Here is a 51,450-nt window from a genome sequence, read left to right as displayed (position 1 = left end):
AACAGCTGGACCCAGTGGCAAATTTCTCAGACACCTCAGGGGTCTGGATGATTTTTTGATGCTGGGAATGAGTGACACACAGTTCCTTATATCTGTATCATGAGTTCAAGGAGTTGCATTTTTTCCATAGTTTAAAACCACTGATTGACAGGAATGGGAGTAATTGAAGGACTTCTTATAGAATCTCAATACTCTGGGACATTAATGAAGTCGTTTTCTAGAATTAAAGACTGTTGTAAGCACTTGGGAAAAGGAACTTTTGTCTTGCAGAAGAAGTTATGGAAGAAGGGAAGTTTCTGTAAGGTACTATGAACTTACTCCTCAGCAAGCGACTTGGATTCAGAGACAAGTCTTGTGTTTTATCTCTCATCTGAATAGAAGCAGAGTGGAAAATAAACAATGTCAAAAATTGTTAACTAAGGATCTGAATATATACAATTCCAGTTTGTTATTTCATTTATTTATTCTTTCATCATAAAGCTTTTAATCTATAAAATTAATATGTAATATACAAGAGTAAAATGTACAGAAGTACCTTTAGATCTAATCATTTAAACCATCTGTATTCAGAGAGCAGAGATAACAAGTTTAAAGATATACAAACAATTGCAATTCAATTTTCTCAATATCTAGAAAAAAGTGGCTTTGATTAATTAAACTTTATTTTAATTATTGTGAAAATATCTTTTTTAGAGTTTGTTTTTGTTACTTTTTTAATTAAAATTATTTTGTAAATATTGTTTTCTATGTTTTATAACTTAGGCCATTAATTTGCATTGAGAGCAGCAGGGTCTCAACATGTTGATTATAAAGATACTTTAGGAGACTGGGGTGGATGTGAGGCAGTTGCCAGATTTATCATTTCAGATTACAGATCCTGTTATTTCTTCAGTCTCACTGACATGACAGGAAGAGTTTTCTGGGGCACTTTAACATTCTAATTTAAACAGAATTGACTATCAAGTGTCATTCTAAAGTGCTTCCCATTTTCATAACATAAAAAGAATATGTATCTTAAAGTTAGTGCTGGTTCTTCTTCCATTGTTAGGATAAGAAACAACACAGAACTCAGAAATAAAAGGGAATTTAATAGATTATACACATAGATAGTGGAAAGACAAGGAAAGCTGTGGGATCTCTATGCTTGTAGGGAGCAGTGGAAGTGATAAAACCTCACATTGGATCAGATCACAGAGCCTTTTTTAGCCAAAATCACTGAGGCCAGTGGTACTTTCACCTCCAAAGTACCATTAAAAAAGTTCATTATGATCATATCCAGCACCAGTTTAAGTAGGAATTTCTGGCAGGCTGGATTTCAGGGGGAAGCACACAGGATGTAATACTGGCTTCTACATCAATTTGCTTCACGTAAACCACTGCACACGAGTGAGATTTTAAACTGAACTGTTGTAGATGCTGCTGGGACTTCTAAGCTTTATTACCAATGTAAATTGTGTAAAAACAGCTATTTCCATATGAAATGTACAATAATAGTTTAGAGCAAGGGTAGTGAATAACTGCACAAAATTTGATACTTAGAAAATAAAATACAGTGCTAAGCTTTACCAATATTTTAACAATTCTGTCCAATTTATAGTAGAAAAAGTTGTTGTAAATGTACCTTATAAGAAAATACATTTCCTTTTGCCTCTGTATATGAATAGCTTTGATTTCTATGTCAAAGTTAAAAATTAAGCATGTAATAAATTTTTTCTTAAAATCACTTTCATAATAAACATAAAATGGAATGGATACCCCTGCCTGCCATTTATTTGTGTATAGGACAAGGCTTCTTGCACAAGTGTTGACAAGAATCAGAAAAGAACTTCTCTTTTTTGATAGCACTTACATATTTTGGTCTAATTTTCATCCTTAAGCAACAGAGCTTTTTCATCAAACTGCTGGAGTTTGTGATACAAGTTTCTTCCAAACAGGCTTCAAGGAAACTTTTTCAAAGAAGAAATCCTGGCTACAGTGAAGGACTACATGACCAATATCCCTCCAGGACTTTTAACTACTTGTTAAACTAACTCTGGTGTTACCATGTATAGCTCATGCAGCTACCCTTTGTCATAGCCCTCTATTGAGAAGCAGCCTCAAAGAAAGAGGCAGGAAGCTCTCATGTTCCAGCCTGGCATGTGCCATTCTGCTGCTATCTTCAAGTAAGCAGTTCAGCTTTTTAGAGAAGGCATTTATGATGTGACAATATCAGCTTTGCTGATTTTATATATATTTTTCATTATGTAAATACTGTCAGTATGACTGATGACTCTCGGTGTCTGGCAGGTTTGAAAGGCATCAGGAAACTGGCTGCAAAATATCAATTACTGCCTTTTTCAGCTGATAGGAATTCACTCAGGTAACATGGCAGCTATCCTCACTGCATTCCAAGACACAACATCACTTTTATGGGACTACAGATGTGCCGTATGAAAGGGCACTCAGCTGTCCCTGTGGCTTCAGAGCTTTAAATGAGCAACAAGAAGAGCCAGCTCCTATCAAAGTCAGAAAAGCTGAACCTCAAAGTTCCTAAAAGTCATTGGAAATCAAGTTGATTACTGGTAATGAAGTATCTGTGCACAAGGACAAAATCCAGAATGGGAATCTGGGGAGGTCCCAACCGACTGGAAGCTGGCAAACATTGTCTCTATTTTCAAGAAGGGCAAGGAAGGACTCCAGAGACTCCAGGCCCATCAGTGTCATTTCAAGTGCCTGGGAAAATCATGGAAAAGGTTATTCTAGCAGTTATTGAAAAACACCTGAGGGACAACCCAGGCATCGGTCACAGCCAGCATGGCTTCATGAGAGGAAAGTCCTTCTTGTCAAACTGATTGCTTTCTAAACAAGAGTAGAACAGGTAATTTTATAACAGCCACGTAGTTTCAGCAGTCATGACAGTCTTCATTTGAATAAAAGATTCTCATTTGCTGGAACAGGCATTGCCTGGTGTAAATTGCAGAGGGGTCCATTCTCAGTTCCAATCTTGCTATGACTTCCCAACAAGTATACAAAACATAACGGCCTGAGGAACAGCACTCTGGCACAACACAGCAGGTAAGTTAAGGCAGACTGGGCACAGATTATTTATTCTTCTTTTATCCAGGAATCAACATCAACCGACTCCTAGTGTCACAGAAAGGGCCTAACCTGCACAACCACCATAACTGGCTATTTTTGCCTGTTAAATATGAGGTATGCTACTCTCCAAAAGCACTTCTTAACATGTACCTGCACAACCACCATAACTGGCTATTTTTGCCTGTTAAATATGTTAAAATTACTCTCCAAAAGCACTTCTTAACATGCAGAATAACAGTACCTCCACCTCACTTGTGTGTGTAGAACAGTATTCCTAAGTAATGGTCCAACTTTTATAAAAGTAATGGGAAAGGGAAGAACAGAGATCTGCCTTTGAAGGCACCCAAGTAGCTGGTGAAAAACTGCAGCAGTTGCTGTGGAGGTACAGCAGGATGCCTTAGGACTGATGGTAGCATGTTGGATTGCCTACAAGGACACAAGATCCTTGGACCTGCCTGGCAAGATGCTTTCTCATTGTTGTACCCCCAGAATGAGGGCAGCCTCCCTCTACCCAGAACTGTATGAGCAGTGGGAGAGTATCTTTGAGAGTAAAACACCTGCACTTGTCAGTGTATGTTATGTCAGCACATAATGTGGGTGCAGTACATTGGTCTCTTCGGGAAAAACACTCAGGGGAAGTATTGTTTGTGCCAGACAATTCATTTGGTTTATTATCCTTCACGCACTGATCTCTTGCCAGACTTAGAGAGGAGGCTGAGTCCAACCTGCTAAGATCACTCATCCACCTGCAAGGTGTTCTCTGGGGCTCTTTCCAAGCTCCACGCTTGCTGTGGTGCACCAGTTTAGTTGTTCTCTTGCACTGGGTGATTGGGAATTTACACAGAATAGTTTTGTATTGCACTGTATAGCTTATGTTACATCATGTGGTTTGTTACCCCCTTCCCCTATCACATGGTCTTTCCCACCTGTCCAGGTACCACCTGGTGGTCTCTCCCCTGGGTTACCCCTCCCCTCGCCTCTCCTCACTGGTGTCCCATTGGCTGTGGAACTCTGCCTCTGTCCCCATCCCAGGGGGTATAAAAGCTCCCTGCTGCCAGGGAACGGCCTCTTTTCTCCCATGGGTTTGTCCACCTGATGTGTCTCTTGGAATAAAGGATAACATTTCCCACGTGGAGAAGAGCGCTTCTCTAATCTTTTACCTTTGTCTATGAAGTATCGTGTGGGTAACGGTCTATAGCTAGCCAGAGTGGACCTCTCCAGCCCAGGAAACATGTTTCTTCTCACACTTACATTGGGCACCCATTGCAGGATGAAAACATGGGTTACCCTCCTCACTCAGGTGACCATCCAGCCACACAACAGGATAGCATTAGCCCCACTGTCCCAGGGTAGCCAAGATATGGGACAGACTTCATGCAGACTCCAGCTGGCAGGTGGGTGTTACAAAACCTTGCCAAAAGTTTTACCTGAACAAAGCAGACAGGCAGAAGTTATACACAATGACTGCTTTTTTGATGCAGAATACAGTTTCCCTTTCTAAAACAGCTTTCCTACAAACCTCTCTGAAGTTTTAAACTCACATATACTGCTATGATAAAATATTTACAGCAAATTATGTTCTTATCATCTAAGCCCCTAACACAGTTTTCCACTCTCTGAAGTTCTAGTTTAACCATTGAGAAAGCTGTTGACTTGAAAGCAAATGGTTTATTTTAAAACATATTACAGGCTTTCTTTTAAAGTGCACCAAAAATATGTCCCTTCATCTCCTTTTCACTGTGATGTTAAGGTCTCTTCTGCCCCTTATATCCTTACCACTCTTAAGGAGGTTTCCATGCCATGTTGGCAAAGAGGAAGGTTCTAACATTAAACAACTGGAATATGAAGTGGGGAAAGCACATCAGATCTACTTGGATGAGACAGCCATAAACATTTGGAATAAAGTCACAAACTGCCAGACTCACAAAACTTTGAAAAACTCTAGCTGTATTAGCTAGGGACAAATGCTACTTCACATATGCTAACCCATGATAAGTTTCTGCTGCTGACAGCTGCAAGGTAGGAACTAAATGTGGTGGTCGTGGATAAGTCATGGAGTCTGCTGTGGCAGAGAGGCTTGAGGGCTTCATGGGTTGGCTTCCTATGGATAGTGCTAGAAGGCTAAATCCTCTTATTTTAGATTGGGGTAGTGCTAGTAAGCTCAGCCTTGCTGGGACCTTTTTGCATTCTCTGTGAATTCCTATGTAAAGTAATCCATTAAATTTAACAAGCACATTGCCTGAATAAGGGCTGCACTGTTCAGGCACTGTGAATCAGCCACTCTTCTTAAGGAAACAATCATAATAAGATACTTTAGTGACTTTTCTTTACAAAGACTGTCCACAAACATCTGCTTTCATGAGAAGCTAGCAGTGGTACTGTGAAGAATCATGTCACCCAGTGCAAGAGAACAGCTAAACTGGTGCACCACAACAGTACTGGGCTGTGCCTCTGGCATCCATCATAGCAGGCTCCTGAAAGCCTCACTGTGCTTGAAGCAGTGGTAGGACAATTGTGAGTGCTGGTCCCCAATCCCTGCTCCGGGAATTACTACTGTTGAGAAAAAACAGCAAAAAAAGTAAAACAAGCTGCCAAGCACAGCAGCTGAGCAAGACCATATTTAGGTAAGTTCTGGACAAAAGTCAGGGAAGAGCCCATTTACAGTCTATTCTTGCCATCAGTGATTCTCACTGTGTCTTATTTATTACTTGGAGTTTATCAGCAGCAGCCCCCAGACCTGCAAACTCACTCAAACAGCCAGCCAGCAGCCACAACTCCCATGCAAAGCGATGTGGAAATGCAAACAAGCAGTGAGAAGGCAGCTGCCTACACTTGGTGAGAAAAAGAATTATGTAAATCTCATATTTGAACAGGATCACATTCCCCTTGCCTCTGGAAAGGGCATGATCACTGTGGCACTACTGAACAAAGACATGAAGACACCCTAAACTTTTCCTCCTTGGTCTGCTTAAAGAAAAATACTGGGGTTTTTTTTTAAGGTAAGCAAAAGATTTAACTACATAACATGACAAAGGCAGAAGTGAGGAAAGGGTGGTCTTTTCAGTAAGCAAGGTCCTCAGGAGGACTACTAGTGAGTGGTCAAACCTCCACATTTTACAATACTAGGGGCAAGATCAACATCACAGCCATCCTCTTTTCCCAAACCACAATATTAGCAAAAAATATGCTCAAATTCAGGGTAGCAGGGTGGGAACACAGTCAGGGAACACTGGAAATCCAACTATTTATTGATCTTCTGCTGCTTAATCAGGGAAGTCTCCTTAGAGACATCCTAGTGGGGCCTTTATGCTGAGGAAATGCGGGAACACAGCACATGGTGAGGCAGACAGTCTCAGGCAAAGAGGAAAATTTGCCTGCATTTACTATTCAGATATCCAGCCTGGAGGTTTGAGTTAGATCCTCAGCTGCTGAGTGCTGATGTATAGTTACAGCACGTAGGCACCATTTATGATCTTTTTCTACTCTCTCTCTCTGCCCGGCCAACCTATTGTAGCCTTTTGGTTTATAGACCTTCCTCCTGAATAATTCTGTGATTATGTGGAGAAAGAGATTGTTGCTACTCTTGGGTAGTTACAGAGGACACCAGTCCAGCAACACTAGACAGGGCAGAGAACAAAGAGGTATTTCTTCAACATGGCACATTCTTCACTCACTGTAGTCTGTGAAAGCGAAGCTTTCTTGATCAGCCACTAGATCAGATTTCTTGAACTTGGCTATTTCCAGGGCTGTAGGATGCTCCTCACAGCACAGTGCTGCGCTGCCAGCCCAAGCAGCACTGAAGTCAGTTCCTTGATTTGAGGATGGGCTGGCAGGAAAGGGCATTTCCACGGTCTGTGGAGCAGATAATCTGCAGAGGGAGTGATCTGGGTGCTCCCAGCAGCAGTGGGCACAGCAAAGTCCTGACCTGTGCTCTGAGCAGTGTCAGACACCTGGCTTTGCTCTTGGAGCTTTATAACCATACCTGAGGCAAGACCAAAGCTACCAGTAATGCTTAAAAAGCCTCAGGTTAAACTGGTTTAGGCTATTCCCCACAGAATCTTGGAAGGAAGAGATTTTCTCAGAAATGTCTTCTAAACCATCCAATGAAAGAACTGGGAAGCCAGCACTCCCAGGTGCAGCTACAGGTGCTTGCAAGAAACACATTCCCTCTTGTACTGACAGATGTTTAAGACAGACCTACATGTTAAAATTTCCTTGTCAGGGTTCAAAATAAAAAAGCTTTAATTCAATAAATGACTGACGCTTATGTTTTTCCTGAGCATCACAACTCAAAGAGAGCAATTCCCACTGCTGTGGCCAGCAATCAGTGCTTGCCATGCCTCACACCCCACCCGTAACCCACTTCAGGGGTTATGGCTGGGGCCTTCCAGAAGAGTCCCTAAAACATCGAGGAAATAAAAAACATCTTGTGGCCAGCACTGCACCACGAACACTGTGAATTTTATTAACGCTCAAGGGCAGAAGAACAAAAGAAAAGCAGAACGCCCGCATCTGCTCAGCAGACTGAAGCCTCCTCCGGGCGCTTCTCCTCCGGGGTGTCTGAAAACGTCCCTGCGCGCTCCAAGCCCACGGCCCTCATCCCGCTCCAGAGCCAAACCCGCGGCGGCTCCGGGAACGCCCCGAGCGTCGCTCCCGCCTCCCCGTCCGCCCTCAGCCCCGCCCGGCGCGTTCCGGCCCGGCCATGGCGGGAGAGGGCGAGGAGGTTCTGGCGGCCTTCGTGGCCCTGCACGGGGCCGCGCTCCGCGCATCGCGGGTCCCCACGCAATACTGGGAGAGCCTGAGCCGCAAACTGCGCGGAGAGGTGGGTGAGCGGTGCTGGGGGCGGCTCCGCACGGGAGAGCGGCGCTGAGGGGGCAGCCCCTAGCCGGGGGAGAGCGCCGCTGAGGGAGCAGCTCCGAGCCGGGGAAGAATGCCGCTGAGGGAGCAGCCCCTAGCCGGGGGAGAGCGCCGCTGAGGGAGCAACCCCGAGATGGGGGCGAGCGGAAGCCGTGGGAGTGGCCGTGGAGAGCCGTGCTGAGGGCAGCCCCTGTAGCCCTGGGTGAGGGAGAGAGGAGAGTCACGAGAGTCAAGGGATAGTGGAAAAGGCACGGTGCGGATTGTGTTACCGAGACTGCGTCTCGGATCTGTAAAAGACGTCAGGTGTTTTGTGCATATCTGATTTCGTCTTTTTGTTGTCAGCGTAAAGTTTGGAAGCGTTTGGAAAGCCTGGTAACTAGAGACATAATATTGGAGAGAGATGATGAATCGAAAAAAACCACAGCACTCTACCAGCTTCAAAGAAAAAAATTATATCTGTCCCAGGCAAATGCAAGACAGTGTCCTCAGCCCTTCAGCTTTTTATGCTAAAGAGAATTAAGAAAAAACAGCAACGGTAGTAGTATTAGACTCAGGATGTCATATCTTAATCCACTATGATTTGGATTGGCTTTTGCCTGATTTTTAATTTTTTTCCAGTTCACTTCCACACAGATCTGCCCTGCGGTCAGTCACTTATAACTGTGCAGAGCTCGGCCAGCTCATCTCATGTGTGCATGAGTTACCTGGCTTGGGCAGTTTTCTTCAGATGAAGCTGACTCCTGGCCCTGAACTAAAGGGAATGTGGAGGCACAGGCGCACTGCAGGGTGGAGTATCCCTTTTCACCTTTGTAACAACCATCTGCTTGTTTCCTAGAGCTTTGTGATGAGAAAGGGAAGAGAAACAAAGACAAGAAAATGAGTGATTTTAAACAGATTGTAAAGATACGGGTTGTATTTAGACTTTTTTTTTTTTTCAGTTTGTACATCTGCAGCCCAGTCTCAGTGATCAGGAGAGCTGTCTTTGATTTGTGGGGGTAAAGGAATAAGGATCTGAGGCAGGAAAGAGACATAACCCAAAACCTTTCATCTGGAGAATTGAGAGTGCTTGAGGGAGTCTGGAGAAGTCGACCTGGAGAAGAAAATATGAATGAGGTGAACTTCTAGTTCTGGGGAGAGAAAGAGATGTGATAACGGCAGAAAGCAACGAGTGGAGGTCTGCTGGAAGGCAGGATAAGCAATGAAGAAATGGGTGAGATGGGGTGAGAAGTTTGAACTGGTAGTATAGGATGGTAGGGAAGGTGAGGGAATTGCCATTTAACATCCGGTATGGGTAAAGTAATTTCAAATTACCTGAATGCTTCTTTTCCCCATCTCAGCTTCAAAGTAGGAACAAGAGAAAAGCATTGCAAGTCATGATACGAGTGTTTATAGTCAGGAAAGGTCTGAGTATGTTCCTGCTGCTTTCAGTCTGTTGTGTGGTAGTGTTAATAACAGGAATATGTGTTTATTACAGAGAAGATTACAGAAAATCTATACTATCTCAAGCATATGCCCGGTCACAAACTCCTTGCGGAATTGCACCTTCCTCAGTAAGTATTCATGCAAGGAACTTGGAGCAGGAGTATCTGCTGCTCTGCTTAGGTAGGAGGATATGAGAAGGGGTGTCCTGGAAAAGAGTGGAACAGAAGGCAGTATAAAGCTGCCAAGGAAACCCAGTGTTGAGCTGTTAAACACAAAGCTGTTATGTTTCCACGTGCCAGTATGGAGCTGGAGGTAGCAAACTGAATCTGTGCTGTGACCTAATGCAGGCTTGAGATTTGTGACTTGTGGCTGAAATCCTTGCTTGTTAGCAGCTTTGCTGGAAGGGTGTAATATGAGAGGGTAAAACCATAGAGTGAGAAGAGATCCGTGGTGCTGATGTTTTTACGGAGGCTGAGATGAGGAAAGGCAGAAGGAAGAAAGCACGTGTATTAAGTTGTTTGTCCTGGGGCCAGTTCTCATAAGCCCTAGAAAAACACTTAATACACCCAAGGATAGCTCAGCTACACTTTGGGGGCATAAAATAAGCAGGATGGCTTCTGCTGTGGTGTTAGAAACAAAAAAGGTTTAATAAAGGCAAAATAACAAATAGAAAAACTCGAGCCAGGTACAGACGTCTGCCCCTGGTAGAAACACTTCACACAAAAGCCCCTCTTCTCTTTTGTTCCGTCCTTTTCTACTTGATTGATCAGGCGGGACTTTTTGGCTTCTATCCAATTAGGTGTTCTCTGGTGTTTGGTGAAGTCCCTGAGGCCCTATGAGGTGGCTTTCCACCTAACAGTTGAGAGAAGCTTCTGGGCTTCTTTCCTTTTTTGGGGGACAAAGGTTAGTTTTGCCACTCTGTCATTAGGGGGCACATTCCTACACACGTGCCCTAAGGCAGCAGACTGCTCCTGCTGCTTCCTTTTACTTGCAGTAGTGGCTGAGCAGGCTTTTCTGCACTCAAGGTCCCAGTGTGTGTGAAAAAAGAGATTTAATTATTTCAGTGAGCTTTGGAAGATAAAGCAAGCTGCTGAGAGTGCTTGTTTCTACTGCTGCAGCTTCTGATTTTTGCCCAGAAGAAGGGCAAAAGGATATTGAGAAAATTGGGATGTCCAGGAAAAGTTACTATGAAGAGTGCTGTGGACTGGGATAACCTCTTGAGGAGGTAGAGACAGAGCTACAGGACCTTACTTAGAATTGGACCATGCAGAATGGCTGGAGGAGCAGCAGTAAAGAAGGAAAAGGAGGTGAGAGGAAGGGGTGAAACGGTTTTGGGAATGTAGGTAATAAAGTATAACTCAGGGGGCAAAACCCCAGGGCAGTGTAGACCATAGGATAAGTTTCTTTGTTACATGTCTTAAATGGGAGGAATTTTTCATTTGTCCTAACCTGCTGCAAAGATTAAAACTTTCTAGCATAGAACTTGAAAAATTTGCATCTGTAAAACAGAGAAAAATATCTCTTGCATCAATACCTCTAGAACCCAGCCCAAGCAGCTGTTTTCCAACACTGTCATACATATTTCAACATACAGAGTGAATGCACCCTCCCTCCGCTGTGTACACCAAAGCCTGTGAGAAGGGGAGGGTTTGGGTTGTTTTTTTTTTAATTTACCTTGGGATCTGCTGGAGCAGGTTTCCTTCTGAGAGCATTATGCAATTGGATTGCTCATTCAAAACATGGTATAACTGCTAGATTGGTAAACTTGCCTTTATTTATTCGTTTTGCATTTAGCATTCAGTGTCTGTTGGGAGGAAATTCTTTTTGTGTTTCTGGCAGAAACTTGAAAAATAAAATCTGTGCATGTGTAATCATTCACTATAAGTGCTCAAATTTTATTTCTAGTGTAGTGGTTGCTTCTTATGCTCTTGGATAAATTGTGTATAGTATGTTTATAAGTGTGGAAAATACAGTGCCTGCATCTAATTTTATTAATAATCTTTTCTTTTTCTATTTCAGCCATACACTAAGTTATTTTGCAGCCTTCTCTGTATTGCAGGAAGATTTTTGTAGCCCTCAGATGTTTCTGGCTAAAGACTGCTTAGAGTTTCATGCCAGTTAGAAATGGAGGCTCTTAATTAATTTCTGGAAGGAATGCAGCATGATAATACTGCTGGATTTTATTTTCCAGAGCAGTGGAGGGCAGCCAGTTGCTCAGAGGTTACCTGTGCCCTTCAAAGCAGTTTGCAGTGTGCCTTAAAAGAATTTGCTGAACATGTCTTTGTGGTAATTATCATGACATGTGCCTGCTTTGGTATCAAGTTCTCTGGTTTGCTGGGGTTGGTTAGGTGGTAACTGTGCTGAACATGAAGAGGGTAGGATTTTGCCCAAACATGTTTTGCTTGCAAGCAGTTGTGCCACTGGAATGTGTTGGTACCCTTTTGCTGTCTAGAGGTTATTGATTGCACTGGCGGAATACTTAATGTGAGCCCTCCCAGTTCTGCTTCAAGCCAGAGATTACTTTTCAGATTGGTTTTGTGATCTTATCCAGCTGGTTCTTGCTTAAGGCGCTTACTTAAGATTCCCTTAATGGAGCTGCTGTGTTGCTAGGTTCAGTGTGACAGCCTGGCTCAGAGGGAGGAAGGAAGAGAGGAGACACAAAACTGTCTGTGTATCCACACTGACAACGATGTGCTTCTGCCAAACCCATCAGTGAACTGTTGAACTGCTTGTACTATCAGTTATGAGTTTAAAAAACAACAAAACCCTCACAAAAAGCCACTGATTAAGGTGGTCTTGAGGTGCTGCTGCTGAAAGAAGTGTGATTTGCTTTGGGTGAGGAATACACATAGTTCACTTTTACAAGGTTATAAATTCTCTAGGAGAAATTTTTCATTAAGTAATTTTGTAAAGGTATTAAAAGTGGAGATTTTTTGCTGAATGCAACTGCTACAGCCTTTGGTATCTGATAATTTGTCAGAGGGAAAGACCAAAACTTTGGCTTAGGGCATTTGGAATCCCTTCGTTTTTCAGTCTTGAGATGATACTTAATACAAAAAAATAAAATAAAATAAAAATGCAATAGCTTCCCCTTAGTGTTGTGGAGGAACTTGGTATTCATTGTGGGTGTTTGGTAAATGGGTGGAGCCTGTCCTGAGGGAAGGCTAAAGCCGAGTCAACCGCTGGCTGGCCTCCTGTCCCTCTCACAAAACTTCTTAAGACAAAAGCCACTGTGGAAAACACAGGCAGTGCCACGCTGCAGCACATTCTAAGTGGCTCCCCTGAGTCACACTTACACTTTTCATTTTCTGATGACTCCCAGTCACTTGTCTGTCGCTTCTTTGCTGGCTAATGAGGATGTTGTTGAGGATGGCCCTTGATCCAGGCAGGAGCACTGTAGTGTCACTTCAGGGAAGAGTGGAATGTGTTTCCTGGCACACTGCTTTTGCTGGTTGCCATGGGCTGGGATTAGCATTTGTGCCCTAAGCCAGACCAGGGAGCTCGCCCAGATGGGAGCCAATCTGACAAGAATTAGTTGTGAGCACAGGGAAGGGCTCTTGCTTTTGCTGGGACCTGCCTGCAGCTACATGAAATTCAATAACTACGAATTTTCAAGGCAACCATGCAGAGACTTAAAAACGCATTGGAGGCTACTGTTAGAACAGCAAGAGGGTTTCATACTGCTTACTACTGAGTAATGTTATCCTCTTCTAGCAACTGGAAAACTAGAAATAAATTGAAATTGCTATTTTGATACCTGATGAAAGAAACTAAGTTTCTGATTTTTTTAATAGGTGTGGTTTTAATCTCTAGTAAGTTTGTTTGAAGAGTAATTTTCTTTACCCTAAAAAAACACATATGTATGTATTAGCCAACACACTGTTAGCATCTCCTTAGCATTTAGCTAAGAAGCTGTGTGCTAAGGAGGAACTGTTAGCAATTATTAGCATCCAGAAGGCATCCCTGCCCACGGCAGCAGGGATGGAACTGAGGTGATCATTAAGGTCCCTTCTAACCCAAGACATTCTATGATTGCCATGTCATCATGGCCCCCTCCCCTTGGCTTCTGCCATCCCAGAGGAAAATATCATCCCCTGTTCCTCAGAAGGGAATTTCAGATACTTCTCCACTTGGATCTGATATGTGAACTGTGGCTTAAGATGAGAAGTAGCTGTTGTTCTCCTGCTGACTTCCTCCCTGTAGTGGTGGATACTCCCTCTTTGAGCAGCTGTCTGCTTTTACTAGGTGGCCTTTCTTCACAATTGTGGAGTTGATTTCCTCACCCTCCTGTTGAGGCTTAGCAAAAATAATTGTCCTATAGAAACACTCACATGAACAAATGAAAGCTTGTTATTGCCACTGGCATTTTACAGCTAAGTTGTCAATATATAGAAGTAATGATTTTTAATAATGTGGCATTGCAGGCTATGTGTTGAACCATTGCAGGTTTGGAGTGTTGAACCAGTAATTCAAGAGCTCACACTTTAGACCTTTCTCCCTCCCTGGTTCTTTTTAGTCATATTAGATTGAGGCAAAAGATTTGTTTGCCCATGCCTGGTTTATTAGGTAGTGTGTGAGTGATTCTAGAAAAATAATTCACTCTGAAAAATTTCAACAGTCTTTTGAGGCTTTACCTATTTTTATCTTCCTAAAAGCATGTGTTCACTTTGAAATGATGAAAGTGGTCAGCAGGGTCTTGGTTCTGCCAGATATGCAAGCCTGCTGTTTGGCAAGGGAGCCTTGTGTGGTGACTGCCCTCATTTTTTTATGTTCTGGATGGAGTTGTTGCATCCAGAGTGGCAAGAATGTAAACAAACCCCTATCAGCACCTTAGTAGACATAAGTGTTTGAAACTTAACTTTGTATATAGCAGTATAAGAAATCTCCCAATTTACCTGGGGGTGAGTGGGCACTGATAGTTCCTTTTATAGGGAAAGAAGAGAGAGGAAGGAGAGATTTCTTAACTGGTTCAGAACTCAATTGGGGAAAGCTCTTTTCCTTCAGGGACTTTAATGTGCTTTAGTATGGTTGTGGAGTATGGGTAACACTCGGTTTTGCAAGTCTTAAATTACTGATTTTAGCAAAGGTTGAGCAAGGGTATTCTGTTTTCAGCCTCTAAAATTCTTAATGAGGCGTTAAACTGATAGACAATCATTAGTAGACCTGCTGGTGCCAAAGAAATCAACAAAGCTTCCTGCCAGTATTAACTAAAGAAACTTCCCAAACAAACAGTTCTGTTAAAATGTGAAAGAATAAATAAATGTGAAAGAAGAAATAAATGTTGTTCATTCATCTCTTAAGTTAAAAACGCCATTTCTGATCAGACTACAGGGAAGAAATGTCTCAGGTGTGTCATTGTGCTTATCAGTGTGCTGCCTTACCCAGTTGCATGATATTTTGTGCACTTTCCATCTCAGATATTTGATGCTGGTGACTACTTTGGAATAATGCAAGTAGAAGAGGTGGATGAGGAGGAAGAAGTTGATGAAGAAATGGAAGAACAATTGAAAAAGAAACCAAATCCTGGAAATGGACCTTGTTTCAAAGTTATTGTAACAAATGAGAATGGACTTCAGGCCTCCAATCCTGATAGGTGAGTTGTGATTTTGAAAATAGTGTTCAGTCTTTGGGTAGTGTGAAACCCTAAAATAATAATGACAGCTTGCTTTGAGACTTGTTGCAACCTATTCAGAAATCCTCTTTTCCACCTCTAAGACATAACTTCATGTTTGAGGAGAGATGCATCCCTTGCAAAGGGTACTGGGAGCACAAGTATTTTAATATGGCTCCTTTTTAAATCATGCAGGAAGATACTTAGAAATTGGTTTTTAGTAAACTCAGGGAGGAAACTAAGGAAAAAGCCACCTTGAAATTATTTCTGCAGATATAAAGCAAACCTTTGTGTCTGCAAGACTGTATGCCTGTGGGGAAAAGAAAAAAACTAAAGAAATACTTGTGATCTCCACAAATCTCATGCCAAGAACATACTCACAGTAATATTCTGTGGGCTTACATTTCCTTCAGTTGGCTAAAGTATAATTCAAGAGAGGTCGTGTGTATGTGTGTGGAGTTGAATGTATCAAGTTACTGTTCTTATGCTTACAAACCAGCTTATCTGTCATGAATGTAAGACTAGGAGGCATAAAGTATAGTATAAAGTTGTGTAAGAAACAACTTTATATTATAGTACTGCTTTTTGTGTTCTTACTGGTTTCAAACATAGAACCGGGTACATTCATAAAAAGCAGTGAGATGAAATCATCTCTGCTGGAGATCAAAATTCAATTCTGCTCAGTTCTGTAAAACTTCTGTGAGACCGTTCATACTTTTTACATCTTAGGTAAACATGCAAAACCTAAACATTTAAATTAAGCTTAATGAGTAAAACCAACAAAGATTCATAGGTATGTGCCTTTAATACCCCTGCCTTAACTTAAGTAATCACTGTTCTAAATCTGAGAATACACTTGAATTATTAAGTTCAAAATCAGCTCCTGTGATAATCTTGGGCTTCCTCGTAGCATTCAGGTGTTTGAATATGGGAGCAGAACACCAGCACAGCTGTTTGCTAACATTTTGAAAGAGCTTGACCTTAGCATTCTCTGGAGTCTTTAATTTTAAAATCAAATGAGGTTTCATGTGTGTGTGGAATCTGGGATACAATAATTGTTCAACCATATTTGCCCTATGCGACAGCTGACATGTTTTTAGCTTTCTGAAATGTTTGGTGTTTTTGTGTAGTTTGGGGATTTTGCTATCAAGTAGAATTCAGATTTTTCTCTGTATTGGTTCAGCCAGATGATATCACCAAAATGTGAAGAACCCTTCTGTTTGAAAAACTGTGTCTTTTTCTAAAAGTCATGCAGCCTAAACAAGGGTTAAACTTGTCAAGGGAAGCTGTGCCAGATATGTATGGTTTTCTTTTGGGTTAGATGGTAATTTTTTTTAAGCAATGCAGTTTTTTGTAAAAATAATTTGGTGACACACCCATCCCCACCCAAAGAAAAAAAAAACAAACAAATAGAAACTATCAAGAAACTATCAAAACTTATTGCTCATTTTCTTTTAATAGCATATACAGGCTTCTGATGATCAGACTTCTCCACCTGGTTTTACAGATGACAGTAGATGTCACAAACCCTGTGGCTAGCAATGTCCTCAAGTAATTTTTCAACACAGTGCATTGTTTTCCTGGTTAAGGCAAGAATATCAGGTTGATGCAGTAGTGTTATTAGTGATAAAAAGGGAAGGCATTTGTGTTCTTGGCTTTTAAAGGGAATAAGCTCACAAATTGAGTGCCTGTTTTTTATCTGCTCCTCATTTTCATGGAAATGCTCACTAATGCACCATAAGCTTTCTAGCGCAAAACCAGAGTGCTGGAAAGTTGCTCCTGCAATGCCACAGTGTGTGCTCAGGGAGTGACTTTGTGACTAAGAGCAGATTAGCTATCAGACTTATCTCCAGGGAAAGGCAGCTTTTGTTCAGAGCATATGTCTGTGTGTGAGAGAGCCCCGGGGCGTTACACCACCCTGGAGTGTAATGCCACCCAAACTCTCCTGCAGCGTGTTCCTCATCGACCACGCCTGGACCTACCGTGCAGAGCACGCACGGCACCAGCTGCGCCACGTGCCCGGCCTGCTGCACAGGATGGCCAACCTCGTGGGCATCCCCTTCCATGGAGAGGTCCCGGACGAGGGCAGCATCGAGCAGGTGCTGCAGGAAATGTGGAAGTACAGCCAGACCTACCAGCTCTCTCAAGGTGTAAGACTGTATGGGATGCTAAAAATTTTGGGGTGGATATGTTCCAGTACTTGAATATTAACAGAGATCCTTACAGGCATTCCTTCTAATTGGAAGAAGAGCAGATGCTACTTTTCAGGTGTGTGATTAACACCATACCAGATTTGGTCACCCTGACATAAATAAGGCAGGAGATCTTTCTCCTTTTCAATGCCTTTATTAAAGAGATTCAGCTCAGGTGGGGAGAAATCGACGGGTCGCGCCCACACCGCCGCTGTCCCCAAGAGTGGCACGGAGGAGGAGGGTGATGCAGCTCTGTCCGCTGGTCTGCAGGCAGAGCTGGGGACTGCGTCCTCACGGGAGATTCGCAGATTCCTGCTTTTCGGTCCAACACTCCGGGTCCCCTCCTTAGTGAACATCCTTTTAGGTCAGGGTGTGAAGCAAAAAGGATCCAAGCAGGCACTGGACTTCACGCCCATCTTTAGACATCACCTAGGGTCCCCTAATTCTATATTGGTTTGTTGTTTTTAGGGGTTTTCTAGGAAAACGGGAAAATTTTGGAGCGGGTCATTTCTCATTTGCATACGTGGTCCCAGGCCACTCCTATTCTCCTGGGCTGCGTGTCCAGGTGTAGCTCCGGGGCAAGCATTGGGAGGACAATGGCTAAATCACCAACCATTAACGGGCAATTAAAGAACTCTTTACAATTAAGCTAATTTAACAGCAACTGGTCCCACCGTTTTTTTCTCTGTAACCTTAAACAAAAATAGGTATATTTTTATTTATAACAACCCTGCCCTCTGTAGTCCTTCGGCACTGTACCAACATGTCTTGAGCCTTTAAACACCTTCAAGTGCACATATGCCATTTTTGAGGGAATACAGCAGCCCTTGGAGAGCAGGTGAAAACCCTGTTGTAGGGTTTGCAGTGGAGCTCCAATGTTTTTTTGAGTCTTTTGAATTAAAGAAGAGAAAGGTGAATTCTTTGGCCTCAGCCATATGCACAATGGGCAGGGCTAGTCCTGAGCAGTGAGAGCATGATCAAACTGCCCCTATTAGCTCAGGGACTTGATATTGTTCTCTGGACTGGTCATCTTTATCATTAAAGCTCAAATTTAACTCACAGTAGAATCAGGTCTGAAAAATCCCTGAGAAGGGCATTCATTGTGACTTTTTCCTTAAATGAAAGGGAAATCTGAGGAGTATCTCTGAGTCTTTCTCTCCTATCTCTTTGTTTCTCAATTTGTCATGAACAGCTTGTGAGTGAAATGGAATTATCTGTGTTACCGCTTGAAAAGTGATTTTCCAGAAGACAGTTAATTCAGCCTGTAGCTGAACTTGTCGTCTGTTCACTTTTCTGGGAAATACCTCAAGTCTAGTGTCTCTACTCCTTTTCTGCCTCCATAAAAAGGCCACAGTAGCGCTACCAAGCAATTTAAAGTTTCTTTTCTCATTCAGGATTTTTTTGTGAGAGTGTTGCAGGAAGGGGTGGGCGCTTTGATGATGCAGCCTCAACACTTGCAGCCAGCTGTTGTTGCAGGTGGCAGTGTTGCTCTCGTTCACTCTTAAACTTGAAACGCTTCTTAGCTGATGGCTTCTGAGAGAAACTGAAGGAAAACTAATCCTGCCAAGCAGCCTTCTGCTAGTTTAGCTGTCTTAAGCAGCTGGTTTGGTTCACGGAAAGCGGGTCTGGTAGGCAGTAGCAGTAGCACAAGAAAGAGGAGGCTGAAGCAGGAATCTGAGAAGTGGTGTAGAATGCTGTCAGTGCCTCTGTCTCATGGAGCTTTTCCTGCAGTCCATGTGTGCGAGATGTCCCCCTCTGTTTATTCATACAGACTGCAGAGGAGAAGGTTCCTGTCTGGTACATCATGGATGAATTTGGATCACGCATTCAGCATTCAGACCAGCCGAGTTTTGCAGCAGCACCTCTGTTTTATATGCCTCAGCAAATTGCTTACACGGTTCTCTGGCCTTTGAGAGACCTTGAAACTGGTGGTAAGTGTGTGTCTGAGGAGCTGGGGTTTTCTTTAAAGCTTGCAATAGAAAATCGGCCTGTTCTTACAACATCATTGAACATTTCACAGTAGAACAAATGTTTCAAGATCAAAATGGCTGCATTCTTTTAACACTGTCAAATATAAAAGTTCTCGCTGTCTGTTATTTCTGTATTTTAGGATAGAGACTTTTTACCAGTCCAAAAATTTTGCTATTGTTTTATTGACAGAGAATTTAAATCTTACATCACAACCTTAGTGAAACTGCAAATTCAGTCATCTGAGGACTTTAAAAAAAATCCCTTAAAATCTATGTTTGTAGCTTTGAGTCAGAAAGTCAGGCTCTGAAAGTTGGGAAACACCAGGCCAATGATTATTCCATCCATATATATTTATTCCATTCCATATATATTTCAGGGGCCACCCTATGCCTCCATCACGTGGAGAAGATAAACATCCTAAATAATACTTCTTTTATCACGTTTCTTTAATTATCTCTAATTTTTCATTTAAATAACAAAAGTTGTGCTGTTATTGACTGTACAGCTGTCATTTGAGGATTTTTAGTGGGAAATGAAAGGCAGTTCCTAAAGGTTCTGCTGGTTTTGCTGCAGATGAAGTTACTCGTGATTATGCTTATGGGGAGACGGATCGCCTGATCAGGAAGTGTGTTTTGTTACCCTGGGTGCCTACTGAAGTGTTGGATGTCAGCTGTTCTACTCCAGAGCCACCAGATGAGTATTACCAGGTATGATTTTGACAAGTTAATTCCATATCTTTTTTAAGAGGAGGCAGTGTCTAGAAAAGCATTGCAAGAACTCTGATTTTGCTTCTTTTTAAAGACTGATTCAGAGGACAGCTATTAAAATTAAAAAAAAAAAACAAAACAACAAAACAATTCAAAGCACAATGAAACAAGAAATGTCTTGTATGTAATATCTAAGTATTTAAATACTGGAGCAACATAAATGAGTTTTAATATTTTATGCTGTATTGCATGACTATTTTTGTAAACACACTACAATATACTTCATATGAGGCATCCATCTTCCAAGTAGATGTTTGATACATTGCCCAATAGGCTTATTAATTGAATTTGTTATTGTAGCGTTCCTGTTCAGTCTTGAATTACAGAAATATTTGTTTTATTATTTTAAGAAAAGTTGAATTTTTCAGACTGGATGCTAGGCTATGTTGTGGTTTAGAGCCATTAAATATTGCGGCAGAAACATTTTTAATTTGATGGCATTCTTCTAAAGTACTCATTCAGTTTGTTTCCTTTCTTATAAATGTTAGGAGTGTTTTAAGGATGTGAAATGAATATTTGGAATCTCCTTGTCATGAGCAATGTCTACATGAGATTCACATTTTAGAAAAATGAGGAAACTGTTGCCTATGAGGATGCTGTACTGGCTGCTAACAGCATTCAAAATATAGCTTCTATACCCCAACTCTCTGTTTCTTTATGGTGAATGAGAGGCAGAAAATGCTCTATCCAGCTTGTTATTAACAATATCTAGTCAGAAGTGAAGTTAAATAAAGTTGTACACTTATGATAGCTAGGCTATCTTGTAACCTAAGGCAGATTGGTTGTTTGGGATTTTGCATTTTTGGAAGAGCTGTACTTTGCATTAACAGAGGAACAGTAATGCACCCGGAGTTTGTCTTACATGTATTCTCTTGGCAAAAGTGCCTTGGTCTCAGAGAAGGCAACTTTTGCATGTTTTAATTCCGTTTTGGTACGATCAGGTCAAGTTAAAGAACTGCGTGTGGAAAATGAGTCCAGTATCCTCCTTTACCATTCTGCCTTAAAAACATCTTTTCAACGTAGCTTTTTTTTAAAACTGTTTCTGCCACTCAGCTGTTGAGGAGAGATGAGAGCTCTACTGATGCTAGAACCAACCAACAGAACTTTCAACTACTGCTAGATTCTAGAGTAAAAGAAAGTCCCTGAGCTACTCCTCACCGGTCTGTCTCAGCTGGTGACAGACCAGTGAGGAGTAGCTCAGGGCATGCCACATCCCTAGACACCAAAGGTGACACAGCTAGAAAGAGATACCGTGTTGTTGACAGTTCTCATTATATGTAAAATAATGAGAGAGTTGTGACAGCAACATTCTGACTTAACTTTTTATTACCTATTTTTTATTCTGTTACCTAATTCTGGTTTCCAGCACAGAGCACAAAGACTGTAACTTAGATGATATGGTGGTGATGATGAGGCAATGATTGCAGAAACAAGTGTCAGGGGAGGCAGCTTCTAATGAAATGTCTGGGATGGAGGAAGTATCTCATGGGACTAGGGAGATTTCAACAGCTCCCTGGGTTTGAGATGCAAAAAACACAGTAATGCATCCTCTGGAACTGTTCTGAGAATTGTATTCTTCTCACCATAAAAGTACAGGCTCCTTTCTTTTTCTGGAGTGACTACAAGAGTTATTTTGTACTTGTCCTGTCCAATCTGTTTTAAGTGATGTCTAAGATCTTTGATTACCGTTGTGGTTTTGTTTGTTTTTCCACTTATGTAGGATTTCATTGCTATACCAGCCTTAAAGGTGAAGATGTACATCTGTGGCTGGACAGACAGACACCTCACTGCAACTTATGACAGTCTGGATCAACTGGAATTCAAAGAGCTGTTGTACAGCAGCAGCTGCTTTTCCTTATCGAGATGCACTTCTCATGTCCGAGAGTTTCTGAGAGCTGCTTCCTTTTGCAGAGCATCAGCAGTGATGCAGAAGTGTATTTCCTTTTAGCAGTCAGAGGGGGGCTGTACAGGATGGAGAGAGACTTTGCAGGCATGGTTACTGCTGAAGCTGCAAAAAACATTTTGCTCATTTTCACACGAGCAGAATTGGCTTCCAACGTCCTATAATTTTTTTTAGTCATCTGTAACAAAGTATCACAACTAAATGATCAGTCTTCCAGTTTACTGGAAATAAAACAGCTTTGTCTTCTATTGTATATGGTTGGCTGTGATTTGAGGATTTTTTTTTTCATGTTTAGGGGACAAGAATTTCTCAGGGTCATACAGCAGTGTTGATGTGCCCTGGTCTTGAAGCCTTATTTCTTACTTTTTACTGTTAGAATTTCCTTCTGCCTCTGCTCTTGTACTGAGTTTTTTTTTCTGTACTTAGTACACAACCTAATAGAATTGTCAAAATGTAACTTTACTGAAATTCACTTGCACCAAAGAGAATGGAGTAAGACATGCAGTGGACTCATCCGTTCTGCTTAGAATTAACTTTTTGTGGTTTTCTGTTTTCTAGGCAATTTTAGCAGAAAACAAGGAACAACTTCCTGTAGCGATAAATCCACCCGTTTATGCCAAAGACAAAGTTTTCAAGTACGTATCCACAAACAAAATGTTTTCTTACCACAATTATGTGTGGTAATTGCAGTGTGTTCTGGCTGAACAGCCTTTTCCATCTTTGACCAACAGAGGCAAGTTAAAGATGGGTTTATATGGAGCCACTTGCCTAAAATTCTGACTTATTAGTTGCTCCTGTTGGATTTATTCTTCAAAGCGGACGAATTGTCTCTTACACAATTTCTAAAAAATAAATGTACTTTGGTTTTTTGTTTCTTTTTTTAGTAAGTGCCACATTCTGGGTGAAAGAAAAGTTGCATCATATTTTAGCACTAATTTACACAGTGTTGTTTTCACTAAGTATGTTTTAAGGTGTAGAAGAGGCACTAAAGACTTGTCTTCTGCGTTATAGCATGTATGTCTATAGGGATTGCTCTGTGCTCTGTAGATAACAGACTATTCCCCTTGTTCAGATGGCATTGCCAAACAGGAATCCTATAAAAACCTGAGATGTTTTAAATTGGACATGTGTGTGCTACAAAAATGGGCCGTATGCTGTGAAACCATTTCAGAAGAAATCTGGAAGAACATTGCAAAGATAAGGGATTTTTTTTTGAGCAAAACCAGTGGTGCTACATGGCCAGGCTGCCTTGTTACTGGTTTTATTCCAGAAGAACAAACCATTGCATAGCATGTGCTGTGAGTTGCACTTCTGGGGTGTTCGTAGGTTGACACTGGGGTCACAGTTCTTGCTTGAAACCTTTTGCTTAAATGGTAAAGTTGCACTAAAATGTATTTGGTAGGTGGACTCACACACCAGCTTCTTGTGTTGATTTGTTACTCCCTGGATGAACTTTACTTGAGAAGAACTACTGAAAAGCAAGTTACTTCTTGTGGAGAGGCATTTGTTAACTTGCCCAGTGGTAGTCAAGGTTCCATTTGTAGTTGAAATCTCTGGTTACATGACTGTGAGGATAAGCAAAAGCTGATATTTTTTGTCTGATGTACTCAGATACAGGAGTCAAAGGCAGATACATTCTCATAGAGGCAGAAAGCAATACTGAGGATGTTGGGAAACACTGATATATTCTTCACTGCTTACCTCTTTAGTTTGTATCTTACATTTCAAATGAATGGCATTCACATTAGGCAAGGAAGGAGGGGGACACACATAAAATTCTTCCTGCTCTTCTTCTAAGGAATTTAATCCACACCCAGTCAATGTACTCTTAAGGGCTTCCCTCTCTTTTCCTTTATCTTGTTTATATCTGGACAGAAGGCTGTAAGGTCTTTCTCATGCTCTGAATTTTGTGTACTAATGTTCCTCCACAGGTAGAGCAGCAGCATCTCAGAGTCCAGATGACTTGAGTGGGAGCTGCAGCCTTCCAGTGCTCTTGGCCTTCTCTAAAGGTTTTAGGGCTGTCACCTTGGGCAGACAGATGGGAACATGTGGAGCTGGGTAGATGGGTGTAGCCTGTTAATAAGGTTTTTGCTCTCCTTTGTGGATTGCTGCTGTTTTAGAGGATTCAGAAGAAATTCAAGTTGCAAAGTTTAGAACCTGGAACAAACTCTTAGTCATCTTTTATCCAAGCAGAGTTAAAACAGAGAGTGGAAGAGCAAATAAATGTTTAACCTGAACCCTGAAAAGCAGGGGAGGGAGTACAAGTACTTTGATACAGCAAAATTATAGGTTTAATTAGGTCTTGTAGCATAGTAACTGCTGCCCTTGGGTGATTGTTCTATCCAGCTGTGCTGATTGCTGAATGGAAAAAAAGAATCAAATAACTAAATGCTTCAAAGATGGATTTATTAGGAAAAGTCTTTCCAGTTTGTGTTGGGCTTGATCATCTCTGTTTCTTTTGATCTTTCATGTTTCTCTTCAGCTACATCAGTTACTATTTTAAAATGTCCAAAGAGCTGTTATGAGGCAACTCTTTGTTTTGGTTGGTCTTCTCAGCTCTGTGCTGTGGGAGTTGGTTCTCATAACTGCTTCTTGGCTTTAAATATTTTGAGTTTAAAGTTAAGTAACATCTAAACCTATTTGTCTTCCTTTTATCATTTCACTGAATGTCATCTTTAATCCCAGACTTCATAGCATCCCTACCAGGACTTCAGTGAGACCAGGGGAAGGTATGGTTAGCTGGCTTCATCAGTTCAGTGTATCACTGATACTGGACTAAAAGGTCCAAAATAGCTTGGCTGATAATACAAGATTGCAGTGGAGATGTTCTGCCCTCTGCCAAAGTCAGAATGAGACTTCCTTACCTGTCTGTATCTTTTTGTCATATTACCATTATATTACCTTAGAACAAATGAAATTACCTTATTTCCTCTCCAATCTTAACCTCCCTCATCTTATTGCAATGATGTTCCTGCACTTAAAGCTAAATTGAGCTCCCCTATTTCTTTTGTGCTGCATTTTAAGCAAGTCTTCAAATACATAATCCTGAGGGCTCTGGCACTGGATCTTTGTAGGATGGTGACTTGTAGGGTGTTTGTAAGGAACCAATTTGGTACTTTATGAACAACTTCAGTTTTAGTAGTTCTTGTGCTGCATGTGTTCTTTTTTGCCTATTTGTTTGGAGATTTTGGATGCTTCAGGGCTTTGTTACAGCATTATATAATTGGCCTTTTATCTTTAGGTCACCACTTTGATTTCCTCTTGCTCCAGCAAGGACTAACAGTTGCTCCAAACCTGTGGCTGTTAGGGGAGCTTGTAGGTTTGGCAACACTTGTAGTGGATCCAGTACACCAGATTTGGTATTACACTTTCCCCTGGTGTGCAGACTTAAAAGGAGAAGCCAAGGAGCCACAAATTTCAGGAAGAAATGCTAGTGGGACTCTGTGGAAATACTAATTTTGTTCTGTTGGAACAATGAGGAAGAACTGGTGGCTTCTTTCAACAGGCTGATTCCCTTTATCCAGAGTGAAGTTGTCTCTCTCAATTATCGGCTTCAGCATAAATAGTATAACTATTGTAATATCTCACACATGGAGCTATGCAAAGTACCTTACATACTTTGTTTTTTAAAGAATTTATTTTCCCCTGTGACTGGACTATTTCTGCAGTTCATCTTTTTAGAGAAGTGTCTCTCAGGGGAATATATTTTCCAATTGGTTAGTAGTGGAGGAGGAGTGGAAAGTTCTACAACTGATAAGAATAGACCTGGAGAGGAGGAAGAATACAGTAGTTTCTCATGGAAAAAATTAGTCATTTTTTATTCTGTTTAAATGTCTCCTTGCCATGAGAATGATATAAAAAACAGTCTTGCTTTTTGAGTTAACATGCTGAATTCTGAATTAAGTGGCCTCACAGCTATAAAGTCATCAAAATAACCATTATTTCTCTCTGCTTATTTTAGCATCCAAGTCACTGGTTTTATTTGAGAAGGAAATTTCCCAAGATGCACAACAACTTACCTCATTATTGGTTACATTCTGAAATGTCTGTCAGGTCTGAGTTGGGATTTTGTGTGATTTTTAAATGGGGTTGAGAGGGAATTTGTATCAAGCCTCAAAGTTTTGTGTATTCCCAGCATATACCTACTTTCATATGTTTGGGTTATTTACAGTTCTGATCAAACAAAAATAATCTTCTGAAGCTACAAAATTAAGCTGACAGTATTTCCTATGACTTTCTTTCATGTGGATGACAGCAGGTTGATTTTTAGAGCTCTTTCAGGAGTGCAGGTATTCACAAGGCCACTCTCACTTCTGGATATTTCATGTAGAACAGTGAATTCATGTTACTGCTTCTGTGTCAGGGGTTTAGTCATCATCTTCTGAACTGTTATTTTTATGAAGCAGTCAGAGCTACCTTTGAGATTACTATCTCAAAATAGATAATTTTTAGGTAATCTCTCACAAGTTTTTAATCTATCCCACTTCAATTTAAGTTGTTTTTGTGAATCAAGAAGAGATTGTCACAGAGAGTGTATACAGGAAAAACGTAAAAGTTTTTTTTTCTATTCAAGCATTAATTGATCTGTTTCAGGAACTAAACTGACATTTTTCTTCTTTCATGTGCTTCTTTCTTCTAGGGTTTTCACAGACATTCAGCAAGTCCTCAACAACCTGGCACATCCCCGTTTTGTATTCACAGACAACGAGGGAGAAGCAGACATCCTCTACAACTTCTCACACTTCAAAGATTATAGGTTAATTAATTATAGGATTCATTATTCCCCTGATAATACTTCTTTTTAAACTTCTTTTGTATAAGAATTGTGTTCCAAAGGCCTTCCCAACCTTCCCCCTTCACCAAGCACTTGTTTGCTTTGTAGGAAGCTAAGTGAGGAGAAGCCTGAGGTAATGGTGAATCAGTTCCCATGTGAGAACCTCCTGACTGTCAAAGACTGCTTGGCATCCATTGCTAGACGAGCTGGAGGACCAGATGGGCCCAGGTGGTTGCCTCGGACTTTCAACCTCCAGACAGAATTGCCTCAGTTCATCAGCTGCTTCCAGCAACGTGACAGAAGGTGACTTGTGTGTTTCCTCTTCCTTAGGTTTTGTCCTGTCTTGATCTCACTTTCCTCAAAGACCAGGAGCCTACATTTTAGTCTTGGCAGCTGTTGCACTACCATGATTTAGCTCTTGCTGCATTTATATTCAAGTGATTTTTACCTGAAAAGTGGGGGATTTTTAGGTTTTTATTTTAGGTAAGAGTAGTTAAGCAATGCCGTTTGAAACCCAGAAACTTTGCTGTGATTTGAATACATAGTTGAAGTCCTTTGCTCTTTTCTTAGTCAGCATCTTGCCTCTTGTGTTTAACAGATATACACAGCCTCAAAATGTGTTTGCAACAAGTGTGGGATTTTTTTTCCAGGGGACAGTAGCAGTTGTTCTTGCACTTAAGCCAGACTGGAAAACGTTTAAAGTACTTGGGTTCTGTAAGGTTATGAAAGTAGAATTTAATTTTTAGACTGAAGCAGTTGTGGAGCTTTAGGGTTTTAAATCCACACTTCTGCTGCAGCTCCCTTGGATGGAAATTATGATTTCTCTTCTTGTAAGAGAGAAAGAGAGCATTAGCTGCTGCTCTTCTGTCTGGCATGGAGTACTCTGGTTGAAAGGTTGCTGCTTTGGTGACACCTGTTTATTATGGTGACACCTGCCAGGTGTCATTTGGCCATTATTTGCTATACATAGTCTCTCATGGACTGGCGTTGACCAGAAGAGAGCACACCTGCCACTTGTCCCTAGTGTGTGGTGGTTTAATTCCTTTTCAACATCAAGGACTGACAGTGCAAGCAGTGTGTATGTAAGCTTAATGGGAAGGAGGTGGTAGGAATTTTCAAACAAACAAAACAGAAGTTAAATGCTGTCTTCAGTTCACGTTATGATGCTTTAATAGCATCACCCTGTCCTGACTTGGAAAGATAGATGGAAAGACCAGCATACTGCTGGACTTTCTCAAGGATATCTCAAAGAATTTTGCCCCAGGAGATGTCTGGGTGCTAGGAAGTGAGACAATGGTGGTGTGTTTTTATTTTCCTGTAGTGTGAACTGTTGATACACTGTGAAGTTTTTTCCCAAAGAGATGAGTTCTCGTGTCATTTAATGTGAATGATTTTGAGGTGTCAGTAGGGACCAACTTGGAAAATTGCACACTAGCCTGCCAGAGTGTTCTCAGGCTCCTGGCAGAACGAGTCCATACCATGACTTGCTTGTGCATGTTCACGGTGATGCTGTTGATGGGTTGTTTTTCTCTTTTGATGGAGTCAGATGCAGTAGAAGGAGATAAACAGTGAGACCGAGTTAGGCCGTAACTGAAAAAAAAATTGTGAAAGATACCACTGCCTTTTCTCTCCCTTATTCCTAAGACCTACTCCTCCCAGCTGACAGCAAAAGTCTTACTTCTTGGAGTGTAGCCCACAGCTTTATAAAGTATTTTCAGGAGAAGATGTGGATCAAGCCAAATGGATATTCAGCCAGATGAGTGAGGTGGATACTTACAGGTATTGCTCTCTCTCTTTCTCTCCCAGAGGAGAAGATAATCACTGGATATGCAAACCATGGAACCTGGCCAGAAGTCTGGATACCCACATCACCAACCACCTGAACAGTATCATCAGGCACAGGGAAAGCAGCCCAAAGGTGAGAGGGCATAGCTTTGAATGGGATTTAAAAAGCAGAGCTGAAAAAACTGCTTTGTAGAAGGAGGTCTGAAAATACAAAGGAAATGTATTCTTCAAAATTCATATGCTGGCCATAAGCATATAGTTCAGAGTAGATTCAGTTGCAAATTGGTAAACTCCAGTTGTTGCAGTGATGAACTCAGAGACTGATGTTGTCTTATGTAAAGAATAAAACTTGCCCTGGCAATAAGGGATACTCCGGCATGTTTCTGCTGTAATGCCAGTCCTCAGGCTGGCAGACAAACGCACTGGCTATAGTTAGCATTGTTCATCAATTTGGGAGCATTATTGGTTCTGTCCCCTGGTTGGTTGTTATTGCTCTGCTCAGTGGCACAAAGGACCACCCTTGACAACAAGAGATGAATTACAGAGCTTTTTACAGAGAGCCTGCAACATCCAGCTGTACCTCATTGTGTGTGAGCACTGGAGCTTGCTTCAGCACCATTTGTTGGTGACATGTTGACTGCATGTGTTTTCTGGGGTACAGAAATGCACACAGAATTGCTTCACAATTGTTGCAAAACAGCAAGGTCACCAGAGTTAGAAATCTGTGATTTTTAAAAATGAGAACGTCCCGGCCTCCATGTTTCCACACCCTGTAGTCAGAGTGTGACAGAAAGCAACGTTGTCTATTTGTGCACCTTTCTGAGGAAAAGCTGAAATGCAGGCAGGGCTGCCCTAAAGTCACTGAGGTGCAGTGACACTTGCATTTCACCTGAGCTGTTCCACGTGCTGTGCTGTAGGTGGTGTGCAAATACATCGAGGAGCCAGTGCTGTTTGAGCGCGAGGACGTGGGGCTGGTGAAGTTCGATGTGCGCTACGTGGTGCTGCTGCGCTCCGTGCAGCCTCTGCGGCTCTACAGCTACGATGTGTTCTGGCTGCGCTTTTCCAACAGGTGCTCACCCCCCCTCACAGGCTGCACCTGCTGACACTGGATCCCTTAAACTGAGGAGTTGTTCTGTTCCTTAGGGCATTTTCACTTGATGACTTGGATGACTATGAGAAGCACTTCACTGTCATGAATTATGCTCCTGGTGTGACATTGAAACAGGTAAGCAAGCAGCCCAAAACACTCCCTCACCTTTCTGTTGGTGGAAAAATTTTCTGGTGCCTGCTGTTAGCAAATAGTCTGTTTCACATCCACTTCAACAGGGTGTTCAAAATACCAAAGTCCTAAGCAAATACTTTCCTAGACGCTTTCCCCTCTTTACCCCAGTCATCGGTGGTCATCTGAGGTAATACAAACCTACGTTCTGAATGGAACCCACATTGACAGAGACAAAAAAAGAACTATAAAAAATGGTGGCTTGTCATTGTCAAAGCCTTAGTATGATCTTTTACAACAAGAAATCCTGGAACAAGGAAGGTGTTCACGAGCTGTCTTAATTCCCTAGTTCTCTACTTGCATTTGTATGAATTGCAAATACATTTCATGTTCCATTCTCTTGTCATTCCTGACCAAGACAGCTTTTGATGTTACTAAACTGTTTTAGGTGCACTGTGAAGACTTTATTCCTCTGTTTGAAAAACAATATCCTGAGTATCCTTGGACAACAGTACAAGTAAGTCAGCAACTCATCTTTCTCATGTAAATGTTCATTATCTGTTTTGGGGTTTTTTTACTCAGTAAACCAGCTTTTCCAAACGTCTTGGGTTGTTAAGGTTTCTTTTCTTAGAAGGCATATTTCATGTGTATCACAAAGGAGATCATATATTAACCTTTACTTCAGAACTTTGTGTAATTTGCCTTCAAATACTTGATTGTTTGAGGACTGTATTTTATAATTTGAGAATTTTACTTCATGATCACACTATTATAATTCTTTATGTTGGACTTAGCAATACAGCCAGCCCTGACTACTCTCAAGTGCAGAGTTTCCTGCTGCAGCCCCTAGCTTCTCTGTGTTAGAAGCCTTGCCAGAGCCCTGTCCCTGCTCCTTGCAGAGATGACTTTTCACAAGAACACAGATGGTTCTCTCATACCAGAGCGTCTTTTGATTGTAAAAAGGAAACTCCAAATACTACAGTTCCGTAAAACATGCAGGAAGGCAGATGAGGGCCTTCTCATTGATTTTAATTTTTCCTGTGATTCATACTTGAAAGAAAAAACTGAATGTGAAGATCTGGTTCAGAAACATGCACAAAACTGAATTCTTTCATTCTTCCATATTTATTAGGAGCTGGAAGAAACAGAGTGAATGATAGCTGAGCCTTTATATGTGCATATTCATTCAAAAGTGCATAAATTATCCAACTGTGACTTGATTTCCTAAATCAACTCACATTTATTTTAACTAGACCCTTGTATACTCAAAATATGACAGGGTTTAAAATAGTCTGAAAGAGACTACAAGGGGTGAAAAGAGAGATGTCAAAATATATCCCGTAGGTTATCCAAAGTAGTACACTGTACAGAAAATAGAGGGAATGGTTCACTGCAGCATAAATTCAATGCTAAAACTCACATCTCTGTGTTCTTCCTGGTTTATTTCATTTCAAGATTGGATATCTGACTGTTTTTCAAAATACCTATGTAATGCATTCTTAAAATTTCCATGTCCTCCCCATGTTTCTTAGGGGTATGAACAGGTAGAAGATTTTTCATTGCAGAACAGAACAAAACAAAGCAAGAATACAACTGAATAGGCAGGAAAAAAAGCAAGAACTTCACAATTGTACTTCTGGTCTTCACAGAACTCTCCTAGGTTTTCTTTTTCCTCTCCTATACACATAAGTGCAATATTTGGCATAATGCCTGAGAAGTGGGTTAATTCTAATGTTAAATGCACTCTTTTTAGGATTACCATAGTACTCAGTGGCTCCCCAGAAAAGTCCATGGATATTGCCTGGTGCTGAGTTCTTTCTCTGTGCTGGCATTAGGTCTAAATGCACATTTTGGAAGCCTGTACTGTGCAAATGTTCATCTGCTGTGTAGTGCAATTGATACAAACCCTTTCAAACACTGCATGAATGAAGTGATTAGAAACATGTATGTTGCTTTTATGGAACCTCACTGCTCATTCAGAATTCACTGCTTTTTCTGTTATTAGGCAAGTATTTTTAAGACATTTGCTGAATTGTTCCAAGTTGCTACATCTAAGCCTGCCCCTCTTGGCATCTGCAATTATCCATCTTCAAGAGCAATATATGCCATTGACTTGATGCTTAAATGGGACACCAGCAGAGATGGTGAGAAGCTCTTTACTTGAATGTTGAATTGTTTATGTTGGTGGACCTTTTCAGAAATCTGTTTTCTGTGCCTCCCACTGACACCTGAAGTTGCGAATCTATGGGGATAGCATCTGCCTTGTTGCTTAACAGGAGTGATGCAGCTGCCAGCTGCTGGGCTGCATCCTTCTTTCCCTGCTGCTGTTGTTCTCTGTTTGGAGAAAAACAGAGCAAAACAACAGAGGGGTGGGGGGGATCCAAAAGAATCCAGTCAAACCACCACATACACAAAAACCCCAAACAAATGTCTGAAATACTCAACTCTATGAAAACCTTGGAAACATCTAATTGTCTGTGGCTTTCAGGCTTGGAGCAGTGTTCAGTGCACTGTGACTTATTACGGCAGGGAAGGGACCACATTCACTATTTCAGTGCTGTTGATGTCCTCAGGGCTGACATTCAGCTGTTACCAAGTCTCTGCAAGAACATGTGAGTGAGACTTCTTCATGTCAGTGCCACAGCATGGCTGCCTACCTGAAGCCTTTCTTCCAGGCAGCTGTGGAGGATGGAGGACTGGTAGCAAAGTCTACCAGATAGACTGAATCATTTGTTGTCTCACTAGGAGGCTCAGAAATGTTCTGTAAATGTCCCTGACCCAGACATGTGTTTCTTGTAGAGGTAAAAAAGTAGCAGAGGCACCAACAAAAAGAGAACTGCCAGGGAGTGTTGAAGAGAGCTGAGCATACTCTTCTTGTGGTACTGGGTTTTCTGGGACACAGGAGAAGTTGATTGCCTGTGCCCAAGTTTGCCTGCAGAGCAATTAGATGTGTGTTGGGTGAGTGCCCCATGGCCACTGCTGCAGGGACTGATTCTGTGAAGATTGAGTTGCTTTCATGGAGGGAAGTGATTGAGAAACAGAAGATATAAAATGGAGCCTTTGCTGCTTAGATGAGGTGGAGCAAGAGGTTGAATGTGCTTTGCTATGTCCACACTGGATCCTCTTTCACCTGTCCCAGAGGTGTCCTGAATGGGATAAGCAAAGCAGCTCATAAACATTACTAGATTAAGGAAAACTACTGTAGTAAAAGAACCAACCTCACATTACATGCCTGGCTGAACATGAACTGCACAGGTCCTTGGTCTTTTGAAGGTGAAGGGTGATGCCAGTGGCAATGCTGTAAAGCTGTGAGCAGCCTCTGAACAAAGAGATTTGTTGCTCCTGTGCAAATCACAGTAGGATTTACTTATCCATCAGAAGGTTGTTCCCTCACTTAACAATCTCAACACCAGACGTGAAACAAAATCCTTTGGTTTTCTCTGCATAGAATGCATTTGATTCAGAGCTGATGAAGTTTTAAGAGAAAATTAAATTTCCTGACTTCCTTTAGGAGTGGCATGAAGTGGCAGATGGGAGTGGCTGCAGTTAAAGGAACAGGACCGCTAAATACCTAGGAGGTTTAAGAAAGCAAGGTTTGTACTGAAATGTGAGAAGCAGAGTTTACTTGAAGATGTTTGAAATTGACAAACAAAACAGCTGATTCAGGGAGATCATATTGAATGGCTGCAAATTCTCATTCCAGAGGAGGCATTGAATTAGCACAGTGGTTGCAGAATCTGTTGGATAATTGTCCTCTGGATAATGATGGTAGAAAATACTTCTGTTCCTCCAATAAACACCAACCCACTGAAACAAAAACACCCTACTAGCTTGGCAGTTTGGGTCACAAAAGATGCTTTTTCCAATAATTTTCCATAATTTCCGGATTAAAGACAAATAGTGATTTGGGATCTTTGTAGAGCTTGTATTAAGCAGCAGTGTTTGTCTTTGCCTTGACAGGGAAAAGAATTATGCAGCCTCAGATCTTGGAGGTGAACTTTAATCCTGACTGTGACAGAGCCTGCAAATACCACCCTACCTTTTTTAATGATGTCTTCAGCACCCTATTTCTGGATGACACCGACAACTGCCATGTGACACGCATTGTGTAACTACAGGAGATTTGACTCCATCAATTTCCTTGTCAGATATGCTTAACAGCACGATTTATATTTCAGTTCTATGAGCTGCTGATGCAACTGTTTTCCTGTACTGATCACCAGGGGAAAAAATTGTATCAGAAGAATATGCCTATAATGTATTGATAATCCCTTTGTCTGCATTGTCCTTGTCTTGCTTTTGTTCTTTCTGTAAAACCTTGTTGTGTGTTGACAAAGTGTCTTGTTTATTGAATATTGGAGACCTCAAAGTAGGACTTGTTTTTCAGGTAGCCTGATTGCTTGCTTGCTGGGAAACGTTGCACAAGTTCCTTGTGTCAACATTAAAACTGTAATTTACTGAATCATGTTGGGGTTTGCATGTCTCTTTCTTATCAACCCCTCCTATACAAAGATCTAAAAGGTTCTGGTGGGTGGGAAATAATAATAATAATAATAATAATAATAATAATAATAATAATAATAATAAGGCATTTCAGTGCAATTAACTATGGGGATAATGAGACTAAAGATTTTATGGATCGTCCTATTTTCCTTATTTTAAAAGAGAGAAAACAACCCCACAGCATTTTGGAAGCTTTTACTGATGGCTGTCATCCTTAGCCTGCCCCTTAAAGAAACCAGATTTTTGAGGATGTGAGCAGGAGGCAATGTCTGAAGCAGCACAGAAGAAATAAGGAATTTTGAAAACTCTGCTAGAACCCCAAACAGTCTTTGGACTAAATAGGGCCTAAGAGAGAGGTATTTGGCAGTGGGGTGCCCATTTGAAATCTTTCCTAATCTTTCCTCAAATCAAGGCCACTTGGCTGAAATTTAGCTATTTTATGTGCAAGCTGAAAAAATTCTGCCTGCCACGACATATATATTGTATGGGTAGTAATTATTTAAGCTAGATTGCAACAATTAGGATGTGCTTGAGAGGAAAGTACCATTATAAAATTGTGTGTTCTAAACCTTGCTTCCAGCTTTGCAAACATGCAGCAACGTTGTCCCTCACAATCAGGAACATAAAGGAATATCTGAGGCTATTTCAGGCTGGTCTGCAGGAACCTGCTTTGTTCCACTGACTGGAGCATAGGCTGGAGAAATAAACTTGGGAAAATCCAGTTGCTGTGGAGATGAGGCAGAAGGGAGAGCGGGGTTGCACAGCCAGAAGTGATGCTCACACCATGCTGGCCTGCTGCTCAGGGGAATCCGAAATGGTTTGGGCTCCTTACTTAAATTTGATCAAAGAAATGTTGTGACTGGGTTCTCACAATTTCTTTACAGGTGCTCTGAATTTCCTGGTTTATCTTGGCCATTGCAAAGGTGAGGAAATGAGAAGAAGGGGCTGCATTTGAGGCTGTAGCATCCTGCTGCTTTCAGTGGTTTTCTGCTCAAAACAATTTAAAACAATACCAGCAAGGAACAAGGAACAACGTTATTAAGTTTACATGTAGTTTAATGCATTTAGCTAAATGCACGTACAGTTCTTCCAAGTGGGAAGGCACAAATTGTTAAAAAGAGCTTGTCTTAAACGTTTTCAGAGTATAGTGGCCAGAAGACAAATATCTGGTGGCTGTAGTGGGACATATCATAGCATAAAAGCACTATGCCTAGTGGTAAATATGAAAGATTCAGGCCACAATCATCCCTGTCACTGTTAGGAACACTGTTCTGGAACTGTTAGTGTGTGGTTGGATTTCTTCCTCTGAACATAAGGAAATTTGAGTCCCTGCTATCTTCTGGTAATGGTTACAATGCTGTTGTCAGGTAACATATAAGACTGGAATATGGCACTTACCACTTTTCAATCAAGACTTTCTTTTAGTTTGCTATAAAACCCAGTCAGGTATACACCCCTTTGTGGCTTGCATAGTAAAATTGTATTTGTTTTGTCAACTTGTAAATACCAAAGTTAGGGCAGAAGTAGTTCAGCTAAAACTAAACTAAGGCCATAACTTTATATAAAAAATTATTGTGGAAAAAATACAGTTTTGGCTGAAAACTGCTTATTCAGAGTCTTTCTTGTTGCGATTGTCCTTCCAGATCTGATAATTGAGTGCAGAAGCCAAGCTTAGCCAAGCTAAATAAGGAACCATCAAATAAGCTGCTGTTTTGTTGATGTTGTACCAGGAAGCAGTGGTAGCTGTTGCTGTACCAGCTGTAAGCAGGAGAGTCACCAACCCCTGAAACACAGAAGGTGATTAGTGTTGTTTTACTTGTTGTATTTCCTATGTGTACTTTCCCCCTAGCTCTGACACCTATTCTATCCCTCTGTGTGTTAAATCCTTCTCAGAAAACCAGCCAGCAGAAAAAGATTATAGATTTCTGCTGAGTTACAAACCACTTTGAGACATAAAACCATACAGGAAAGGGCATTACAGCTAGGAACAGAGAGGGAGAATGAAGTCTCTCTCACCCATACCCTCTTTAGTGGGCAGTGAGACACTTCCCAGAGTAAATTGGAGCAAGCAAACCTGTCCAGTTTGTTCATGTCACCTGAAGAGATGAGATGTGAATGAATATGTGATGGATTGCAGAGTCTTTCCCTGTTACAGCATTGCATGTACTGCTATTTTATTTTTTGTATTACCAATTCTTATTTTGAGAATTGAGTGGTTTCTCTTCAGAGAGCTGCAGAAGATGAGTCTTTTCTAAAAGGGGTGTTGATCACCTGAAAAATGTTGTAATAAGCTGCTTATCACTGCTGTTTGCCAGAGAAACCTAGGAATTGCAATAAGGTATAAATGTTTGTTTTATAGTCACACAAAGCTCTTATCAAAGGCTGGCAGAGAGCTGCTTGAAATCTTATCAATTTAAGGATGGTCTAGATCTGTAAATTCTCTCAGGTTGCTGCTAGCATGCATTAAAGAGAATTTTAGAAAAGTTCTGCAAGCCATGTTTTGTATTCAGGCCCATTTTCAGGGAGAAAAGATGACGACACAGACCTTTCATGCTAATAACTTAAGTGTTCCACTTACCCATCCCATTTTGTGAGCTCCAAAAAATATTGGAGTCCATGCCCAGTTTAATGCCAGGTTCCCTGCATACAGACCCAGAGGAACCACTGACTTTTCACTGAAGCCCCCCAGTTCCTTCCACACAAGGTAGGAGCCATATCTGCAGAAAGCAAAGGGGATGTGTCATTCACTACACTGTTTAAAGCTACCACACATTCTTGATCCATGAAATAAGTTCAGTGCCAGAGTCTAGATTAACTTGGAAGATTGAGAGATCCAAGTCCTACTTGGCAAAGTAACTGACAGCACAGGCTTGATCAGCTGCTCTGGATAACAACATGGAGAGAGAAAAATTCCAATCATGCAGGAATTCTTACTTTAAAGTGCATAGAAGCAGATAACCTACTGCATTTGTTTTTAAAAAGAATACTGTGTTGAAATGGAAACAAGTCTAAGATGCAAACGGTGAAGAAACTTTGTTTTTATATTGGGACATGGTGCTTTAAAGATTTTTTAAAAATAAATCCAACCCCAGTTTTTAAGTAGATGTAAGAAATCAATTACCATTAAAAAAATGAATGGTATTGAGTGGGATCCCAAAGCAAAGTTCAGTATGGGGAGCAGGAAGAACCCTTTGGTCACTTTCATTACTTTCACAGGGACTGAACAATGCAGCTTTGCTATTTTGGCAGTTTGATTGCAGAGAATAATGAAAACAGAATAAAGTTGGGGCAGGTTAAGCATTAGAAACTTCGGTTTCCTAAGTGATTTCCAAAGCACAGTGTGGACTTCAACTTGTTCATACACCTGACTTCAACTTCAGACCAATACTGTGATGTACAAATCTATGAAGCTGTGTCAAGAAAGACAGGTAAGCTTATTAAATCTTGCTGTTAGTTATTTGTTGCTTTCCAAATATTTAAGAGACTCTGGAGGAATGAAATGTCTTGGTCATTCAAGGAATGTGTGAACATGGTGGATTAGGGAAGGCTGGTAGTGAGTATGATCTTTTCATTGGGCTGAATGTATAACACATAAGCAAGACCATCCACCTTAGGATACACTGATTCTGCTATTACCAAAATAAGTTATAAACTGTCACAATCTGGACTTCAAGGTATTTAACCTGCTACCCGGCTTTGTGGTGAGGAATCCAGACACAGGGTTACAGATTCTGCAATCAACTTGCAGGAAGTTGGGAAAGCCACCCACTTCTCTTCTCCTTGATAAAAGGCATATTTTTATTCACAGATCAGTAATAATCTCATTCAAATGTTAACTCTTCAAATACAAAAGTATTCTACTTAAATAAGTTTAAAAGTACAATCTGTATGAGGAGAAGGAAAAGAGAAGTCTGGTGGGAAGGGATAGGACATGAGGCTATAAAAATTACAAAGCTTTTCTGGAAAGAAAATGAAACCAAAATGAGAGAACACGGGAGTGCCAGTCTAGCATTCAGTTTCATCCATTCCATTATTAAGCTCTGTTAGATCAGTTCTGTCCTAATTTCCCCCACTCCTTTTTTTAAATTTTCTTGAAACTACTGAAGAATATGCTTAGAAGAAATCCCAGTGCTGCGTTGCTCTGCTGTTTCCAGCTTGGCAGGTCTTCCCCTCAGAATGAATGAGGAAAGCAAATTAATGGCAGCTTTTCAAGCTCCTGCTTTTGATGCAGATACTTCTGCATACAAAATGTCCTATCAAACCCACACATGACTCCCAAAACAAGTTTTTACCTGTTAAAGAGGCAGGTTGACACAGTTTCTTACAAACATACAGCCACAGGAGTACAGTCATATCCTCTGGTCCAGCGTTATACCAAATAGAACTTAGAGGTCAGGCCAGTGAATGTGAAAAACATACCCCATAGATGTATAGAGAGTTCCCCAAACAGGAGCAAACACCCAGTTAGGTGGACACCAGGATGGCTTCTGTAGAGTTTGATACCATGTTGGGATTTCCCTTTTGGTTATATTGCTTCCTAAAAATCCTCCTGCATGTGGCAGGAGTGTGAAACCTACTGCTGGGGCCCAGGCTGGTACCACTTCCATTGAGACAGTGAACCTGAAATAAAACCAAACACTGATTGGTAGAGAACATTTAAAATGCAACTGCAAAAGTTTCCATTTCTAACGGATTTTAAAAATAGGCATGTCAGATCTGATCCACAGCCTAGTGTTGTCACTGAGAGAGACTGAAGCTGAAATTAATGGATCTTGTACCGTAATCTTACCTGTACCTGTAAAGGAATCTGTCCCTGGGGAGGGGGGAGCCAGAGGGAAGTGAGGCCTTTACTTCTCTCTCAGCTAAGTGCATGAAGATTACTGAATTTTACCTACAGAAATATCCTCACCAATAAGTATGGCAGAGAAATAAGCAGTTTGATGTTATATGAACTCCACTTGGAAAATAAATAAATGCAGTATGAAGTGTGTATTTCTGTATTCATCAAAAAGCCCATTCCCTCATTGAAGTGGCAGAGCCAAGGAAAAAAAGAGCATGTGCTTTCCTGTGCTCAAGCAAAAGAATGTGAGATGTCATCTGCAGGATGCTCAGTGGGAGCCAGAAGGATGTGAATAGTAGCAGACACTTGAGAAGCTGCCTTGGAACACAAACACCAGGGAGGACAATGAGAAGGTAAGTACTTAACTGATGTTTTGCTAAACAAGGAAGGTGATCTGGATACATGGGGAGTACACCTTTGGCTCCCTCATGAAGCATTCAATCAGTTGCAGCAATTGTAGCTGCCAAGCCCATTAAATTTGCCTACAGAAGTAGGGCTAAGTAATGCTTTGCTCTGCTGGGCCGTGCTGCTTTAGTTAGGGCACAGGCAGCAGGAAAACCATCAAGCAAGCAAGAAGGAAAAAGCTTCATTGCAGATTTTCTGGCCAAAGGCCAAATGCTACAGAAGAGCTGTGCTTAGTTTACTGAAATGTAAACATTAGAGCTACAATAAATAAAAAGGGCAGAACTGAAAGATATTTTTTCACATGTATAGTCGGCAAATACACCCAATTCCTGTTCATCTGTTATGCAGTAGAGAGATTATGAGAGACTGCAGCAGTGGGGAAAGAGCAACTGCAGAAGGCACAGGAGAGAAAATAAAGTTTTAGATCAATGAGCATTTCAGAAGCTTGTCAGAGAAAAGTGCCATATTCATACTGTCTTGGCTGTTATGTTTCCCTGGATTTCATAGCTTCTGTTGCTTTAGCCATGACTGCTGGGATGATGAGGCAGGAAGTGGGGAAGAGGAAATCCTACTTGTGACAGATGTGCTTAAACTGACAGGAAATGGCACAGATGAGGTTGCATTGTCACAGCTCTGACCTGGTGAATTTCTGTTTGGAGATCAGGGTAAGCTTGGGCAGCAAGAAAGGTCTTTCCATTATGGTTTTTGTCCCTGCACTCAGGGCTCTGCCCACACAGATTTAATGTGAGATTTCAATGGCTGGAACCACAATGCAGGTTGCATGGGATGGAGAGAAATCCTGATGATAGAAGCAGAGCAGAGTTTTGAAGGCAAACTGAGCATGGAGAGACTGGTAAGGCACACAGGTTGAGAAAGGGCAGGTAGGCCTGGGCTGTGGGCTTGGGGGGAGAATGAATAGAAATATGCAATGAATAGAAATATACACAAAAAAGGCAGCAGACGAAGCCATCAGAGACACAAGTCAAGGTCAAAAACTGAACAAAAGACTGAATGGGTGAAAAGAGACAAACAGGGAAGGATTCAGAACTGAGGCTGGGGAGAAGGAGGAAGGGGATGACAATGTCGTAATCTGCTGTGATAGGACCAACTGGGTCTTAGGTGGGGGATGGACAAGGGAGGGAGGAAAAATCTGCAGGCTCATTGCTGCCACACTTCTGCCTAGTGGATTCCACTTATGAGGAAGCATCTTAAGTAGAGCAGAGTTCCCCTGTTCTCCTGCACTTAGATCTGTGCTGTTATTTCCCAAGGAAGCAGGCTGCCAGCTGCTGTGTGCACTATTTGTCATCCCCACTGACAGTGTGAAAGTCTGCTTTTACTGGAATGTGAAGCAAGTGCCATGTGCAGGAGCAACAAGGTGTGATGGGAACAAGAGCACCGACCACAATGATTCTCTTTATCTGCCTTCAGATGAGTAATTCCTAAAGGTTAAGTTAGAATTTGAAAGTTAATAAGATCTCACTAATTTTTAACTCTTTTGCTTTGCCTACAGGGAGGCCAGGCTTAGCTTTCTACACATGTTGTGATACATGCAACTCCAGAGTGGCTGCCAAATACTATTTTTTCAAAAGTGATAAGCAAGAACCCAAAGGGCTTTAATCATTTATTTGGATGTTAACAATATAAGGGTGGTCTCTTCACAGCGTTCAGCAACAGACTTTGTCAGGGGTTCTGTCAACTTCCTCCCAGGGAACAAAGTCTGAAAGTGTTCTGTAAGCTAAAAGTGCTAAGTACTATAAAATTGAAACAATGCTGCTCTGTGGCAGTCATTAGGGAATAAATAAAAAGTGAATATAAATAGTGAATAAATTAGTGAATAAATACTCTATCTTGCAAGGAGAAGGAGGAATGAAACCATGCAGCAAAGTGTGCTGGCAGCAAGACCACAGCTGTCCATCAGCAGTGGGAGTTTCTGTGTTTTCATTCCCAAGAAATTAAATACTGATACCAACTTTCCATAAAAAAGCACAGGCAACTCAGAAAATAGCATGGAAGAAGCCACGTCTGTCTGTGTCTGGTTACCTGATGTAGGTCTTTAGCAAGAGAATGAGTAAAAGGTAAGATGCACTGGAGAGTCAGTGCACTGGCCAGTGCTTCAGTCTTTGTTTACCTGTGCAGTAAAAGAGCTGTGCAATGTTTACAGAACACCCTGTACATTTTCTAAAGGTAATGTGAGCACAGAGGTTCATCAGCCCTGCCTTCCTTTCAGTGTACAGCTGATGATCTGAAATGAATCGGTGAGAACTTAAACACCACAGACTTGCTAACACAGCCCCACTGGCTGCAGCAGCATTACTCAACCTAGAAAAAATAACTACTTTCCCAATCATATCCCAGCTCCAGGGTGAGTTGCACAATATTCTTGCACCCTCATTTTCATACTGAAGAATGCTGGATGTCTCTGAATGATATCTGCAGTGTACCCAGCAGATATCTGCCTCTAAGAACCATTAAGGTTGGAAATCTTTTCTTCTCATACACACTTAACTTGTTTACTTCTTTTCCACTTCTTATCTTTATCTCTGCCCTGCAACATATTCTTCATCATGCTGCCCCTTTTCTGTTTAGCCCTAGTGTGACATCAGGCAGTTGCAGCAGTGTAGTGAGGGCTTCTTTGCTTTACATGCATGCTAGAGCAATTATTCTAGGTATTCAAAATATCTGACTTGCCCAAAGTTAGTTCCAGCTACATAAAGTAAAAGGAGAAATAAAGGGGAAAAAAACTGCAGTAGTTAAACTTGCTGCCTAATGGACTTCTCTCTGCTGTTTTTCTATGGTGGCATAACATGAAGAAAAAACTACCAGAAGCTTTCTGTGTCCTCTTTCTGGAAAAAATACTGTGCATCCAAAGAAAGGGATAGGCTGCTCTGTAGGTGGGGTTAGATATATCACGACAGAGCAGCTGGGTTGCTTCAGCCTGATGAAAAATGAACTGAAGCACTTCCTTGCCTTGAGGAGGTCTCTGAAAGACAGGTGCCTTTCCCTCCTCTGGGCATTCTGTCAGCAGGAAGGAGAAGGAAGGTAGGAAAGGAGAACTGCTTTCATCCCATTTTCTTATAGCCCTGTGCTGATAAAACTTCTGATTAGTTCCATTCTGTGCAGCTTGGGACTGGCTACCCAATCACATGTGGCTTAAAAATTGCATTAAAAACACATCTCCCAGCAGGGCTAAATCACCCTGGCAGCCCTGGGGGTTCCCAGTGCCCAGTGTTTGGAGACAGACTGACAAAGCTGGGACCATACCATGGAAGGGGGTCCCCAAGACAGATACTCTCCCTCTCATCCTCTACCATACATTTCTTTTAAGGGCAAATAAGGCTCTGCCCAGGTCTGAGAGGCACCATGCAAATTTTCCCCTGGAAGAAGGCTTCTTCCCAAGATAGCTGTCTGAAAAATTAAAGACAACATAATTTATATTGATAAACTATTTATGTGTGTTGTGGGTTTAATTCTTGGGAAGCTGCAACACTAAAATCAAATTTATATCACAGCCTATGACAAAAAAATACAGCTACCACAAAAAAAAGCAGGCTATCTAATCTCAAGTAATAGAGACACTTCAAACAATAAATGTTATAGGATATAAATAGAATATAAATATCTAATAAGTGTATAATATATGTTTATAATATGTATTTGTAATTTTTTAAAATATTGTATTTATTGAAGACTATAATGCAAAGTGTACAGATGAAAACAAAAAAAATCTCACTCCCTAGTGAGATTTCAACATGGCAGAGCACAAGTTGTGCAAATAAATCTATGGTTTATTCACATACAGGGAACTGAAGTGCATACTGGAGCAAGATTTTTGCCGGGAGAATTTGCCATTTACTCTCAATCTCTTCTCATTGATGCTTGTTACAGGTAGAGGCAGCCACGGGCTGGGATATGGTCACATATATGTCATATATCTCCTATGTTACTGCCCATACATTTCAGCTAACTTGAGCAGCTCACTTCCAGATATTTTACCTAGAGGCTGACACAAATGGAAGAAATCATCTTACAAAATAGCACAGAGAATAGAAAAGTGAGAAAAATAAAAAGTCAACATAATTTCCTGCTATTATGACACATTTTCCTTCTCCCAAGCCGTACTTAACAGTCTGTTTTACTGAGCTGCTCTGACTCAATGCCTGATACTGTTTCACAACCTTTACTTCATGCAAAGTCGTTACACAATTGCAAACTCCGGCACGCCAACTTTCGCTTTTAAAAAAAATTTATCTGTGCGTTGAACGCTCCTATTATATCACAGTGCATTTTGGGCTGATTTATAAGTATCACTGAAAAAATCGGAATTGAAAACCAAAGCCCTTTCTTTCACCCTTAAAGAAATGTTCCTCGGCGACAGTGAAGGAAGATACACCTTTAGGTAAATAGCGTGAAAACTTCTCCCGAGTGCCGAGAGCGAATGTGCGCGGCAGAGCCGCCGGCCCGGTGAGACCGGAGGAACAGGTTCTGCCCTTCTGCCGTGCGCGCACAGCTGTCTGAAAAGCTGAACCACTGAAAAGCTCGTGTGCCGGATCAAAATTAAGAACAAGCTTCATAGCTTGGTGGTTTGGTTTGTTTATTTTAAAGCACTTTCCATGCTAAACGCCAGCACGGAAAAGCCATGAGTGTTTGCCCAAGACCTGTCCGCCCGTGAGCGGGGCCCGCCCCGCCCGTCTCCATCCGGCATCGTAGCTCCCGTCCTGCCCGGGGGATCCCGGCTGGTCGACACGGGGCTGTCGCCAAAAGCAGGAAGCGGGATCGCTCCCCCAATCCTCTCCGCCGACCCGCGGGGGAGCCGAGGGAGCCCGGGGCGCGGCGGGGTCCCGGCGGCGGCAGCGCTCCGGGAGCGCCAGGACCCTCGCGGGGGCGGGAGGCCCCTCCTGGTGAGCAGCGTCCCGTCCCGTCCCGTCCCGTCCCGTCCCGTCCCGAGCCGTGCCGCGGGCAGGGCCGGCGTTACCTCCTCCCGTGCCGCGCTGCTGCTGCCGCCAGTCGCTCCTGCTCTGCCCGGACGGCCAAGCACCGCCCCTGGGGCTGCACGCTCCGGGGCGGGCTTTCGGTGCTGGGCGGGCGGAGGCGCCTGGCGCGGGCCGGGCCCAGGGCGGCGCGCGAGGCTGAGGGCGGCGAGCGCCGGGGCGGCCCGACCGATCTCCCTCGTTCCCTCCCTCCCTCTCTTCCCGTCCCCTTTGCCGGCGCCCGGCCCGGCAGCGGCTGCCGGCGGGGGCCGCCCCGTTCCCGTGGCAACGCCCGTTCCCGGGCGGCGGACATGGGCGGCTGGGCCGCGGCGCCATGGCGGCTTGGTGGCTGCAGCGGGCGCGGCGGCCTCCGCGGCGCTGCGCGGCGGTGGGGCAGCTCCCGCCCCGGCGCTGGGGACCGGGCGGCGACCCTGAGCGACCTCCTGCAGAGCTCGGTGGAGGCCGAGGAGCCGGGCGCGGCGGCGGCGAGGCGGGAGCGGCGGTGCCCCCGGGAGGGCACGGTGCTGCTCTTCCCCGGCCAGGGCAGCCAGTTCGTGGGGATGTGCCGCGGGCTGCAGCAGTATCCCGGCGTGCGGGACATGTACCGCCTGGCCGAGAAGGTGCTGGGCTACGACCTGCTCTCCCTCTGCCTGGAGGGGCCGCAGGACGCGCTGGACCGCACCCAGCACTGCCAGCCCGCCGTGTTCGTCGCCTCCCTGGCCGCCGTGGAGAAGCTCAACCACCTGCAGCCTGAAGTGAGGGGCCGCGTTGGGCGTGGGGGGTCGGGGCGGTGGCCCCTCGGGCCTGCCCCGCGGTGCTGCTGAGGCAGCGCTCGGCTCTGTGTCCCCGCAGGTCGTGGAGCGCTGCGTGGCGGCCGCCGGCTACAGCGTGGGGGAGTTCGCGGCCCTGGTCTTCGCTGGAGCCCTGGGCTTTGCCGAAGGTGCCTGGGGGACATGCGGAACTCCCTGCTAGGATCTCCCAGCCCGGGCCCGTGCTGTTTCCAAAGTGTTGCCTGTTATTATCACTGTGTCCCTCCTGCTTTTATTTTTAATTAGAGGATAAATTTTACTTCGGCTGTTTGCTTTAACGTGTGTAATACGGCATTAAAAGCATTGACGTTTCACAGCGAGTGAACAACTGCCCTTTCTTGCGCGCAGGTGCCCGCGCTCATATTTACGCAGCATCTCTGTTTCTCTCCGTAGCGCTGTACGCGGTGAAAGTGCGCGCCGAAGCCATGCAAAAGGCGTCAGAAGCTGTCCCCAGTGGAATGCTCTCGGTTGTCGGCCGGCGAGAGGCAAATTACAAATTTGCCTGCCTGGAAGCCCGTAAACACTGTGAATCGCTGGGTATAGAGAACCCCGTGTGCACAGTTTCAAACTATTTGTTTCCAGACAGCAGAGTCATTGCAGGACACTTACAGGTATTGCTTCAGAGTAACTACTCCTTCCGTTGAACTGAGCATTTAACTTTTTAAAAACTCTTACTTTGCACTTCTGTGTGGGTGTTACGTATGGCCTTAGTTTGTCCAGACAAAAGTATTTGATCTGTGGGGTTTTTTTTTTTCCAGCATGCATTCAGTTGGGTAGGGAACGTTGAACTGAGCATTTAACTTTTTAAAAACTCTTACTTTGCACTTCTGTGTGGGTGTTACGTATGGCCTTAGTTTGTCCAGACAAAAGTATTTGATCTGTGGGTTTTTTTTTTCCCAGCATGCATTCAGTTGTTGGGTAGGGAGCAACTGATAAAGGGAATCCCTTTATCACAGTAAGTCTGATGAGGTGATTCTTGTGGGGTGACTGAGAAAACCTTTGTTGTGCAAGACTCACTTCTCTCTTTCTTTTATAGGCTTTGGAGTTTTTGCAGGAGAATGCCCGAAAATATTATTTTAAACGTACAAAAATGCTTCCAGTCAGTGGGGCTTTTCATACCAGACTTATGGAACCAGCAGTAGAGCCACTGGCTGAAGTCCTAAAATCAATTGAAATTCAGAAACCGCTGCTCTGTGTGTATTCCAATGTCGATGGCAAAAAGTACATGCACTCAAAGCACATTCAGAAGTTGTTAGTGAAGCAGGTGGTGTCACCTGTTCTGTGGGAGCAGACCATGCATTCAGTGTACGAAAGAAAGCAAGGAACAGAATTTCCTTACACATATGAAGTGGGGCCCGGGAATCAACTAGGAGCCATTCTCAAACAATGTAATTTAAAGGCATGGAAACAATATAAACATGTAGATGCTCTGGAAGATGATGAAGCAGTGGAGACTTAAATAATGTTTTGAGAAAAATCCACACAACTCAGTTTTTTTCTGATTTAAAACTTTGTGCTCCCAAATAAGGGAGTCTTAAACATTCATGGCTTCTCATGATGTAAAGAGCACTCACTATGTGCATAATTGCAATGAACATTTTCCTTTGAGTTCCTCAGGTGTGGAAAGGGGAGAGCAAAGTTTGGCTCTTCCATATGTGTCAAGACTGCAAAGCTGTCAACGAACAGGCCAAGTAGCACTGTTTGGCCTCAATCCTGCAAGCAACTTTGCCTCGTGGGTGGTTTTGTTGTTGTTGTTGTTGTTTGGTTTTGTTTGGTTGTTTTTTCGGGGAGATTTTTGGGTGTGGATTCAGGTTCTGGTTGGTAGCCTTGGCGGTCCAGTGCAGGGATGTGCAGGAATGCAGGGGTTGTTGGCTTCAGGTTGTGGAGGGCTCTGCTCTGGGCTGGAGGGTGCATTGAGAGGAGCCATTTGTTGGGAGGGCTTTCATTGTGTTGGTGTTCCTGTTTTCTTACTCATATGGCTTGTGGGGTGTTCATCTATGTAAAGTTCTTTCACTTTGTGTCCACATTGCCAGGCAGCAGCTGAGTGAGGCAGATGATGTTACTAGAAACATTATTTTCTTAACATTAAACTATAAATAAACTGAAGCTTTTCTTGCTATTTTTAATGCTTTGGGGTGCATCTGTTCACATGTGGATGGAAGTAACTTTCCCTCCAGTTGTCCAATGCCACACTGGTTGTGCTAAGTTACACAAGAAATGTTCACTGGGAAAAAAAGCTTTACAAAAATATTATGTACATTTCCTGGCAGCAGGAAATGATGAGCTGGAGAGCAAAATGATGAGCTGTCCCAAACCCTCCTGGAAAGAGCTTCCCATTACCCAGTGTATATTTTTTATTTTGGTATTTTAATGCTGTATTTAACAGATATATAGAAAAAAAAATTGGGATATATTACTTAAATCAAATGACTGACAGTGTCTTCAATAGTTATTATGAAATGCAGGAGAACTTCCAATTACAGTACCAATCATTCTGTAATTTCACATTTATGACAGGGAGAGTGAATTAAAAACACTGGCCCTTATCATTGCTAAGTGGGCTGTATTATTAAATAGTTCTTTTGTGGACTGCAGCTGGCAGCTGTGCCTGCCCTCACAGTACAAATTCCACTTTTAGCATGTGTAAACAGTAACAATTAGTAAAGTACTGCAGAGTTTTTCAGCTTCACCATTCAACTGCTAGAGGCTGATGATCAAAGGTTGGAAAAACTGTAAAGAAAATTATTCCAGTGAAGGTTCCTGTGTTACAGGTAAGGTGTTAATTATTCAGAAAAGTATACAAAAATCTTCAGTTAGAATTATTGGTTAGAATATTGCAACTAAATCCCATTCACATTATTAAACACTGGATTGTCCTGTGTTAGAAGTTTCTGACTGCACCATGTAGGACCAAATGCAACGTTGATGACCTTCAAACCAGCTTTTATGATAGCTGAAACTGAGCGTGGTATGTTGGTGGCACTAATTTTAGTGCTTTGAAAGTTCTGGACTTTCTTTTTAATTATTTAACCTTTCTGAGGAAATGTTGGAGACCTGTTTTCTATTTGTAGTGTTCTTGCCATAATTTTTTTTCTTTTCTTCCCCCCTCATTCCATTTTGTTGTACACTTTGCTAGGAATTAAAACTCTTTGGGAAATCCATGCTAGAAATCTCTTGTTTGCAAACCATTGATAACCTTTGCGCTTTTGTCAGCTGAAGAATGCTGAAGGGAAACCTGTATCATAAGAGCATTCCAGTGTTGTGGGTCTTGTTTAGTGGGAAGAAGGACCCGTCACCACTGTTGGGTGTTTGCTTTTTTTCTGTGCAGTGGTTGAGCCGAGGCTGCTCCTCAGTCAACTTACTTTCTCCAAAACCAGAAGCCAGAGGGAATCATGTTCTTGTGCTGATGTTGCAATTCCTAGGAGCAGAGGCAGTGTCATGGAGGTGTTTGTACCTCTGTATGGAGAGTGTTCAGGGCTTTATTTTTTGTTCTGCCTGTCAGCATAGCCTCCCCTCACATGCGCTGTAACATTGCCTGTGCCTGGGCAGAGAGTGCCCAAGTAATTACGAATCCTGGATCTTGCTCTTGCTTCTCTATCCCCTCTGCTTCTGGAAACTGAATGTTTGAGAGGTGAGAAACCAGTGTGGCTCCTTCGCCTATGAACAAGCATAACAGGATGTGGAAGAAAATCAAGTGCTGTAAATGCTGTCACATATCAGGAAGTGTGCAGTGAAAAAAAACAGAATTAATGTTGGGTCCCCTGAGTCACTGTGGGGCTGTGACTAAAGGATTAACTAACTGTGCTCCACAGGTGAAAGAAGAGCCTGGCACTGAGTGCTCCCTGCTACTCCAGTTAGTGCTGATTGCTGTGGCTTTGGATGCCATTTGCTTTGTGTTTCACTTGTTTCTTTGCTGAGACTGAATTTTGTATTCCTTGAGACTGTGTTTTGCTCCATACATGGTGGATGATGAAATTCTCCTCTCTTGTGATTCAACACAAGAGTGGGAAAAAGGAGAATCACCCCACAGACCTCTTGGATGAAATAGGCAGTGAAGAGTCTTCCATTCATCATTGCTCCCCTGTGCATAAAGGTTATTTATCTAGAAATAATTACTTGGTAGTATTAAAATGATTCAGCTGGGAAGAGTCAGTTTTTTCACAGCTGGTACTTTTATTACATATGAATATGAGGCATATCTAATAAATGCATAGGAATTTATTAGACACTACTGATGTTAAATTTTACCCTTTACTAAAGAATAACTTTAACATATTTTTCTATCACACTGCTATTATAGAGCTCAATGGAGTAGTCACTGACAAAACTTTAGTCTGTTTTCTTGGCTATGTGGACCTGCTTCTGGCCTGTATGTTACTCCAGTTCCAGGTGTGTGAACTGTGCTTTTCTAGAAAAAACTTGCCTACCTGCTGCTGAAGGGCACATCACCTTGAGAGCATTTTGGAATAATGTGACACTGGAATATATGCTGCTGCAGCTGCTTCTGCTTGAATTTCTGGGATATGCTGGAGCCATCACCCTTTATATTCCTTCTTTGCCTGCTTTCCTTTTGCTCTACATTTCAAGTCATTCAAAGATAATTCAAAATCCTTTGCATAAAATGGTCAAATGAAGTAGTCTAGTGAAGCTTCATTTTTTTTTTTCCCCCAGAAACATTTTTTGAGATGAGCAGTTAGCATCATAATGGTATTTAGGCATCATTCATTAAAGAGGGGAAGCATGTTCCTCAACATGCTTAAATTTGGCTTGACTTGGCATTTGTCTTCACTAAAGAGGGGTTTAAATTCCTTGTTGATTTACAGCAGAGACTCGAACTTGACACTCCAACTTCTTTGATGAGTGCTTAGATCACAAATCCATTGAATATTGTATTCTCCTGTTTTAAAAATACGCTGAGGGTAGGAGTTGCTTGTTAGGGAAAAAACAGGCATCCCCTGTGCTGAGGGGAATGTCCAAACCACAGAGCTGCACTTTCATTTTCTCTCACTGAGAGAGTCTATAGCTGGATACTGAAAACCAGCTTCAACAGCAAAAAGAGAAGATGCACTCAGATACAGAGAGGATAACCAGGCACAAATGGGAGATGCTGAGAGAGGAAAAACTCAGCTGTGCCCTAATGGCCACCCATGGAGTCTAGGAGGGTGACATCTCGGCCATCTTCATCCTGTAAGTTGTGCTCATGTTCCCCTCAGACTTCTATTGTCCCCAAGCACGTGCCTCGCAAAAAGACATGCATCCTCTGAGAAAATCCCTTCTCGAAATCCATCAATTCTTGGGGTTTTGTTCTGGGCAGCTCCTAGTTTTACTTTGAAAAGGGGAAGAAGATACTGCCATTTATGTTTGATAGCAGTCTTGGAAAATAAAGCAGACAACACTGCAAAGCTTTGAAGCAACAATTTAATTTTAAAAAAGTATCATGGTTTTAATCTTTACTATTGCTTTTACAGTGTTAACATTTAAAGGATGGCCAGCATGCCTTCAGTTTTCCTCACATCCACAATCTAACAAACTCATTTATAGGAAATAGACACTTTATGTTGCATTAAAATAAACACAAAAAAGACAGACTTTCTAAATGCGTGGAGTCACATTTCGAAACTAGCAAGTCAGGCAGTTATCCAGCAACAACCTCCTTATTTTAAAAGTTTTTTCTTTAAAAAAGATATGAAACAGCAGTGACCCAGCACTCGCCTAGGTTTAAATATTAAAGAGATTTTTATCAGTGTAAATTTGAAAAACAAACCAGCTGCCACCACTGGGGTGTTAGTGATGTTGGTCAGTGCCCAGCAATGACCTCCTGTGGTAATTCTGTGTGCTAATTCTACAGTCCATAATTCATGGCCCACCAAAAGGCAGCAACAAGCAAGGCTGCAGGCACCAGCTTCTGGCAGAGGCACCTGACAGGAAGCCTGCAAGTCTGTGGGAAGAAAGGGGTTGGTAATTAGAAATAACAAGCAGCAAAAAGAAGGTGTAAGGAAACTAGAAGAATGCCCATGTTGGACGTCAGTGTAGGCCCAAGAGCAGGATCCAGTTCTGCTGCAGAAATGCAGAGGGAGTCAGAGATGAGGTGAGAGATGTTTATGTCTGATGAATCAGGACAGCAATACAAGACTGACACAGTAATGCTACAGGCTCTCTCTGGAGTGTGAATCCAGCTTTGCTGAGATAGAAGATGTGTACAAATGTTATATACAGATATATTTATAGGTTTTACTGGGGGCTCCAGCCACTAAAGAATCCTACTCTTTTTTCTCTGGGTAAGTACTGCTAGCAGCAGCTCTGCTTATCTCCCCAGGGAGAACCTTCCAGCATCTGACAGTGGCAGG

General features: G+C 42.3%; 3 protein-coding genes across 4 annotated transcripts; 2 read left to right on the top strand and 1 right to left on the bottom strand.

Annotated features, from left to right (window-relative positions):
• The first annotated feature begins 7,766 nt into the window (after positions 1 to 7,766).
• Positions 7,767 to 34,041, top strand: TTLL12 (tubulin tyrosine ligase like 12). 2 transcript variants are annotated; one of them, XM_041426763.1, is made up of 14 exons: positions 7,767 to 7,900; positions 14,775 to 14,950; positions 16,920 to 17,118; positions 18,932 to 19,091; positions 19,705 to 19,838; positions 22,360 to 22,436; positions 26,441 to 26,557; positions 26,684 to 26,878; positions 28,382 to 28,493; positions 29,278 to 29,429; positions 29,504 to 29,585; positions 30,028 to 30,096; positions 31,585 to 31,723; positions 33,540 to 34,041. In XM_041426763.1, the coding sequence occupies exons 1-14, from the start codon at positions 7,781 to 7,783 to the stop codon at positions 33,689 to 33,691; spliced, it is 1,884 nt and encodes a 627-aa protein (XP_041282697.1). In that variant the 5' UTR covers positions 7,767 to 7,780; the 3' UTR covers positions 33,692 to 34,041. The 2 variants fall into 2 exon arrangements, with proteins under 2 accessions (XP_041282697.1, XP_041282700.1); XM_041426766.1 differs by lacking the exon at positions 7,767 to 7,900 and adding an exon at positions 10,493 to 10,664.
• Positions 34,042 to 35,480: 1,439 nt separating this feature from the next.
• Positions 35,481 to 42,691, bottom strand: TSPO (translocator protein). Its single transcript, XM_041426768.1, has 4 exons — positions 42,589 to 42,691; positions 38,502 to 38,702; positions 36,661 to 36,799; positions 35,481 to 35,865 (listed from the first exon to the last, which is right to left on the bottom strand). The coding sequence occupies exons 1-4, from the start codon at positions 42,636 to 42,638 to the stop codon at positions 35,689 to 35,691; spliced, it is 567 nt and encodes a 188-aa protein (XP_041282702.1). The 5' UTR covers positions 42,639 to 42,691; the 3' UTR covers positions 35,481 to 35,688.
• A 1,773-nt stretch (positions 42,692 to 44,464) lies between these two features.
• Positions 44,465 to 47,205, top strand: MCAT (malonyl-CoA-acyl carrier protein transacylase). Its single transcript, XM_041426767.1, has 4 exons — positions 44,465 to 45,049; positions 45,147 to 45,234; positions 45,497 to 45,714; positions 46,140 to 47,205. Exons 1-4 carry the CDS (start codon positions 44,606 to 44,608, stop codon positions 46,560 to 46,562), a joined length of 1,173 nt encoding a protein of 390 aa, XP_041282701.1. The 5' UTR covers positions 44,465 to 44,605; the 3' UTR covers positions 46,563 to 47,205.
• The last annotated feature ends 4,245 nt before the right edge of the window (positions 47,206 to 51,450 follow it).

Source organism: Onychostruthus taczanowskii, unplaced genomic scaffold (assembly GCF_017590055.1).
Source record: "Onychostruthus taczanowskii isolate IOZ18803 unplaced genomic scaffold, ASM1759005v1 scaffold95, whole genome shotgun sequence".
Classification (NCBI taxonomy): domain Eukaryota; kingdom Metazoa; phylum Chordata; class Aves; order Passeriformes; family Passeridae; genus Onychostruthus; species Onychostruthus taczanowskii.
The sequence above is the reverse complement of the archived record's forward strand: the minus strand, read 5'-3'. Positions and strand labels throughout refer to the sequence as shown.

What these genes read in the sequence shown, in the direction of transcription:
- TTLL12 (XM_041426763.1), top strand. Translation starts at nt 7,781, where the DNA reads ATGGCGGGAGAGGGCGAGGAGGTTCTGGCGGCCTTCGTGGCCCTGCAC. An exon ending in GCCGCAAACTGCGCGGAGAG is followed by an intron (nt 7,901 to 14,774) that starts GTGGGTGAGCGG and finishes TTTCCATCTCAG; the next exon opens with ATATTTGATGCTGGTGACTA. An exon ending in CACCAGATGAGTATTACCAG is followed by an intron (nt 19,839 to 22,359) that starts GTATGATTTTGA and finishes TCTGTTTTCTAG; the next exon opens with GCAATTTTAGCAGAAAACAA.
- TSPO (XM_041426768.1), bottom strand. Translation starts at nt 42,638, where the DNA reads ATGGTAGAGGATGAGAGGGAGAGTATCTGTCTTGGGGACCCCCTTCCA. An exon ending in CTTGGGGACCCCCTTCCATG is followed by an intron (nt 38,703 to 42,588) that starts GTATGGTCCCAG and finishes GTTTTATTTCAG; the next exon opens with GTTCACTGTCTCAATGGAAG. An exon ending in GAGCTCACAAAATGGGATGG is followed by an intron (nt 35,866 to 36,660) that starts GTAAGTGGAACA and finishes TCTGTGTTTCAG; the next exon opens with GGGTTGGTGACTCTCCTGCT.
- MCAT (XM_041426767.1), top strand. Translation starts at nt 44,606, where the DNA reads ATGGGCGGCTGGGCCGCGGCGCCATGGCGGCTTGGTGGCTGCAGCGGG. An exon ending in TCAACCACCTGCAGCCTGAA is followed by an intron (nt 45,050 to 45,146) that starts GTGAGGGGCCGC and finishes GTGTCCCCGCAG; the next exon opens with GTCGTGGAGCGCTGCGTGGC. An exon ending in TCATTGCAGGACACTTACAG is followed by an intron (nt 45,715 to 46,139) that starts GTATTGCTTCAG and finishes TTTCTTTTATAG; the next exon opens with GCTTTGGAGTTTTTGCAGGA.